The 71,467-nt window shown below is 47.9% G+C and overlaps 1 protein-coding gene across 3 annotated transcripts; it reads right to left on the bottom strand.

The window, feature by feature from the left end:
- Positions 1–7,650: 7,650 nt before the first annotated feature.
- CHRNG (cholinergic receptor nicotinic gamma subunit) lies at positions 7,651–55,227 on the bottom strand. Of its 3 annotated transcripts, none has more exons than XM_053312277.1 (12): positions 55,124–55,227; positions 47,951–48,090; positions 45,064–45,108; positions 40,267–40,376; positions 37,177–37,332; positions 34,036–34,133; positions 26,761–26,964; positions 21,608–21,722; positions 17,385–17,499; positions 15,801–16,011; positions 13,692–13,825; positions 7,651–8,502 (listed from the first exon to the last, which is right to left on the bottom strand). In XM_053312277.1, exons 1-12 carry the CDS (start codon positions 55,164–55,166, stop codon positions 8,350–8,352), a joined length of 1,524 nt encoding a protein of 507 aa, XP_053168252.1. In that variant the 5' UTR covers positions 55,167–55,227; the 3' UTR covers positions 7,651–8,349. The 3 variants fall into 3 exon arrangements, with proteins under 3 accessions (XP_053168252.1, XP_053168253.1, XP_053168254.1); XM_053312278.1 differs by lacking the exon at positions 55,124–55,227 and adding an exon at positions 54,985–55,119; XM_053312279.1 differs by lacking the exon at positions 37,177–37,332.
- Between the last annotated feature and the right edge of the window lie 16,240 nt (positions 55,228–71,467).

Consider the following 71,467-nt stretch of genomic DNA (forward strand, 5'->3'; position numbering starts at 1 on the left):
CCCCTCACCACCAGCCACAAAGCAAGGAGGAGCTGGCTAGAAGGCTGTCTCCAAGAATGCAGCCCAGACCCTAGACAGACTCAGCCACCACCAGCAAGCCCTGCCGTAATCCCTGCACGCAAAGCCCTTCATCCCCGTTCCTTCTAGTGTTTCCATGCCAACCACCCGGATCTGCCCCAGTTGTGCAGGGACAAGACAGGCAAAGTGTGCCATCAAGTCGGTGTCAGCTCCTGGCGCCCACAGAGCCCGAGATTGTCTTTGGTAAACACGAGGGGTTTACCGTCGCCTCCTCCCGTGCAGTATGAGATGGTGCCTTTCAGCATCTTCCTAGATCGCTGCTACCCGATATAGGGGTTTCCCATAGTCTGGGAGACATCCCAGAGGGGATTCGAACCGGCAACCTTCCGCTTGTTATTTCCCCGCTGCACCGTGAGGTGGTTGTGCAGGGACAATACAGGAGCGCAAAAGGACAAGTCCACCAATTGGAGAGGTCAGTGGGTAGAGGGCACAAGCAGCAAAGTCAAGCTCTGGCAGAGATGGGATGAGAAGGGGTTTCCTGTAGTCCGGGAAACATACCAGCAAGGATTCGAACCGGCAACCTCTGGCTTGCTAGTCAAGTCATTTCCCTGCTGCGCCATTAATACCTTTCAGTAAAATTTATTTTATTTTATTTTATTTAACATATTTTTATACTGACCAAAACTCACGCCTCTGGGCGGTTTACAACAAAATAAAAACAGAAAGTAAAACATTAGTTAAAAACATAAACAAGAAATTTAAAACACAACAATTAAATATTTTAACACAACATTAAAACCATAAAAACAATATTAATTAAAAGCCTGGGTGAACAGATGAGTCAAGCCAACAGTGCAAAATGCCGCGGAAAGAACCTGAACAGCAACAGAGCAGATCAAAACCAAGGCAGAGACCTTGATTCAAAGCCTGCCAGAACAGCCAGGTCTTATAGCAAACACTGAAAAGCAGGCTGTCTGGGGGCCAAGTGGATCTCCTGAGGCAGGGAGTCCCACATCCCAGGGGGCTACCACTGAGAAGACCATCTCATGCATCACCATCAACCAGGCAGGACCTGTAGATGGACGCCTGATGAACTTAATGAGTGCGCAGATTCACATGTGAGCAGACAGTCCTTAGGTATCCTGGTCCCAAGCCATTGAGGGCTTTAAGGGTATCTGTCAGATCCATGCAAAGAATCAGATCTGCTGCTGAATCTCTATAAAGATTCATAAATCTCTATAAAGATAGTGCAGCTGTGGGGTGGGGGCACAAGAAAACTGGAACCTCACCTCCACAATTCTGTCTCCTGACCACAAATGCATGCCCTGGAGCTTTCCCACACAGAGTTTCCAGCTTTCAGGAGATATGATGACCGAAGCCACTTTGAATTATTCTTGCAGCATGAGGGAAGTAGCCCTTCCCCTCTGCTCTTGCGTTTTCTTTTTGTGCAGGTTCGCATTGCATGCCTCCATGTTTTCATTCTAGCCAATGGTGTGTGTGTGTGTGGGGGGGAGTTCCACAGGGAGGAACACAATGTTGCCTTCAAAACCTTGTGTCCTTGACTGGGCACATTTGTATTAGGGGTGTGCAATTCGGATTTTCGGTGATTCGGTTCGGGACCCGAACCAAATCACCCCTGTTCTGTTTTGTGCCCGAATCTGGGCCACCCAAATCACCCTTGAATCCGAATCTGAATTGATTTGGGGGGGAAAGGGGCCCAGGGGCAAAATATTTGGGTGGGGTGGTAGTGCCCAATGGGTGGAAGCTACCACCCCAATTTCAGGGGGATTGGGCAAAGGGCTGATTTTTGGGGAATTTCTGAAGTTTTAGTGACTTTGGGGCAGTTCGGAGGCATAGCATGGGATCTGGGCAAAAAGAGTGGGGTGGGGTGGTAGTGCCTAATGGGTGCAGGCGACCACCCCAATTTCAGGGGGATTAGGCAAAGGGCTGATTTTGGGGGAATTTCTGAAGTTTTTGTGTCTTTGGGACAGATTGGGGCAGAAAGTGGGGCCTGGGGCAGAATAGTGGGGTGGTGTAGTAGTGCCCAATGAGGGGGGGGATACCACCCCAATTTCAGGGGGATTGGACAAAGGGCTGATTTTTGGGGAATTTCTGAAGTTTTAGTGACTTTGGGGCAGTTCGGAGGCATAGCATGGGATCTGGGCAAAAAGAGTGGGGTGGGGTGGTAGTGCCTAATGGGTGCAGGCGACCACCCCAATTTCAGGGGGATTAGGCAAAGGGCTGATTTTTGGGGAATTTCTGAAGTTTTTGTGTCTTTGGGACAGATTGGGGCAGAAAGTGGGGCCTGGGGCAGAATAGTGGGGTGGTGTAGTAGTGCCCAATGGGGGGGAGGATACCACCCCAATTTCAGGGGGATTGGACAAAGGGCTGATTTTTGGGGAATTTTTGAAGTTTTGGTGTCTTTGGGGCAGATTGGGGGCAGAAAGTGGATCTGCCCCAAAAGAGTGGGGTGGGCTGGTAGATAGTGCCTAATGGGTGGAGGCTACCACCCATCCCCAATTTCAGAGTGATTGGGCAGAGGGCTGAATTTTGGTGAATTTCTGAGGTTTTTCTTCATAAGGTGTGCTAGATTGATTCATTCATTCATCATATTCATACTAGTAAGTGAGAGTGTGAAAAAGTGAGAGTGGGGTCAAGAGTTGTTTAATTGAAAAAAAATCTCTTTTGCTATCATAGAATGAGAATTCACATCTCAGAAAATAAGGGAATAACATCCAGAAAAACCCCTGTTCAAAACTGACCCGCACGGACTTTGAAAGTGCCATGGGGAGCAGTGAAGGTTTACCAGATTCTTTCTTTTCTCTTCTTGCAAGCTTCTTCCAAGGTTTGCAAGCAATATGCGGCAAGGTGTTCCTTGCAAAGTTTGAAGTGGTTGGGTTGGTTCCAAAGAATTGATCTGATGGCGAAAGCAAGAGGCACCCCAATCATCTGCTGCCTGAAGTGACCACTTCACTTTGCCCCGTGTTTTCACAGAGGTGCTAAACAGGTAACTGGATTGTGCCAGTTCAGGCTGGAGTTCCTGAAAGCCAGCCAATGGCATTCAATCCTAGGCAGAGCCCAGAAAATGTACACCACCTCATCAGATGTGTGGAAAATGAGGTTTAAGTAGTAGCCAGTGGAGAAAGTGCTATTTCCAAAATATGGGAGCAACATTTACCATTTCTTTCTATGCTAGGTGTCATGGCCCGGTGTCAATCAGCCCCATGATCTAACAAACTTTGCCGCTGCTACCAAGTAGATGTCTTTATTTTACTGGGTGTCTCTACCAAACAACCTTCCAGACCTGTCTCCAAACTTACGCTAGGTAGAATGTCAAGGCAACTAAGTGTTGGGGGTTGTATTTTTATCCCCCAGTTAATTAGCAGAGCACTAAAGAAGCCACCCACTCCAGTTACAGGGTAGAATGCAGTGTTTAGTTGTTGCAGCTATTTAGAGAAGACACATGGAGATTCTTGTAGAATCAAATACTAAGTATTTATTGGTGAAGTACACTTTGGATAGGAAAGACCTAACCCTAATCTATAGAACTACATAATGGATAGGTAGGGAGAGACGGAGATGTTTCCATCTGCTCTGTAAGAGGAAAGGAAGGGATTATTTCTGTCTCTCAACAGGAAATACATGAAGAGTCATATCAGGGGTCATAGAGTAGAAATGGGTAGAACAGTTAGGGAGACCTTTACTCACTATCTCTACTCCCAGTGCTCCTAGTGGTCATCATCAGGATAGTTGGTGCAAAAGGTCGATGTGCTGGAACTCCATCTCCAACACTAAGCGCAGGGTGCTAGGCAGTGTTCCCTCCAAGGTGTGCACATGTGTGTGAACATGTGCGTGCGCTCGCATGTTTTTTGATGTTCGCTCAGTCAATTTTAGATCCCGCTCAGGTTGAATCAGGAAGGCCCCACTCCGAATTCACGTGTGCACACCCTGCCTTGAACAAAACTCATTCCACACACAGAAGAAATAATTAGAGAGAACACTGGTGGTGGGAGTAAGATCTCATGTACTATTCACACAGAATAACGCCAGGCAGACACAGACCTCTTAACAAAGCATTTTCACTGAGCAACACACACACAAAGTGAAGATAGCAGCTGAAACATTTTGGCAGATTCAACGTGCTCCAGTACCAGTGAAACAGTGAAACCTATCTGCAGATTCACAACTACACAATTCAAACATACCTAAAGGTGGGGAAGACAGACAGAGACACAAGTGTTTGATCAAAACAGTGAGAAGTTTTACTAAAAGCAAACATTGTCCATTTCAAGCACTAGGTTTTTGCAAAATGTTTGATATGAAAAACAGTGACCATAAGAGCACTAGGAACAAATAAAAGTTGGAATAAACACATCCAGCTAGCCTATACTCTAGACTAGGTCTTAACACCAATCAGCTTCTGCTCAGCTTTCACTTTCTGTTCTTCAGCAGTAGACTTCTGGTTCCAGCCTACCAGTAGGCGGGCTTCTCTCTGTTCTGCGGTAGGCTTGTTCTCTCTTTGCCCAAGCTGAACAGATTCAGCTACAGTAGGTTTCACCAGGCTACCCCAGGAGTGGGTAAATTTGCAGAGTGATTTCAACATCTTCAGGTGAGTCCAACTAACACAAGCAGCTCAAAACCTTCCCTAGTTTTTATACATTTAGACACTGCCCACCTCTTTTGGATTAATCAATCAGGGAAAACAAAAGACCTACAAAAATGTGCGCAGATCCAAACAGAACGGCTGACAATTGGAAAAGAAACCTTGAACTTTCAATCTTATGCAACTGAACGCAAGCAATACACAAAATGAAGAGAGGCAGCCATTTTACAACATAAGCAAACATAATACAAAATGGAGAACAAGCACAAAAATGGAGGATTAGGTTCCTTCCTCCACTCTAGGAAATGCTTCATCTATGAAATTTGTGTTTGTGCCAGGTTGCGTCTAAAGGCACAAGAGCAGGGCCAGTTAAAAAAGGGGGGGAGTGGCAACCCTTGTTCCAGGGCATTCTGGGGGAAAGCTGATGCCCATCTGTGCCACATTTCTGGTCCTGTGCTTGGCTTCGTTTTCGCTGAGGTGGTAACTTGTATGTGGGCCGAGCTACTTCGGATTGCAAGGGGCAGCTCCTGTGATGTAATACTCTTTTCAAGCAAAAAAGCACTTCATGTAGAACACTAGCAGGGGAGGGTGAAGGCTGGTAGCCCATCCTTCTCTCTGGCATGCACATTTTCTATGTGCTGGGAACTACTGTATTTCTGGCTGGGCACTTTCCAGATTAGACCCTGCAACGGGGTCACAGCGGATCTCGGAAGTGTGCTTCCACACTTCCTGTGTTGTGACACCACAGTCCCAAAGTCCATGTTTCGAATTTAATTGCTGCAATATAGTGCTATGGCGTCATGTAACCGGCATTAAAAAGTTGCTGTTTCTTCGGGCTGTTAGTTTCCGCGAGACTGCTCCCCCTGCTGCTTCTTACAATTCTTTCTTTTGCAGTCAGGATTCTGTGATTAAATGACCTGCACAAAGACACCAGAACGTTGCAATCCTGTTCCCCACAAAGGAAATGTCCCTCAGGAGCTGCCTTGAACTCCCCACCTTTCAAGAACATGGCCATGGAGCAAAACAACACCACGAGTCTGCTCTGAGTAATGAACAGGACTTCTCTAAATCCTTCCCTTCTCTCCTCGTTCACTGCCATTGCCGCGCCTGGCCTGTTGCACCTGCCACCACTTCAGAGAGCAAGAGCGGACAAATTTGGCCGGGGTTTCTGGCAGCTCCTCGGAAGAGGATTCCACAGAGGCCTGGCCAGCTTCCAGGAACAATATATAGCAATGGGCAGAGGGAAACAGAGCGGCGTTGGCCTCAGGACCTCATTCTGACAGCAGGTACGCGAGCCTGTCAGAATGCCCGGCGTGTCACTCTTGTGCACAGAGCCCCGGACGGGGACTGTGCGAGGGAGATAAAGCAGCAATGGAAATAGGCTTTGGACAGAAGGAAAAGATGTGGCATGAGCTGTCGAAGGCAAGAGGAAAAGAGGGAGGCACCAGGTCCCCAGACTGCTGGGAGTGCTGGTACAGACCTTGAAAGGTCGCTATTCATCTTCCACGGAGTAATTTTAGGGCGTCATCTGCCAGGAAACAAGTTCTCAAACTTGGGACCCCAAATGTTGTTGGACTACAACTCCCATCTGCCACAGTTGCTGAAAATTGGGGCTTTGGACGGTACAGAGGATTATAGCTCCCCTCCCCCATGCCACAGTCCTGATCAGTGTTCCATGTCGCAGGGATTTCCAGATGTTGGTGACTACAACTCCCAGCATCCCCAGCTGCATTGGCCCTTTGCTGGGGACTATGGGAGTTGTAGTCAACAACATCTGGAAATCACTATTATTTATTTATTTGATTTGATTTATTTATTCGATTTCTACACCGCCCTTCTCAAAAATGGCTCAGGGCGGTTTACACAGAGAAATAAGAAATAAATAAGATGGCTCCCTGTCCCCAAAGGGCTCACAATCTAAAAAGAAACATAAGAGAGACACCAGCAACAGTCACTGGAGGTACTGTGCTGTGGGTGGAGAGGGCCAGTTGCTCTCCCCCTGCTAAATAAAGAGAATCACCACGTTAAAAGGTGCCTCTTTGCCAAGTTAGCAGGGGTCAGAGAAGTTACAGAGAAGTGTGGTCCTGATCCATGGGGGCCTGATCCAGCTGCTCTTTACTGGCTTTTTTTTTTTTTAAGGAGGAGCACACTAGCCCCACTGTCACACGTAAAGTAACATAGTTGGATCCTTTTGGAACAACCCATGCATTTGCTGTCTCAATATGCCCTACAGAATGGTGCCAGAAGGGTTGTGGAGCTCCCGAAGGGATGGAGCTCCATATGGTGGTGCATTTCACAAGCATGTGCAACCCCTTTGCATGCTACGCTGCAAACGTTGCCAGTGCCACCTTTCCCCCAGAAGCTACCTTTACACACGACAACATCCCACACATGCGCACTAACAGCGCAAACTGTCTGGCCAACTTTTAGTTTCTGGCTCTGTGTGCACTCTCAAGTTCCAAAAATCCACCAAGATGGCAGAATGGTACCCGTACCCAGGGCAGGCGTATGACCTCTGACTGGTTGGCAATCCTAACTCTGCATGTCCGAGGACAATGTCCGAGATCAGGGGTGTTTTCATACATAGCATTGAAAAGCCATGTTTGCCCCAACTGACCAGAATATTCATTTGCACCACAAATGCCTTCCTTCCGCTTTATCTCCCTCATTAATAATAATCAAACATGTTTATACTAATAGAATGGTTGAAAGATTACTGAAGGCTCACATATGAAAGGTATGCTTTATTTCCTAGACCTGCCAGCCCCTAATGGTGGACTAAGTATTTGAGATTGGCAGAGTCCTTTCCAAAGACGCCAGCAAGTAGTTTTTATCATAGTTTAGCTGTTTCCGAGCGGCCCAGGAATAGCATCTGCAAGCAAATATTTCTGTACGATCCTCCAAAGTGTTGGGAGCTCTCTCTGGTAAGAGACACCCTTCTATTACAGCAGAGTGCACAGAGGCAAAAACACAGCAGAGTCTGCCCAGGCATGCGTGTATGCTGAGAGCAAAAAGAAACTTGGAGCCAGTTCATAGTTTCAAATCAATATAAGGAGTCTTTATTGGAGAACTCCATTCTAGATAGGAAAGTGGAGAGATAGTATGTCTAATCTAGCTAGCTAGCTGGATGCAGATGGATGCATCTCTGTGCACACATGGTGCAGAGAGAGGCAAGTGTGTGTGTGTGAGGGAGAAGAAGAAAGAAGAAAGGAAGGAAGAGAGGCAGGCAGGCAGGAAGTCCCTAAGAGTAGCAATCTACATATCAAAGGGATAGTGTCAGAGCAGTAGAGAGAAGGGATGACCAATGTCTTGACCTCTCTAGCCTTCTGACTCACTAGTCTGTCCCCCTCTGTCATTGAGGCATGAGGCAGCGCAGAGTCCTTCACTTCCAACACAAAGAACAGAGTCTATGGCAGGAATGGCCAACCTGAGGATCTCCAGCTGTTGTTGGACTACGACTCCCATCAACCCCTGCCAGAATTTAGTGCAGCAATGGGTAATGGGATTGGTAGTTCAACACCGCCTAGAGAGCCTCAGGTTGGCCGTCCCTGGTCTAAGGGATGCCAGAGAATAGAAATAAAGTTGAATAGTAAGGTTTTGTAGCATGGGATCTATGGGCAGAATCCTGCTCCCTGCACAGAGATCCTGCCCAGCCCCGAGAAATCCCTGAAGAGCTAGTATCAGGACAAGTCTATCCAGGGTGAACTCCTTTCCTCCTAGGGCAGAGATCACTTAGCGTTCCCTGGGAAAGGTTCGTCAGGGGCCTGGTTGAAGTGGGCCATCAGGAAGACGCTAACTGTTCCGAAAATGAAGATAGAGGCCATGACGAGGAAGCAGACACGGTCGATGACCCTCCCCACCAGGATCCACTCCTCGTTCTCCTGCAAGGAAGCAAAGATCAGCAGGCTTCAGGGTCAAAAGGGTTAACAAGGCAGATGTGTACTAGAACAGCAGAAAGAGGGAGGAGAAAAGACGCTCTCCACAGAAGGGTCCCCGGGCTGCCCTGCTGTACCACCCTGGGCTCCCTAGGTCCTGCCTGGAGTCTCTCAAGAGAAGAGAGGGAGACCCCTTTTCCCCACACCCGACTGCAGCTAGGCACTTGACATGGAAGCAACCACACATTCTTCCCCCACTCAACTCAGTTGCCCTTCCTTCCTTCCATTGCCTCCCTTGTGTTGAAGTTTAGATTGCAAGCCTCTCAGGGCAGGAGCCTGTTTTTGCTGAACTTTGGAAAGCACCATGCATATTGATGGTCCTCTAGCAAGAAGATGGGGAGATGGAGAGAGGGATTGGGTGGGGTGGCATAGTGTACAAAACCCTACATCACTGTGTGTCTGGTAAAGGAAAGTCTCCCAGTTGTGGCAGTGACCTTAAAATTCAGTACACACAATGTTGTCATCATGTACTACCACCGTGTGAAGTTTTAAAGCTTCCTACTCAGCCATTCTAGTGTTAGAACATGGGGTACAAAAGGGAATGATACTCCTTTCAGACGTGGCAACAAATAAAGTTTTTATTAAATTGTATTTATTTATTTATTTATTTATTTATTTATTTATTTATTATTTCCTACAAACAGGGCATGAACAATGGTCAGAGTGGGGACTTCAATATCTGCACTTTTTGTAACTTTATGCCACAAAATAAGTAGTTTATAGCACTTTTTAAGTTTTTAAAACATTTCCAAAATTTCATTAAAAATCAAGGAGTTGACCAATTCCCTGCAAATTCAATGCACATAGTGCTCTCATCATGTACTCCCACCATGTGAAATTTTTAAGCTTTCTGCCAGGCCATTCCAGAATTGTTATTAAATGTTGTTTCATGTTGATGGGGGGGACCCAATTTGTCACAATTTCTAACTGAAAAATTTATTTAATTTTATTTATTTATTTGTGCACCACCCCAAACTTCAGTTTCTGGGTAAAACAATTTAAATATAAAACAATATAGAACAGAAATTAAAATCTTAGGACAATCTAAAACCACAAGTCTAGTTAAAAAACTTGGGTGAGTAAATGTGCCTTATATACTTTTTAAAAGTTTGTAAGAGATGGGGAGGCTTTTATTTCAGGAGGGAGCATGTTCAAGTCTTGGGGCAGCAAAAGAGAAGGCCTGTCCCGTGTATCCACCAGACAAGCTGGTGGCAACTATAGATGAACCTCTCCAGATGATTTCAATGGGTAGTGGAGCTTATGGTGAAGAAGGCATTCCCTTAAATACCCTGGGCCTAAGCTGTTTAGGGCTTTATAGGTTATAACCAGTACCTTGTATTTTGCCCAGAAGCTTATTGGTAGACAGCGTAGTTCTTTTAATATAGGAGTAATATGGTCCACAAACCATGGAAGGCTGGAGACAGGACTATAGTTGCTTAACTCTGAGGGATCCAATACAGGGTTCTTCAGAAGCGGTCTAATGATTGCCTCCTTAAAACAGGAAAGCATCTTGCCCTCCCTCAAAGAAGCATTTATATTTACCAGGCCTTCTACAACAATCCCCCTGCCAGATATAATAAGCCATGTCGGACAAGGGTCAAGAGAACAAGTGGTAGGCTCAGCCGCACCACTCCATGAAGCTTATCCCAGATGTCACAAACTGAAACAGATCCAGCCTAACCACATAAGAGGAATTGCTGGACACCTCCACATTAGACTTCTGCAATAACTGTGCAGTCTGAAGCTAATTTGGCCCCCAAACGAGAGATTTTTATCTAAAAAGAACTCATTAAAAACATCACAATGGGTAACTGATGGTTCCAAATTCTGATTCAAGGGAGGAGGGGCATGTACTAGCCCTCTCACAACCCTGAATAACTCCACTGGATGTGAGCTTGAAGATGTAATATGGGCAGAAAAGAATCACTTATTTGCTGCACAGGTCTTTTTTAGTCTATTTTGGAATCTATTTTGGAATCAGATTCAATATGAGTCTTTCTCCACTTGCGCTCCAGTCATATACCTTGCCACTTCATCTCCTGTAGTTCTTCCATATACCAAAGGGCCAATTTTGAAGTGGGTCAGTGAGGATGCTTAGGAGTGATCATGTCTACTGCCCTGGTGAGTTTGCTGTTCCCGTTCTCCACCAGGACATCAGCAGAATCACCGGCAGAGCCAACACTAAATCGTTCCAAGGCTTCTTGGAATCCTATTGGATCCAATACCCTTCTTGGGTGGACCATCCTAATAGGCCCCTCATCCCTGTGAAGGTGGGATGTGTTTGTGAGGTAGTCCATCCATAACAATGGGGAAATCACAGGAGTCCCCACCCATGGAACATCACCCTGATCAGAGTAAAAGACCAGATCAACTGTGTGTCCAGCAAGATGTGTCAGTCTCAAGATTGGTTTGGGATAGGCCCATAATTGTCATGGCTGCTGTGAACCCCTGAGCCACCCCGAACAAATTGGTCTCCAAGTGAACATTTGAGTCTCCCACCATAAGCCTGAGGGACTCCAACACCAAGCCTGAAACCAAGTCTGTCAGCTCAGTTAGGGACTCAACGGGGTGACTGGTACATCAACAAAAGTCTCAGTCTATCCCTGGTCCCCAAACACCTTCAGTATAGTCAGACACTTCAACAGGGATCCTGATAAAGGAGATGTTATTCTATAGACCACAGCCACTCCACCTCCCCGCCCACGTCCTCTCACATGCTCCTCAACAGAGTACCCTGGAGGGAGAAGCTGGGACCAGACTGGGCCACCAGACTCCCGCAACCAAACTCTGATATATATACCAGGTCAGCCACTTCATCCATAATCAGATCATGGATGATTTATGATTTATTCTGGACTGACCTTGCATTACAAAGGAGCAAGGTGAGTCTCTATGGGTAGTTGGTACTGCTCCCCAAGGTTAAAGAGATGGCAGGACAGCTGGAAGGGGAAACTACTATTAAATTTCTAATTTCCTGCCCCCATGAAATGGCCTGCAGACCTGCCAATGTTATTTCTTCTATTCCCCACCACCACCATATTCAAAGGACACATCTCCTGTCTCCCCATCTCTAGACAAGCCTAGACACATTGTAGACTGTCATAGCTACTACCAGAGCCAGAGGAGGATGGGGGAGTTCAGTGGGGTGAATCCTTGACGGTAAGGGATTCAAAGTAGGCTGCCACCATCCACTTTATTTTAATGTGGGACAAACCACTCTCTCCGTATAAGGTTCCTGGAGGGTAAAATGACAAAATTCTCCCTAGAAAGGGCTGAGCATTCCTAGGCCACCAGAGGCATGTGATAAGACAGACCTAACATGTAGAGTAGCACACTTCGCCAACAAGGGTTTATTATTAAATTAAAAGAAAAACAATAGTATGCAATAAGAACAACTATCTCTTCATAAAGCAGATAGTAAGAGAGATAAGTTTTCATTAACCAGGCAACTCAGATTCAAGCTATACAATAAAGAAAAATAACTTCCCTCATGCATCTAACTGGACTGGCTCCTATCATATTACCCACAGGCAGGGATCTTCCCACTGTCTCCAGCCTCCAGGCTGTGGCCTCCCATTTCCCCAGCAGCTTCTCAGCCAGTTGCTTCCTCAGGGCACTCTTGGGACAGAACAAACAAACAGAACAAAGCTTTCTCTTCTGCTACAGGTGGCTGTGAGTGTAGTTCCTTCCCAGTCCTCTGGATTGGTCCTTCCCTTCCCGGGGCTTTTTTCCTTATTAGGAAAGACCCACCCTCCCAGCAGTTGCTCTAAGAGAGGCCTGATCCTCCCTCAAAGCCTTCCCAACACTATACAGACTAATCTCACCCAAGACTCAGACAACAGAAGCCATCTAACAGGGGTGGAGCCACCATTGTGCGAACAGGTTCAAAGAACCTGGGCCACCAATAGAAAAGGCACATCGCGGGATGGGGTGGGGGGTGGCTCGGGCTCCAGAAGAGCCCTGAGTGAACTGCCCACACCCGGGCTCCAGAGACCCCCTGTCCTTTTCAGGCAGCGCTTGTGGCCTGACAACATCTCTCTCCCTTTCTCTCCCTCGCTGGAGGAAGAGAAAGGGAATACATGCTGTCAGGCAGCAAACACTGCCTGAAATGACAAGGGAAGAGCTCGCTTAGGTGATCTCAAGCCCGGGCCATGCCCACTTTGCGCATGACATCATGCGCATAGGACATCGCTAGAGAGGCCACCGGGCGGGACTGGACCCAGGCTGCCATTTGGCTGGCTCTGCGCCTGCTATCTAAGCGACAGCTTCAGCTTCTTATACAACCATGAGAGAACATCCTCTGCCCCAGCCCTCAGTCCCACACTCAAGGCCCACCGGTTTAGGCAGCTGCCTACTGATGGCCACGCTGTGCTTCTGGCATGCCTCCTTCCCTATAAGCCCCAGACACCCAGAGCCTCCCTTCTCACGAGAGACTCTTCGATTTGGCTGATGGTAATTAATGCCCGCAGGGGCAGCTAATCAGGCAATCAGGAAAGGACGGCCACAGCTCCAAAGAAGGCAGCTGAGCAAGAGCAGAGCAGAGCTGATCCTCCGGCTGGGCAAGAGGGGTGGGAGGCACTCCTCAATCTCCCAGTCCCAATGGAGGAGACTAGCTGGCAAAGTCCAAGCCTCTTCCCTTACTCTCCAGTCCTCTGACAAAACCCAACTATACAATTTTTTTAAAAAAAATATGCTCATTCCAATTCATTTTTTTTAAAAAATGTCGGATCATATCACGCCAGTTCCAATGTTTTTTCTCGTGCACAGGCCTATTGTTATTATATCTTATTGGGAAGAATTTTAGAGATTCTAGCAATGACTTCTGGGGAAGCATGGGTGACTCCCTGTGAGCACTGTAAGATATTCCCTTTAGAGGATGGGGCTGTAGCTGAGTGGGAGAGCATCTCTTTGCATGCAGAAGGCTCCAAGTTCAATCTCTGGCAGCATTACAAGGTAGGGCTGGCACAGACTCCTGCCTGAAACCTTGGAGAGCTGCTGCCAGTCAGTGTTGACAATACTGAGCTAGACAGACCAAAGGTCTGACTCAGGTTGGCAATTTCCTATGTTCCTACATCTGCCACAGAGAACTTGGACACATGCACACGGACACACACACATCCTAGAATGACGCTTACGCTGTCAAAGTCATTCTTCTCTTTCAATGTCTTGGCGATATGGTTGCAGGCATCAACACAGGCCCGGATCTCTGGCGCTGCATGATGCAGACTATTGCAAAAGTCCTGGGGACATCCATTCTCTAAACCTCCTCCTGGGGATGGGGGGAAAAATTGGGAAATATCAATGATGTAGAGGAAGAACCAGGAGGTCTTACCCAGCATCTGAGCAGCTTTATGCCTCACCCGAAATCCTGTGTAGGAGACAGTAGGAGAGTCAAGTAACACTATGCCAGCAGTTTGCAAACACTGGTCCAAGGTTCACCAGTGGCCTACAGTGCAAAGTGACCCCCGGGACCCTGATGATTTCTAACAGAGAAAAGGTGCTAAAGAGCTGGACATTCTCCACCACATGCGGAAGAGGCAACCCACTAAAAACTGAAAAGCAGCTTGTCTCTTTAGCACTGCAAATGGCTACAGCAGAAATTTCAGATAAAGCCCTGGTGTGTATCATTCTATTTGTGCACACAAATAGCCTCACTGGATTGCGGCCAACAAGAGCAACTTTAGCAGTTGCAGTTTCATCCGGAAAACTTTCAAGTATCCTCTCATATGGTGGCTGCCAGGTAAGAGAATGTGGTACTTGGCACAGAGTGAGCAAATTGAATTCGTGTGATCAGTGGTGCTGGCCCCTGACATTTTGAAGCCTGCAGCAGAGCACCAAATGCCTCCCTCTCCTCCCTCTTTTTGGCCCTATCCCTTCCTTCTTTCAAATTCCTCCCCCTTCCTTCCTTTTCTATTAAGAAGGGAAGAGGAAAAGCCATGTGGTGAGGCCATTTCTCCTTTCTTCCTCTGCAGTCCTCTGTGGATGAGAGGACGGGAGGCTAGATGGGCTGCCATGCTGCCCCTGGGAATACGCCACCTGAAATGGTCCACTTCACTCTGCTTCATAGTAGGGCCGGCCCTGAGTATGATCCTTAATATAACCAAATTTGTGAACCACTGCTCTGTGCCTCTAGAGTGGCTGGAGCCATACTCACTGATAGCACCCACACTTGGCAGGCATAGCGTCCCAAATGCAATCCATGGCATCTATTCTCCACTTGCAAGCTGATGTTGCCAACGTCCCCACCCCGCAAGAAACATCTCTGTCTCAGGTGTCACAAGACCCTTGTTTTTGCTGCAACGGGATATCCTCTTCGATGCATTGAACAGAAAGGAATACTATTTTTCATCCAGTAATAATAACCGTCCTGAGACCTTGGGTTAGGGCGGTATAAAAATGTGCTAGATAAATAAAAAATAAATAAAAATAATAATAGAAGCAATTGCTGTGATAATAAATTAATCCCACCGATCAGTTTGCAAACCTCCTTGCTGGGCAGTTTGGCATCAGTAGGAAAAGGGATTTTCAGGCAAGACCCAGCTCCTATAACAGGCATATTGTTCTGTTGAGCACAGCGAAGAGATGCACATTTCTCCAAGTTTTGCTTGACAAGCTGAAGATGCTTGATTAATAAATGCTGCCGAGTAGCGCTAATCCAAGCAGCTGGAATCAATGTCTCTCTCAATGGCTACTGGTCTGGTGGCTACTGTATAGGCTACCTCCAGCTTCAGAGGCAGGATGCCTCTGAATACCAGTTGCAGGGGAGCAACAGCAGGAGAGAGGGCATGCCTTCACCTCTTGTCTGTGGACTCCCCAGAGGCATCTGGTGGGCCACTGTGGGAAACAGGATGCTGGACTAGATGGGCATTCTTGGGCCTGGAACTCCCAGGCTTACCCCCTGGCATCTTCAGGTAGGATTGGGAGATTCTTCTTCCTGTGATTTTGGAGAGCTACCGCCAGTCAGTGTAGACAATACCGAGCTAGATGGACCAGGATCTGACTCAGTATAAGGCGGCTTCCCATGTCCCTGTGATGTTGCTTTGGGGCTAGTACTGCCTGCTGTGTGCTTGCTTCTGCACCCTTGGGATATCCTGCCCATCTCTAAATAAATGAATGATAACCAAAAGCCGCCAAAAGGCTCCAGAGCTCCCCTCTGACCTTTGAAGGCTGCTGAGAGCATCCTATTCCCCACCTACCCCTCCTCTCCTCCACAACAAGCCCAAATCTGCTCCACAGCAACTCACTTATCTTTGCCAGGAAGATCTTCATCAGGCCGTCACGCTCCTTCTGCCTTTCAAAGAGGAGCTCGCTCCGGGCCTTCCACAGCATGTACTCTTCGGCTTTGGCCATGAGTCCCAGAGAGCTCCGGCGACGGATAAGCCGAGGCCCTGGGGGGGCGTCGTCACTGTGCGGCATGTGCATGCGCAAGTAATAGGGCACCAGGTGCAGGAAAATCTGGGGAGGTGAGAGTGGAGAAGAAACGCCAGCGGTGACACTGTGGTGACTTGGCAGAGGGAAAGAAAGCCCTACCCGTGGGCCAGGTTTGCTGGGATCTGCTGGAGGTACATCTGGGGCACCTTTAAGGATGGCAGAAGCCCTAATCAGATAACAAGGCTATTCTCACGATTGATCCCAGGGCAAGAGGAAGGCTGGGAGGAAGGCAGGGACAATCTTCCTTCCCCCCCAGATGATCCATGTTGGTTGGTGGGACGCACGGATCGCATACCCACATGATCTCCCAAGGCTGGAACAATGCATCCTGGCCTCTGGCTATCCCACAATGCACCATCCAATAAGCACAGTACACTGGGGAATCCTTCATGAATCAGGCAGTCTAGGCACCCAACTCTGTGTGCGCTTGGGCGGTGTGCAGCCCGGAAACACACATGACCCTGGCGCTGGGGTTAAGCGTGTGTACTTGTGCCTTTACTCTTGGCGAAAATAAAGGGTAAAAAGTCAAGCTAGCTGCAAGGGCAATGCTGGGATTGGGATCGATGCCGGTACTCCACCAAGCAGCTAAACCCAGGCGGGGCTGCCCTAGCCCACGTTGGGCTGATTGTGAGAACAGCCTTAATATGTTGGATGAGTGTACAGATGTCTATATGTTGGTACATGTTTTTGTGTAAATGATAGTATCTGTGTTCGTTTTCAAAAGCTTGGGTACAGACCTGTCAAATAGATAGGATGCGTAATGCTGGACCCGTGTTCAGCATAACATGTGAATAAGTATACCTGTGTACAGATCTGTACCTGTGTACTCTGTACACTTCTTGCGTGGGTGTTGAACATGATGTGTGAATACAGCTAGAGTAGGAGGCAAACTAGGGCTATTACTCAACTGGACAAATCTTAGTCAATTAATCACAGGGTTTTAGTCAATCTAGCAATCTAGCCAGCATGGTGTAGTGGTTAGAGTGCTGGACTAGGATTGGGGAGACCCAAGTTCAACTCCCCATTCAGCCATGAGACTTGCTGGGTGACTCTGGGCCAGTCACTTCTCTCTCAGCCTAACCTACTTCACAGGGTTGTTGTGAGGAGAAACCTAAATATGTAGTACACTGCCCTGGGCTCCTTGGAGGAAGAGCGGGATATAACAAATGTTAAAATAAAAATAAAATAAATTTACATAATTCTGCAGAGAGATAGAAAAAAAATTGTTCTGAAGCAAGAAGCAGACTGCCTTTACTTTTAAAGGATGTGCCCATGTGTTGAATGTCTGAGTCCAGGCATTCCTTAGTGCATGAGCAGGGGCTGCATCAAGCATCCGTCAAGACAGGCAGCAGTCAGAGGACCCTCCAAGTGGCCAAGGCGGGACCCTCCCCACTTACCTTCCGGACTTGCTTGGACATGGAGTGGGTATTGGGGGTCCTCAGAGACACGTTGAGTACAATCACAGCATTCACAACTATGACGATGGTGACCACCAAGAGGAAAGTTAAGTACCTTTGGGGAGAAGAATCGCATGCTGGTTAGCAGCCCCACCTTTGTCTGTCTGCCCCGCCCTGGGCCCCAAGCTCCTTTCAGCATCTGGAGATCCTACTTCGCACCTACTGTAGAGTTGAAATTCAGACTTCCACCAGAAAATCCAGACTTGCACCTCAGTTACCCCTTCCAAGTGAGCAAAGAGACATCTTTTGAAGTGGCGATTCTCTTATATTTAGCAGAGGGAGAGCGACTGGCCCTATCCGACCCCAGCACAGCATCCCTCCAGTGCTATTTTAGATTGTGAGCCCTTTGGGGACAGGGGACCATCTTATTGATGTATTTTCCTACGTAAGGCACTTTGAGAACTTTGGCTGAAGAGGAGTACATAAATATTTGTCGTAGTATTAGTAGTAGAAGCCTCACCACTGTCACAGAGCCTCACCTCTGCCCCAGTTCCCTGTGCATAAAATGGGGTGATAAATTCCCTCTCACACACAGGGCTGCTGTTAAGTACTGTTAAGAATAAAGCCCATAAATGATGCACTGTTGTAATTGTATCAGGAAAAGCTGACCACTGCCACGTATTGTTGATTTTTTGGCTGGATCTTCAGTTGAAGGCATGATTCCAGAAACGCTTCTTCTGGTCTCCATGCTTCTTGCCTCCAAGAAGAGGCAAGGTTTTGTTTTCCATTTGTGTTTGTGTCCCAGCTACATCCCTGCTTCCTGCTTCCTCCAGGCACCTGTTCTACAGGGGTAGAGCACTTGGTAATGAGCCACGAAGCATCCTTTAACCCCTAACAGTGGCTCTACAAGTTCACCCCTCTTATGCCCCCAGCTAGGGGTGTGCAAATAGGTTTGACCCTGAACCTGTTCGAGGTCAAATCGGTTTGTTTCGACCGTTTGGGGTCGAACTGAACCCCCCCCCAGTTCGGTCCAAACTCAGACCGAACACGCCCCCCCCACCGACGGTTCGGGGGTTTGCGATTTAAAAATAATAATAATAATAATAATAATAATAATAATAATAATAATAATAATAATATTTTTTTACCTCTAGCCCCGTTGGGGGGCTTCCTCTAGGCTGCCGTGTGTGTGTGTGTGTGTGTGTGTGTGTCCGTGAAGGTTCCCCCTCCCCCCCCAGCCTCAATCATAACCCTCTCCGGCTGAACTGGCTGGTTCTTCGGGCCTCCATAGATCGGCATGGCAGCCATTTTGCCCAACTCCGCACATGCACAAATGGCCTCTGTGAGGCCTGGTATGGCCCAGGGCCACGCAGAGGCCATTTGTGCATGTGTGGTGGCCATTTAAAAAAAAAAATCCCCGGGTAGGGCTTTCTTTTCCTCTGCCAAGTCACCACAGTGTCACTGCTGCCGTTTCTTCTCCACTCTCACCTCCCCAGATTTTCCTGCATCTGGTGAATCACCCGAAATTGTTCGTTTCGGGCACAGATCGTTCTGTGCCCGAAATTTTTTGCACATCCCTAGTGGTAACAAAAAGCATAGTAAAATTTGTGTGTGTGTGTGCCCATGCGCCACAATTGAACATCATCGTAAATTTTTTTTTAAAGGTTTTGTAAATTGTGGATGATGCAAGTCATTTGATGGTACTAGAGAAAGACATGCTGTTCTGGTAGCTCCAGGTCTTAACACTCACATCAGTTTGGGAGGATGAATACAACTGAAGGAAGCCCGGGCGGGTGTACAGCTGGGGGAGTCCATCATGTGACTTGCTTCTGGGGTGCCCCCCAAGGCAGTGGGCCCCCAGACAACTATCTCCCCTTGCCCTATTATAGTTACGCCCCTGGGAGGGCCTTCAGTTTGGTGCGTTGCCACGCCCTCCCAAAACCTTCTAGAAGGCAGGTTCAGGAAGACTCCACCTGCAGAGAGATTATGTCCTTGTGACACAGGGCAGGTTGAAGCCACCGTGCATGCCCCTTTTACAGAGATAGTCGCGCCAACTTCATCCTGCCAGCACTCCTCAAGTACCCTGGTCGCTCAAGTAAATTCTATTCCTTTCTGCTGCTCTTGGATGAAGACCCCACCATCACACACAATACTGCAAAGTTCTGTGCCTCCACGTGTAGAATCCACAGGGCCGTGACAGCTCCCGCCTAGAGGGACCGTGAGCTGAACCTACAAAATCCAGTCTTCGCCTCAGCTCTCACGCAAGCTATTGTAACCTCCTTTTAATTGCATACTTTTAATTTTTCTTATGTACCTTTAAACGCTCTTAATTATTTTTAATGATTTTTTACGTACTCTTATATGCAGAGCCCTTCTGGGACACGGTTTACTAGGATGCAGACTTCTCTCTTGTAGAAAGTCTCAGTTCTATTTTAAATCCTTTCAGTTTTCTTCCACCTTCTGACTACCCTACACTTTTATAACTTCATAACTGTAGTTTTATATTTTATATTGTATCTCCCACCCCCTGCTTGCATCTCGTGTATTTTATTGCTCTTATGCTGGTCTAAGACCAAAATAGAGGTGATTGATTGATTGATTGAATAACTGAGAGGCTGTTCTGGTTTTTTTCCTTTCATTTGCAGACTCACGCTGCACCTTTGCTGCTGCTGTGTGCCATTGCACTTAATTTTTTTGTTTTTGTAGGCTGCTGTGTTGACTTCTGTCTGGTGCCCAGCCGGCCAGGCTCTCTCTGTTTCCCTTTCCCCCTGGGTTCTTTTGATTTTGACTTTTGGGGTGGGTAGGTGCCTGACTGGTACCCACCTGCCCTCCCCCCCCTCAACAAGTGCCTCTTAGAGCAACACCTGCTAGACTCCAGCCAAAGACAATGGAAGCCCCCAGCCAAAGATGCCAGAAGGTGGGCAGCTCCCCTGCCCTGCCTTGGTCAGGTTATAGAACTTAGAGTACTTTAAATAGGGCCTAGTTTGCCAAAGGGAGGGATTTGGGATTTAGTCGGACTGTAGGGGGGTGGGATATTGATTGATTGATTGATTGATTGATTGTTAAATTTATATACCGCCTTTCATTAAAACAATCCCAAGGCGGTTTACAGCAAAATTTAAAAACAAGATTGTAAAAAAGACACAATTAAAATAATAAGCTAAAAAAGTACAAAGAGCAGCAGCAGAGACAATCACATAAAAGCCCTGGTAAAAAGCCACGATTTGACATGCTTTCTAAAAACTGTGATGGAGACAGAGGAGCAAATGGCCACCGGCAGAGCATTCCAGAGTCTGGGGGCAGCCACAGAGAAGGCCCTGTCCCGCGTGCATGGCAGCCGAGCCTCCCTCATGGTCTGCTCCCAGAGCAGAGCCCCCTCAGATGACTTCGTCAAGCGGGCAGCAACCCTTAGGAGCAGGAGGTCCCTCAGGTATCCTGGGCCCAAACCGTTAAGGGCTTTAAAGGTCAAAACCAGCACCTTGAATTTTGACAGAGCTGCACTGGCTACCAGTTTTTTTCTGGGTCCACAGAAACAAACTGGTAGCCAGTGCAACTCTTTCAAAATGGGTGTGATGTGCTCCAACCGGGTAGCTCCAGATAAAACCCTAGCTGCCGCATTTTGAACTAGCTGCAGTTTCCAGTTATTCTTCAAGGGCAGCCCCACGTAGAGCATGTTACAGTAATCCAGCTGTGACATGACTAAGGCATGGGTAACCGTGGACAGATCTGCCTTCTCGAGAAAGGGACGCAGCTGGTGCACTAGCCGAAGCTGTGCAAAGGCACCCCTGGCCACCACCTCCACTTGAGCTTCCAAAAGCAGAGCCAAGTCCAGCAATAACCCCAAGCTGCATACTTGCTCCTTCAAGGGAAGTGCAACCCCATCCAAAATAGGTAAAAACTGGGAAGAGCAGAAGGTTCCAAGTTCCCTCCCTGGCAGCATCTCCAAGATAGGGCTGAGAGAGATTCCTCCCTGCAACTTGGAGAAGCCGCTGCCAGTCTGTGAAGACAATTCCAAGCTAGATAGACCAATGGTCTGACTCAGTATATGGCAGGTTCCTATGTTCCTATCTATTAGTAGATAGAATTAGATTTAGCTTTAGATTAAACAGACAAATGTTTAAAAGAGCATTATCACTGCTGGTAAATAATCCTTTGAAGGATACCAGCCAGACACTTTAAGCCTCTTTTCCCTATAGACAGAAAACAGTACTGGACATGCTTACTTTCCAATGAGTGGCACGTCCTGGGACGTTTCAGGGACCTTTTTTGCAATCAGGAAGAGGAAGACAGTCTGGGCAAGAAGGACATTGATAGAAACAGTGCACTTCTGTCCACCAGCTGCAGAGGCACAAAAAGCAAGAGATCAATGCCAGCGGAAGGACACAGTCAGCAGGGACTGGAGAACAATAAGAAAAGTCCTGTGTATTGCTTCATGCCAGCAGGCCAGCTCTGTCCCAAATAGTCCAACCACAAGAATGTCCAGTTCCTTTGAAACTTGGGCTCCGAGGGCATGCAGGAATATCAGTTACCGCCTTCTGGGGCAGCAACTCTGACATTCTGGGATTTAGAATTGGCACCAGAGAAGGCGACCATAAGCCCAGGCCTGTCTCCCATTCAGTGCCTTGTCTCTTTGCTGCCACCTATGGCTTTTGCAGATGGCAAACTACTGCAGGATCTCCAAAACTTTAGCACAAGTTCCAAGCATATTCTGACTCCCTGTACACATGCTTCCATGCTCCTTCTGAGCAATTTCACTCTCTGTACACATATTGAGCAGGGACCTTACATGATTTTGGCAGTGCCACCTGCCAGCCAACTCCTGCATTCAAAAAAAGACCCACACCCTTTTCATTACTACATTTATGACAACCGGGGGAAAGGCTGGGTTCTTCTCTGAATACAAAAGCTGACAGCTGGGCGCTTTCCAGATTACCCGCTGTTCAGCAGTAGTTTACTTCAGCATGGCAGAATCGTTTGAGAATCTATATATATACTATGCTAAGGTTGTACGTGGCAAGCCCTGCCCACACAGCGCTTTACTAATCAGAGGTAACAGAGCAGAAGCACCGTGGTGATTGGGTAGTGGGGATTCCATATGCAGATAGGGAAGAGAAGCAGATAAGAGGAGAGTGAGCAAGCGAGCGGCAGGGAGGGGGCGGCTGAGAGTGCGTGGCTAACACTGAGCAATAAAGCAGCCAGGAGCTGTGGCGGGGGGCAAGGAGAACAACAAAGTCCTAGAGCAGTGATGCTCTGTGCGGGTTCAACTAGTCATTTTAAAAATGTAAATAGAGGCCGTTGCGCAAAGCCACCAGCAGGGGGCAGTCTTTTCTAGCTTGCCGAATCTCCCAGCAACGGGGAAATACAGCTAATGTTTTACAATGTTTTAGGACTGTAACGCAGCAATAAAACATGAAAGAAGGCATCGGAAATGTGAACGGCACCTTTCTGGCAGCGCAAGGACTGCAATGCTGAAACACAGGCAGTATGGAAGGACACTTAATGGACACACTGCAACACTGTTGCAGTGACCAATTGGGAGACTGCCCTGGTGGCACTTCAGTAATCATGCAAGGTCCCTGCTCAGCATGTGGACAGAGGAGAAGATTGTGCTTGGAAGCTGTGCAGAAGCTTGCAGCAGCAGCAGAGGTGCAGCTAGGTAATTTTGGAGCCTGGACCTAAAGGCCTTTGGAGCACACACACCTGCCCGCTGCAAGTTAAGCACCCTACACACACACACAACATGCTACATGCAGTATTTTTAACATGTGTGTTCTTGAGGGCACAAACAGCAACTGAACTCACAAAAATGTAAGAATATAAAACAGGTATATTTATGTAAATATGCATCAGCAGAAACATTTCAACATGCAACTTAACATATGCCCATCCCACATCTTTCTTTCCCCACTCCCCACTCTGTCTCTAAAGCAGAGGTCACATTTGGCCACCTAGCACAGGACGGGCTGGTGGCATGGTGAGCCCACCACCTGGGACAAATCAAAGAGGATTTGGGGGCCCCCAGGAGGTGTGGAGGCCCTGGACTTCCACCCGTAAGTCCAGGGGTAGGAGCGCCTCTGAGCAGCATGTGTACAGGGAGTAAGATTTCACTTGGAATTTGTGCAGATTATTGCTTATTATTCCCATCTGGAAATGGCCCTGACGGAAGGAGAGGGTAGTTGTTGTTGGTCCTGATAGGGTCAGAAGCCATGGTTCCCAGCCTGGACTTCTGACTTCTGGGATCATTATATAATTTCAACTCTCAAAAGCCAAGTCAGGATGTTTCTTGCTCCTGTTGCCTGGCCTGTGCTCCAGGCTTCACTTTCCAGCTTCCACCCTCTTTTGCCTGCTCCCTGCTGTGCTACAGAATAGAACATTTCCACTGCTTCCTGCTTCCACTGCCTGACCATTGACTAGGTTCTGATGGGACTGATTGATCAAGGTACCCGTTGCCTCGCTGCTTGTTGGCCGCCTGGGTCCAGAGAGGGGCTGAACATCTTTCCCCACCGGCTACCTTTCTAGATCTTTGCTTTTAACAGACATTGGGAAGCAGGCAGAGGTTTCTGTCATCCTAGGAAACATTTCAAAGGAGCATGCATCCCTGCAACCAGCAAGGAACTAGGGTTGCCAACTCTGACTGAAACTATTCCTGGAGATTCCCCCCTACCAGAGCTACCACAAGACCAGAGGAGAGCTGGTCTTGTGGTAGCAAGCATGACTTGTCCCCTTAAGCTAAGCAGGGTCTGCCCTGGTTGCATATGAAAGTGTGAGCACTGTAAGTGTGAGCACTAGAAGTGTGAGCACTGCAAGATCTTCCCCTCAGGGGGTGGAGCTGCTCTGGGAAGAGCAGAAGGTTCCAAGTTCCCTCCCTGGCATCTCCAAGATAGGGCTGAGAGAGATTCCTGCCTGCAGCCTTGGAGAAGCCACTGCCAAACTGTGAAGACAATACTGAGCTAGATAGACCAATGGTCTGACTCAGTAGAAGGCAGTTTCCTATGTTCCTGTGTACCCCCCACCCCACAACAGTTTGCATAATATCAAGCCATTAAAATCCCCAGTGAGTCTTGCTTTCAAGACTCACCTGGGTGACTGACACCGATCTCTGGAGCAGGGGTGGGCACGAACTGATTCCAGTGATGTGGTTCGGGTTTGAGCTGAACGTGAACTGGCCTGCTGGCCTGCGAGCTGGTTGCAGTTGAACCAGCCCCCAGTTCAGCCTGAATGTCGAACCAGCTGATCTGGTTCAGAACTGGTTTGACTATTTGAGGGGCCATGCCTGTGAAGGGGAATCTAGCAAGGAACCCTGCCTACCTAAGGAAAAAATCCGAATGGGGTTCGGGGTGGGCTAGAAGGCACCTGTCATCTGAAGGTGGGGTGGCAGCGTAGCTCCCCCCTTCTGGATTGGGCCCACATTGCAGCATGGCCTGGTTCCCACCTTGGCACAAACTGGAGCACCAGTCCCAGTCCGGAGAGAGGGAGGTGCACTGCCGCGCCTTCGGATTACAGGTGCCCTCTCTCACACCCCAGCCCCTATTAGGGTTTTTTCTTAGGTAGATAAAGTTTTCCCCACCCTTGCTTGTAAATGGGAATCCTCACCAGATTCCCCTTTACAGGCATGCCCCCAACTGCTGAACTGATTCATTAGAACTGGGGCTGGTTTGGCTTGAACACGGACCAGCACTCTTTTTGGGGGATCTAGGAACATAGGAAGCTGCCATATACTGAGTCAGACCATTGGTCCATCTAGCTCAGTATTGTCTTCACAGACTGGCAGCAGCTTCCCCAAGGTTGCCTGGAGGGATTTCCAGATTAACCCCTACAACATGGTGCGGGGGAAAACATTATTGGCACATCCTTTCTAGGAACATAGGAAGCCGCCATATACTGAGTCAGACCCTTTGTCCATCTAGCTCAGTATTGTCTTCACAGACTGGCAGCAGCTTCTCCAAGGTGGCAGGCAGGAATCTCTCTTAGCCCTACTTTGAAGATGCTGCCAGGGAGGGAACTTGGAACCTAGATGCTCTTCTCAGAGCGGCTCCATCCCCTAAGGGGAATCTCTTACAGTGCTCACACTTCTAGTCTCCCATTCAAATGCAACCAGGGTGGACCCTGCTTAGCTAAGGGGACAAGTCATGCTTGCTCCCACAAGACCAGTTTTCCTAGTTTGGCTCTAGTTTGGTTCACATCTGAACCGGTCGAACCAGGCCAGTTTGATTTGAACCAGATTTGAATAGAACCGGTTCTGCACACCCCTACTCTGGAGACTCTAGGCCAACCCAGGAGGGCTGGAAACTCTCCATGGAGCAGGTCTGGAAATTCAGAGAAGGAATTTCAGGGAGCCCAACGTTACACATTCAGGACATTTAATTCCCATCTCCCCATAAGTAATATTGAGAACAACTGACATCACAGTGTTATGTGATTTCCTGCCTCCACTTCACCTCATTTGCTGCCACTGGGGTGGAGACATAAGAAAGCACAGGACATCACATGATGTAGCTAACTTGTCCAGATGTTAAGAGAGGGAATTACAGTGTGGTTGCCATTTGGGGCACTAGGAATGCTGTCAAAACATGTAAAGCAGGGGCCCTCAGACATGGATCCCAAGATGATGGCGGACTACCATCAAAGGCCATCGTGGCTGTGGATGATGGGAGTTGTAGTCCAACAACATCTGGGGACCTGTGTATGAGAATCCCTGATGTAATATGTAGTTCCAGCTGAAGAGGAAGTTTATGTGTGTGTCATCATGGGAGCAGAAACTGTTCTCATGGAGAAGCTGAGGAGGGAGCCATCTACATTCCAGACTTAAATTAGTTTAATAGTCATTCCCTTATCTGGGTGCTTTCCAGATTAGCTGCTCAACAGCGGCAAAATGCTTCCGTTCAGGCAAATTGCATTCATAATGTAAATAGCAAAGTGCCCAGCAGGGGGAGCAGTCTTGTGAAAACGAACAACCTGAAAAAACAGCAACTTTTTTACTCCGGATATACAACATTATAGCACTACATCGCAGCAATTAAATTCAAAACAAGGCACTGGAAATATGAACCGCACCCTGCTGTCAGCGGAGGGACTGCGGTGTCACAACACAGGAAGTGCGGGAGCACACTTCCGAGATACGTCGTGACTCCGTTGCAGGGTCCAATCTAGAAAGCGCCCTGGAGGAATGCTGGGGAACTCTTACTTCTCAAAAGATCTCCCATGAAGGATTATCAGCCCCGCTTACCAAAGCACAGTTGCTAGGATTCTTTGGCTGAACCTATGACAGGCAACGTAGTTCAAAAGCCCACACAGATGTTTAGTCAAGCTAGGCCCAGAATAATGCTAATGATCACACGGTGCTTTGAGGTTGCTGTGGCAATGCCAGGATGCTGACCTTTGGCAGGTAGGAAGTACACCAGCACAGCGACGGAGGAAATGAGCACACAAGGGATGATGATATTAACAATGTAGAAGAGCGGTTTCCTCTGGATTATTAGGAAGAAGACGATCTGCTGGTACTCGATATCATTCGGTGTGAAGCGCTCAGTATTCATAACCTTCTTGGCTGGCCGGTGCTTAATTGCCCATTCCCCGTTCTCTGAAATAAAACAACACCAAATGGACATGAGAGAGAATCCAGCTGACACACACACGGATGAGAGCAACTGCCCAGTTCCCTGCCTGTGGGGCATTGTCATACAATGCAAGCACAAACTCATGTACCCAAAATGGAATGTGGCAACCTGAGAATCAAAGCCATAATTTTTTTAAAAAAGCAAGTTTCTAGCCCTCAAGATTTTGGGAAAGGCCTTTGTTAGGAATGTGATGCAGCTTGGACCTCTACCACAACATCTGTTTTTCCTCTCCACCCACCCGAAACCTTTGAATTGTTTGTGTTGAATACTGAACCCGAGGAAGTGTTCCGTGAATCCCAACAGCTAGCTCACTGCTCTGTGGTTTATTTCTTTTTTTCAAGTTGGTCTTCCGGAAGTCATGATATTTCTGTCCCTGTTTTGATTTTTACATGGTGGTCTACAATGGTTTTGGAGACACAGGAATAGCCTGGTCCCTGTCACTCTCCCTCCCCACCCAGGCCAAAGGTGTGCCATATTCTGAACAACCTGTCACCAGGGCAGCTTCCTGTGGAGAGATGCGAAAGCAAACGGCACAGTTCCCTTGGGGGAAGGTTGGCAATGAAAAAGTGGACAGAAAAAGGGACCAAGCCACTACCCAAATGGCGCAGAGAGAAATCCCTTTCATATCTGGTGTATGTGTCAGGATTAGGAGGGACAAGACAGAGCCCTAAACAAAGTACTCTGGATCTAAGAGAGGATTTAAAGGGCTACTGCAGATATGCCTATAATAGCGAGAATTAGTTCATCCAGATCAGGAGATCTGAAGCTGCCAGCTTATTGCCTTGCAAGGTGATTTCAGCCAGGCCTGATCTTAGTGCTGAGTTCCTGAGGTCTCTGGTGTGCCGGTTGCTGCTTTTTTTTTTTTAAGCCCCATGTCTCTCTCTCTCTCTCTCTCCCACTCCCAAATGCAACACGAAGCCATGTGTGACGCGTTATTATTATTAGCCGCTGTTCTTGTTTCCCCCCCTGTCGTCTGCCAGAGCAATAGATTTTTACCAGTGTAAGATAGCCGGCTTGTCCCAGTAATGAAAAACAAACAAATGGAAAAAAGCACCTCTTGCTGCCGAAGAAGAACTTTGCGCTTTCAATATGCTATTAAAACATGATGGAGAATGGCAGAGGCAGCTGCTCAGGATGGCCGCATTCCTGGATCAATCAGCTTAAATGTAACAGTCGGCTTTAGGGATGGCTGGCAGAGAAGGAGGCAGGCAGGCAGAGCAAGCAGGGAGACAACAAAGAGAAGCCCATCTCTGGCGGGATGCTTCTTAAGAGCGGCAGCATCCACATTACCAAACGGGGGGGTGGGGGCCACTCCACGGGGCAGGTTTGGGGTGCCGCAAGCATGGAGGAGAAGCAGACAGACCTGACCTATCACTGGCCCCCAGCAAGTTCTCCTGCACACCAGCCATACTGAAACAGATGCTGTGCAATCCAAGGAGTATGCCTCAGGGGTCCTCCTTGGTGAGGTTGTTTGGGGTGCAACTCTGAGATCTCGGGTACTATTGGGAGGGGAGCCTGCCAGCATCCTCTGAGACAAAACCAGCAAGGGATCCAAAGATGCAGCACTTGGAGAGCGTGCTGCTCCCTCAGGCCCCTAGGAACACTGTGATCCCCAGGTGGTTTCTGCAGCCTGGCTTGCCATAGCTGGTAGGAGTCTGTTTTCCCAGTTGTAAGGTAAAGGTAAAGTGTGCCGTCAAGTCGATCTTGACCCCTGGCGCCCACAGGGCCCTGTGGTTTTCTTTGGTAGAATACCAGAGGGGTTTACCATTGCCATCTCCCACACAGTATGAGATGATGCATTTTCCTCGATCGCTGCTGCCCGATAGAGGTGTTTCCCATAGTCAGGGAAACATACCAGCGGGGATTCGAACTGGCAACCTCGGGCTTGCTAATCAAGTCATTTCCCTGCTGTGCCATTAGGTGGCTTGACTCTTAAACTCTAGAAAACAAGGGTTGGCTACTTGGGCTGTTCACTGGGCACTGCAATCCCAACCGCTTTCTGTAGGGACAAAAGACTACAAGGTAGTGTGCCATCAAGTCAGTGTTGACTCCTGGCGCCCACAGAGCCCTGTGGTTGCCTTTGGTAGGAGGGGTTTCCCGTTGCCATCTCCCGTGCAGTATGAGATGATAGCATTTCCCCACTACACCACTTGAGGTGACTTCCCAGTTTTAACACAGGGCTAAACAACATGACACAAAGCCTGTGGTTAGGGCTGAGGGGCTGTTTTCAAATGAGTAAATAGCAGCTGGATTGGGCCCCCCTCATAGATCGGGGCTGCTTTAACACAGCTCCCTACCATGGTCCTGATCCGGATTGGGCCTAAATGTGCTATGTAAGGGGTGTGGGATCTCCCATTGGCACCAATGGGTGCTTTCCTCCATTCCGTTGTTATACAGCAGTGCTGCAAGGGAGATCTATATTTGGACCATGGAGGAGAGGGCCAAAGCTCCTTATCATGGTCATTGTGCTCTATGGTGCCGCAGTCCAGCTGCTACTTACTCAGTTAAAACCAAGCCTGTCACTCCTAATAATAACCTCTGCTAGCTGGGCCAAGGGGCACCTTTTCAAGTGTGCCTCTCTTATATATAGCAGGGAGAGAGCAAACTGTTCCAGTTTATCCCAACATAGCATCCCTTAAAGCGGCTGTTGCTGGTGTCTACGTTGTATCTCTTTGTAGCTTTGGAACCATATTCTCACTGTGTTTGCTATGTAAATTGCTTTGAGAACTTGTTGAAAAGTAGTAGTTGCTGGTTTTGTGTAGCTCACTTTAAAAAAACAAACTGTGGGCCAAACTACATGCAACATTAAGCCTAGTAGTAGTGGTGGTTGGAAGTGAAGGGCTCTGCACTGTCTCATGCCTCAATGACAGAGGGGGGCAGACTAGTGAGTCAGAGGGCTAGAGAGGTCAAGACATTGGTCATTCCTCCTCTCTACTGCTCTGACACTATCCCTTTGATATGTAGATTGCTACTCTCAGGGACTTCCTTCCTTCCTTCCCTCCTTCCTGCCTCCCTTCCATCCTTCTTCTTCTCCCTAACACATACGCTCTGCACCATGTGTGTGTGCACAGAGATGCAGACAGCATCTGTCTGCATCCAGCTAACTAGATAGATTAGAGATCCTATATCTCCACTTTCCTATCTAGAATGGAGTTCACCAATAAAGACTCCTCATATTGATTTGAAACTATGAACTGGCTCCAAGTTTCTTTTTGGTTCTTAGCAGACACACATGCCTGGGCAGACTCCGCTGTGTTTTTGCCTCTCTGCACTCTGCTGTAATAGAAGGGTGTCTCTTACCAGAGAGAATTCCCAACAGTAGTAGTAGTAGTTGTCGTCGTCGTCATCATCGTCATCAGCTTAATGTGAAGCCTACTACTACCAACTTGATAGCGCAACTTTAACTTTACTACTAGTAGGCTTAATGTTGCATGTAGTTTGGCTGTCTTTGGACAGCCCATCCCATTGCCAGATATGCACAGAATATTGTTAAATGGTTTCCTGGATAAATTACCCCCATACACACAGCCATGACTCAACCCACCACTCAGGTGCAGAGAAGCCACTGGTCTGATGCCTAGATTTGTGATATGCATGCCCCAGATGCTTTTTATCCTCCTATTGGCTTCAGGATTTCATACAGATTTCCTAAAGTGCATGCAGGGTGTGGGGGGGGAGAGAAAGAGACTCCCACTTCCTCTAACGCTCATATTCTAAGTCTGGTGAGGGGTGGGCTACATAAGGAAACTAATCACCAGAAATTTGAGAGCTGAGAAAAAGAAATATATTTCCCCAGATGTAATTGATGGGATTCCTTGCCACAGGAAGTAGCCATGGCCCCTGGTGGCTTTAAAAAAGGATCAGATGGATTCACAGAGGAGAGGCTTGATCCCAGCAATTAGCCATGATAGCTAAATGGAAATGCCATGTTCTGAAGCAGCGTACCTCATGATACCAGACAATGTTGACGTCAGACATCTGGGCGCTTTCCAGCTGACCCACTCAACAGCGGTAAAATGCTTCTGTTTGGTGAGATGCATTCAAAACATAAATTAAAGCTGTTGCACAAAGCTACCAGCAGGGGGAGCAGTCTTGTGAAAACTCCACAACCGGAAAATACAGCTTTTGGGGTTTTTTTTGTGACGCACATGCAATGTTATAGCACTATATCACAGCTATTAAATCCAAGACAAGGCATCCAAAATGTGAATGGCACCCTGCTGTCTGCGTAGGGACTGCAGTGTCACAACACAAGAACTATGGAAACACACTTAGCAGATACATTGTGACCTCATTGTAGGGTCTAATCTGGTAAGTGTCCTGGAGATATGGGAGCTGTAGACCAATAACAGCTAGGAACCCCAGTTTGAGAACCCCTGCCCCACTGTTCCCTCTGAGAAGGATCTCCAGATGTTGTTGACTACAACTCCCAGAATCCCCAGCTGCAGTGGCTTTTGCTTGGGGGTTATGGGAGTTGTAGTCAACAACATCTGTGAATCCCTCTTAGAGGGAACACTGCCCTGGCCTACTCAAACCAGTAAAGATCCTGAGAAGAAGGAGTTACAGCTGGGTAGGATTTGACTGGCTTGGGGTCATCAGGAACTTTCCCAGACAGCAGGCTTTACAGTGAGTTTTCTGTGAAGCTTTACTGTGAGTTTGAAATTGCCCTCCAAAAACCCGACACAAATAGTGGATTTTTTTACTCCAGATATAAACCGGACTACACTCTTAACATGGGGGTGAAAAACCCTAATTGTGTGTGAAGTGCACCCTTATAGCTCGCAGGGACTTCAGCAGGGTAAATTTGGCCTATATGTGAATGCACACCTCCATTCTGGAGGAGATGTGAACTAAAAACCGGGTGTGAAAAACTTCCAGGAAGTGGCATCAATTTCCAGGTGACCCTTGGAAAGCACCCTGGGCATTTTCCACACAGAGCTTTTAGCTCGCATCCCCTCCAGAATGGAGTGAGGGTGCGTTCACATATCGGCCAGATTTACCCCAAAGTCCCTACGAGCTCTCGGGGAGCACTTCACACGCAATTCGGGTTTTTCATTGAACGTTAAGAGTGTCGTTTGATTTATATCCAGGGTAAAAAAATCCACTTTTTGCATTGGTTTTTTTGGGAACAACTTCAAACTCACAGTAAATTTGCAGGAAAGCCTGCTGTCTGAAAATCATCCTGGAGATTTTAATGGCTTGACATTGTGAAAAAGTATTGGAAAAGTATTGGGGAAGAAACATCTCCAGGAATAGCGTAAGTAACTGCTGGAAATTCTATGTGGAAGGAAGCCGACTATGTGTTTAAAACATCTCCATCCTGCACAACACAGGGTTGTTTCAGGAGGGAAAGACACTCCAGGAGGTTTTACAAATGGTGATTTACTCCTCCTTCGCTACGGACAGGGTTGCAGGGAGTTCAGACATGGAGAGTATTTACGGTGACTTCAATACCACGCCATTCATACAGCCAGAGGCATCACCCAGCTTTTGCTTGTTCATCTGCCCTTAATGTGCCGAATATGTGTCTTTGAAAAGTTGCACTTGGCGGGGGGAGTGTTGAAAACACTTTTGTGGGATTAGCAAAGCTCTGCTTGGAGAGGAGAGCTGGTCTGGTGGCAGCAAGCATCTTGTCCCCTTAGCTAAGCAGGGTCCACCCTGGTTGCATAGAAATGGGAGACTAGAAGTGTGAGCACTGTAAGAGATTCCCCTCAGGGGATGGAGCCACTCTGGGAAGAGCAGAAGGTTCCAAGTTTCCTCCCTGGAGGCATCTCCAAGATAGGGCTGAGAGAGATTCCTGCCTGCAACCTTGGAGAAGCCGCTGCCAGTCTGTGAAGACAATACTGAGCTAGATAGACCAATGGTCTGACTCAGTATATGGCAGGTTCCTATGTCCCTATATTCCTATGTTGCCTTAGAGCAGTGATTCTCAAACTTGGGTCCTCAGGTGTTATTGGACTTCAACTCCCATAATCCCCAACCAAAGGCCACTGAGGTTGGCGATTATGGGAGCTGAAGTCCAATAACACCTGAGGACCCAAGTTTGAGAATCCCTGCCTTAGAGAATGAGCAATCCAACCAACCCCAGACGAGCACCTCGAGTTGCTCTTTTGACTGGTGGTGGGAGGGCAACAAGAAGGAGGTGGTGCTGTTGGTGGCAGTAGTGGCAGTAGTGGCGGGTGCGAGAAGACCCGGCAGCTCTTCCCGCGCCCTCCTCCGCTGCTGCCACTGCCACCAACAGCACCACCTCCTTCTTGTTGCCCTCCCACCACCACGAGCACAAGAAGCACAGACGGGTGGCAGAGATGAGCTGGGACGAGAGGAACAGCCATGCTGGCATCGTCCCCAAAAGGAGCAGCAGTGCCCACTAGGGTCCAGGAAGCAGCAGCCGAGGGATATGAATGATGCCGCCCAGAGCTCAGACCTGAGGAGCGATCCACCAGTGTGAGCCATCCCAGCATTACTCCAATTTAAGGCTTATTCATGCTTACACACACCTAATGGGCGCTTTATACACTCTCATCCTAACTCGTGCTAACTTAAGTTAGCCGCTTCCTCCCGTAGTCAATCTCGCAGCCAGGAAAGCTCCAGGGCTCAGGAGCGGCTGGTCCTAACAAGCCGGGGGGTGGGGGGGCACCAAAGGAGGCACAGCTGTCGTGGCTTCCTGGCTGGAGCTGCTTCTGCTTCTCCCTCTCTTGCCCTGTGCTGCATGCAGGCTGGCCATTGGGTTCCCTGCACAGCTCTGCAGGCCATTTTGAAATGAAGGGCAGCTCTTATTAATGCTGGGAGAGAGGAGCCAATGGCGCTCTGGGAAGCAGAGGCAGCTGTGCTTCTTTTGGTCCCCTCACCCCACCCCCACAGCTTGCTGGGACCAGCCACTCCTGCCCGGGCTGGCTAGACAGTCATACCCTTCTAAGCGGCTGGGAATCCACTGCAGCATTTTTTGCTGCCCACCTTCTTGTTCTTCTACAGACTCACAGAGAATCGTTGCTCCCTTCCCGCCATGCCTCTGGCTTTGGTGCAGGTGGAGTTACCTGTGAAAGCTTCCGGGTCAATGACAATCTCTTCAATGGTGATCTCGTCTTCCGTTTTCAGCAACAGATTGATTTCATTGGCACTGTAGGTCTGGGACCTTGTAAACATGGAATTACCAGATGGAATCAATTCATTCCAAAGCTGCTTCAGTGGCACATATCAGAATCCATCTCCCGAGACCCTTCTGCCTGCCCTCCCCTTCTCCAGCGGCTTTTACGCACAGCAGGTTGTACCGCATGTTTACAGGGAGGCTTTACTGCGAAGTTGAAGTTGTCCAAAAAACCCCAACACAAATAGTGGATTTTTTTAACCCCAGATATAAATCGGGTTCTTTGCCCTACAGCCAGGGTCAAGACACCGTAACCATGAATTTATTCAAACACTTTGAAAGCCACCTGATGCTACGCAAACCACTTTGAGAACATTGGGCTGAAAAGTAGCACGTGACGTATTTCGAATAAAGTCACAGTCAATAAATATGCAGAAGGCTCCAGGTTCCGTCTCCAATGAGGAGGCTTTCAGGGTCTAACTTAATATCATGAAGGACACATCACTATTGCCAAAGCACATCACCACAGTAATCTTCTCAAATGCAAGAAACTCATGAGACGACATTGTCACTTGGGGTTTTTTCATTCGGCACCCCTTATGAGGAGCATGCAATGAACTGGGTCGGGAAGAGGAGAGCTGGCCTTGTGGTAGCAAGCATGACTTGTCCCCATAGCTAAGCAGGATCTGCCCTGTTTGCATCTGAATGGGAGACTTGATGTGTGAGCACTGCAAGATATTCCCCTCAGGAGATGAAGCCGCTCTGGGAAGAGCAGAAAGTTTCAAGTTCCCTCCCTGGCTTCTCCAAGATAGGGCTGAGAGAGATTCCTGCCTGCAACCTTGGAGAAGCCGCTGCCAGTCTGTGAAGACAATACTGAGCTAGATAGACCAATGGTCTGACTCAGTATATGGCAGCTTCCTATGTTCCTATGAAGCACCATATACAATGAAGTGGCTTTGTGAGTGGCTTTCATGAGATGATGTTACTGAGTAGATGTATGTCCGTGGGAACCCTGAAACGGCTGGTTGGGCCTTCAGCTGAGGCACTGGAGAGAGTAGCTGCATGTCAGATGAGACAAATCTGGGTTTGCTAGACCAACGCCTCAGCTGGTATAAGGCAGCTCCATATATTTCTTGTTACCTCAGGATAAGGGATGATGTACAACTAAAGTAAACAACTGTGTTTCTTCCTTGAATTTAAGGCCGTTCATACTTTTTATCCCCTGTGTCCACAGAGATCGTTTTGTTCCAGTGATTCGTTTTATTTATTGTTTGTTTTATTTAATGCATTTATATACTGCCCCATATAAAATCTCAGGGCGGTTTGCTACTCAAACAAACAGCAGCTACAACCCAAGGACCATTTAAAACAGATTAAAATTACCATAAATAAAACCTGAAAACCCTTAAAACATCATAACCTAAAAGCCTGATGAAAGAGGTGTGTTTTCAAAAGTTGTTGAAAAATAACCAAAGATGGGGAGATCCTGATTAGATTTGGGAGTGTGTTCCAGATTCTCAGGACAACCCTAGAGACCACTCCCTCAGGCCAATCCTTCTCCTTCTCACATAACACGAGAACCAGGGGTCATCTTATGAAACTGATTGCCAGGAAATTTAGGACCAGCAAACGGAGGTACTTTTTCGCACAACACGTAATTAACTTGTGGAATTCTCTGCCACAAGTTGTGATGACAGCCAACAACATGGATGGTTTTAAGAGGGGTTTGGATAACTTCATGGAGGAGAGTTCTATCATCGGCTACTAGTCGGAGGGCTACAGGCCACCTCCAGCCTTAGAGGCAGGATGTCTCTGAGTACCAGTTGCAGGGGAGTAACAGCAGGAGGGAGGGCATGCCCCTTTCAGCTCCTGCCTATAGGCTCCCAGTGGCATCTGGTGGGCCACAATGTGAACCAGGATGCTGGACTAGATGGGCATTCTTGGGCCTGATTCCAGCAGGGCTGTTCTTATGTTCTTAAGGTCCAGTTTTGGGTCACCACCAAGCAAAGTGAGCCAGTGGCAACCACAACCTGACTTCACCCAATGATCTTCATAGGCGGTGGGCTTCATGAATAAGGAGGAGCACTCTTAAAAGGCTTTAGAGCAGCCTTTTAAACATATTAGCCAAATTGAGAGCTATGCGTATTCCTGGATTCCAGATAATGCCATAAAGCTTGGAATTTGGCTGGATGGGTTTTCTCAGTCATGGATGGGCCTTCTCGGCCCATCCTGGGTGGAGGGGCCTTCTCAGTTGGACGGGCCTTCTCGGCTGCTGCCCCAAGATTGTGGAATGCACTCCTTACTAAGATACGATCCTCCCCATCTCTGGCAATTAAAAAAAAAAAAAACATCTGAAAACCCGTCTTTTCAACCAAGCTTTCTCAGCTTTTTAAAATTTGTTGGTTTAAATTTTTGTGATTTATTTTAAATTGTTGAATTGTTTTAACTTTTTATATGTGTTTTAATTGTTTTATGTTAACCGCCCAGAGACAAAAGTTTGGGTGGTATATAAATTTGATAGATAGATAGATAAGTGGTTCTTAGCTTTTGTGGGATTAGCAAAGCTCTGCTTTGAGAGGAGAGCTGGTCTTGTGGTTCTTAGTGGTTCTTAGCTGCCTTTAACCGTTTCCAAAGAACATCTTCCCGCCCCTTAAGAGGGGATGAGGCTGTAGCTCAGCAGTATCGCTCAGTCCCCAAAGTGAAGCGGCTCAGTTTTTCACAGGCCCACTGGCCATTGCTCAAGGCTGGGGTGACCGGAACACATACAACACCACTCTCCACCTGACTCCTCTTGGTGAGTTGGGAAGTTCTAGTAAAACCCCAAGTGTAGCCTTTTATTTGTTTTAACTAATGCTTTAACTTTTCTGTTGTCCTTTTTGTTGCAAACTTCCCAGAAACGTAGGTTTGGGACAGTATAAAAATACGTTCAAATAAAATAAATCCCACCTGCCTGGAGTCTGCCCACAAGAAATGCCACGCGGGAGGAGTCCAGCGCCCCCAAACAACATCCAGCTGCACCACTTTCCAGCACCTCCATCTCATCCCAGCCACCCAGCTTGCAACGGTAACCATCGACAGCACCAAGACTCACTGAAACACCATGGAGCAATTCTGCCAGTCGAAAGGGAAGTAGGTGACGATGATGGCGCAGGTGCTGCGGTAGATGGCTGGAGGCAACCAGGAGATCTTGCCATTGGAGGACACTAAAACATTGGTATACATGGCAATGTTGAACACCCCATCGATGCTGCAGGGGGGGAAAGAAGAGGAAAATCAGGAAGTCCAGGAGCCTCAGAAGGAGCCCGGGAGCCCCGCCCACTCGTCAGCAATCATCTCTTTGGCAGACGAGGACCCAGGATCCTCGCCCATCGCTGCAGACTGTGATGCACATCAAGGTCTTGAGGCAGTGGGCACTAAGCGGACACCTCTATTTTTATCTATTTGTACACGTTAATGCATATTCCACTGTTCAGTGGTAGAGCATCTGCTTTGTATGCCGAAGCTCCCAGATTCAATCCCTGGCAGCATCTCAAAGTCGGGCTGGGAAAGACTCTTGCCGGAAACCTAGGAGAGCTGCTGCCAGTCAGAGTAGACAGTATTGAGCTAGATGGGCCGGAGGTCTGGCTCAGTAGAAGGCAGCTTCCTACATCCCATCTTTTCCCATTATGGAACCAAGGCAGCATACATGCAGGTCGTTCACATGACCCACAAGCTGGGGCGGGCGGGGGGAGGCAGGAACCTGCCTGACTTCCCCCACATGATCTGGCGACCCTGTGCTCCAGGAGCAGCAAAGGTGAGGGTGAAATGCAGGCTGGGTCCTCCTGCTTCCCACAATGCACTGTGCTGGGAGCGTGATGCATTGGGGGATTTCCCCACTGCTGTGTGCTCCTTCTGCTTAGCTCTATGGCTAGTCAGGCTGCCAGCAGCCCGAGTATCTATACGGCCAGGCTGTGAGGGAGGAGGGCACGCCTGCACCCTTTCTTCTCCCTTCTAGCCTGTGTTTAGAACCCAGGGCTACCCGGCTGAAGAGCACGGGCATGAGGACCGATCCCGGTGCTTCTCGCAACTAGGTCTACCCATGTAGGGCTGCGCTAGAACAACCTCATGGCGTCACCCAGCCAGACATTAACCAGGCCTAGACCAGCTGAGTTTCAGCAAGGTAGCTGCATCATGTGGCCTCAGGCACTGCCGTGGCATTAGAAGAGGACCAAATCTCAGATTCCCTCCTGAAATGGTCCAGCCAGGGAAGGAAGCAAAGGAACTGCTGTGGCCAGAAGCAGAACAGATTCAAGTGGATGGCCACTGAGCTGGCCAAAGCTCAACGGAAGATTTGCATGCGGAAGGTCCCAGATTCAATCTCTGGCAAGGCCAGAGGGGTTGGGACAACCCCCATTTATACATGTCAATGCGTATTCCATTGTTCAGTAGCAGAACATCTCCCTTGTATGCTGAAGGTCCCAGATTCAATCCCTGGCAGCATCTCAAAGTTGGGCTGGGAAAGACTCTTGCCGGAAACCTAGGAGAGCTGATGCCAGTCAGAGTAAACAGTATTGAGCTAGATGGGCCAGAGGTCTGGCTCAGTAGAAGGCAGATTCCTACGTTCCTGCGTGCCGGAGAACTGCTGCCGGTCAGCATAGACCAGTGGTTCCCAACCTGGGTCCCTCCAGACCAGGGCTGCTCAACTTCGGCCCTCCTGCAGATGTTGGCCTACAACTCCCATACTCCCTGGCTATTGGCCACTGTGGCTGGGGATTGTGGGAGTTGTAGTCCAAAAACATCTGGGGGGCCTAAGTTGAGCAGGCCTGCTCCAGACGTTGCTGAACTCCCAGCATCCCCAGGAAGTTTTTCACACGGAGCTTTTAAAGCCTTTTAATTAGTATCTCCTCCAGAATGGAGCTGTGTGTTCACATATCGGCCAGATTTACCTCAAAGTCCCTGCGAGTTATCGGGGAGCAGCTCACACTGGGTTTTTCACTGTGCATTAGAGTGTAGCCCAATTTATATCTGGGGTTTAAAAAAATCCACTATTTTTGTCAGGTTTTGGGGACAACTTTGAGTTCGCAGTAAAGCCTCGCAGTAAAGTCTGCTGTGTGTAAAGGTTCCAGGGGGTGCTGGGAGTTGTAGGTGCAGCTGCGGACCAGAGTACAGGAGAAACAAATTCAGGCCCTATCTAACCCAAGAACAGCAAAAGAAAGAAAGAAAGAAAGAAAGAAAGAAAGAAAGAAAGAAAGAAAGAAAGAAAGAAAGAAAGAAAGAAAGAAAGAAAGAAAGAGAAGGCGCAAGAACAGCAAAAATAAAAAATAAAAACCCCACGGAAAGCCTGAGAATGGACTATACAGTCCAGGGAATGTGTATTAGTGAGGGCCACAGTGTTTCCTACAAAGAGGGGTGGACCCAGGCGAGGAACTTATCAGGTCATGAAAATCGTAGGCCCCCAGAGGTATGAAGTTCAATGTGGCATAGGTCAATGTGATACCAAACAGCTGCATATCAACCTACTGAAGAAATGGAGAGACCGACAACCTGAACATACATGCCTCCATTTGGGATGGATGGTGGGGAATAGCCTACCAGATGGAGCATTACCCTGGATGGGTCACAGCGAAGCCAGGGAACATCCCCGCTGCGCCAGCAACCTGCCAGAAGACTGGACAAACCCCTTAGAAGACCTACTCTCACAATATGCCTCTTTATTCTCAATGAGACCCGGGCGGGTAGAAGGCATCCATCATGCCATAGAGATGGAGGAAACATCTGGAGGAAACCAAGTTGGGATCCACTGGTATAGAAAATACGGCTCTGGGTGGACTCATGAGGTCCAACTCCGAATATGGGGAGCTTCATATGTTATTTTGTCTGGCTTTCTGGGGGGTGGGAGAAGAAATTGCAATTCCCCAAAGTAGATTTTGGGTCCCATTAAGGGTAACAGAGTGAGGCTGGCAGATCTGACCCTGGCGTACAATCCAGTTTGCACAGACCCCATTCATTCCTGTAGGGCTTGTACAGAGGAACCTCCCATGGATTGCGCCCTGTGATAATTAGCATGAGAAGAGATCCCGTTTGGATTTCCTGACTCAGCTCTGCTGTCCCTGGGAAAGGCTAATCCTTAGAGAGACATCGGAGGAACCTTCCGGGATCTGGTGAGCAGCTCAGCCACCCTGGAACCTTTGGAATTACTGACTTGTTCTCCAGGCCGATGTCAGGCAGCCACACCGAGGTGGAGGGGACCCGTAAGCACGTGATGTTTTCATACTTGGCCGCGTCCCACTGCAGGCGGTAATCGAACCATTCCTGGCAAAAAGGAGAGGGGGTTAGTCTGTTGGCTCGATGGATATTCACAAAATAGTGCATCCTGCTTGCTTGGGGCGGGGGGAGGCCAGTCTCTTCAGCAGGCCCCTTGGCTTGGACTTAAATCCAGAACATACCCTCCAAAATTTCACTGATGATAATAAGGTCATACCTATGTAAGGGTGTGGCCAAGCAATGAGGGAGGTGTGGTGTTTAATACAGTATGTAGAGGGTGTAGCCACTCAGTCTGAGAGAGAGTGGATGCATTCACATGTAATGGGCAATCGTGGGTCCAATGGACCTGCCCACCCACCCCCACCCCCAGCACGTTTTCAAAGTTGCAGTCTTGGAGACTGCAGAGAAGAGGAGGAATTTGATGCACGGGCGGGGCAACAGGCTGCATGGGCTTGCTTCTCTCCCTCAACTCCCTCAGCTTCCTCCCTCAACTCTGGCTACAGCTTGCTGTAACTCCAATTCTGCCTTCGGACATAACGCTGCTGAATGCAAACCTCAGGTAGGAGCAGCGAAACTCACTACAACCCGTGGGTTCAAACTGGAGTTTGGGAAGGGAAACCTTGGTTCACTTTTCTGACATAAACATGGTTGCACTCATTTGGACGAACATGAAATTCAACCTCAGGCTCCTTCACCTCCAGTTTCCCGTTACATGCAAATGCGGCCATGGTGTCCAATGTGTATGTACTGCTACAGAAGTACATACTAGTAAGTGCAAATCAAGATTAGATCTGGAAACTATTATGCACAGATTATTAGTATAGTTATGAGAAGTTAAACATATAGAGAAGAGTTCTCTAGACTGTTACCATCTGAGCTTATTCTGCCCACTCCCAGAAGCTTCCCCGGTTGCAACTGCATCTCCAGGCCTGGCGATTGCACTTTTGCTATGCTCAGGAGCTGCACCACAATATGAGCTCCCAGTCTATGTTATACATGGGGACAAGTCACTTAGTTGGCAGTGGACTGGTGGTCCCTAGATTTGGCTGCTAGCCCCATAAATTGGAAAGGGGATTAGATCCACACTCCCTCTTTCTGTGAGGGGGCCCTGGCAAAGCAGACTCCAGAACTAGCTACTGCAAGTGTCTGACATTCAAGATCATTTCGGACTTGGAATGAAATCTAAACTCCCTTCTTCCTCTGGCAAGAGAGATAACACCTGTTGTTAATGAAGCATTCAGGCCAGGAAGGCCAGGAAGATGAGACAGCAGACTCCATTACAATAGGGATGAGTCGGTGATGTAACTTTGAAGAGGTGCCCATCGAAACTCTTGATAGAACTATTGGGAAGCCCTTCTCAGCACAGGATGCTCTGGACACACCTGCACACTCCAATTGTCCCCACAATCCGCCTTGAATACAATAGGTGATTCACACACCTTGCTACTCAGGAGGGAAGATCAGACAGTGCCCTCACAGCACATTTTGGGATACAAGTATTCCTAATTCCATGATCCAGGGTGCTGCGAAACATCGCCTCTCACTCGGGACCCCATCAGACTGCAACAAGAAACTTCAGCAGACAACCTTGGAGTTCCCCTCTTCAGGACAGGTGATATAGCCCAGGCTTCCCCAACCTGCGGCCCTCCAGATGTTGCCCAACTACTATTCCCATCACCCCCAGCAACAACCTATTGTCGCTAAGATGATAGGAATTGTAGTTCAGCAACACCTTCAGGGCTGAACCTATCCCTTTCTATTATTTCTGAAACCTTGCCCTCTATCTTAAAGTACCTCTCTAGCCCACCTGGGAATTTACACATAATTGGGAACTTTAAATTAAATGTGCCTTACAATAGTCTGTTTTTAAACATATTTGCATTGCTTTTACGTTAGGACCACCTAGTAAATTATATTTATTTCAATAAACTTTTTGTTAATTAAAACCTCTCTCTCAAGCCGAATTTCTTGCGTTCATACTCTTGCATCAATTAAGGCTGATTGGAACTGTCTCCCCTTTTGAGCTAAATTCCCCACATTCGCCCCAACTGGGGGTGCAGACCAATCACCCTCAAGGCAGTTTCATCAACAAGACGTATTATGAACCCAGATAGCCTAACAACTATATAAGGGATTATTGAAGACTATCGATATTAGGTCAAAATGCGTCTGTCACTGCAAAGAGATTCTCTTGGATTTTTGGTCTGCGAATCTGAACTCATGGCACTTGATACTACCAGAAGGCCACAGATTGAATTTTCTTTTGGTGCCTTTGGACTCTAGTGGGGAAATCCTTGGGCTGTTGGTTTGGGAACTTTTAATCCTCATTTGATATATACAACTATTGTTTGTTTGTTTTTAAATGATTAAAAGGGATTACTTTAAAATGTATTTACTTCTTATGCTTGATATTTGTAATATTTATGTCATTGTATTAGAATTTCAAATTTTCATATTGTTTTTATGTACTCTGTTTATGACAAAGATATAGAGGTCTTATCCTGTTTTGATACTCCTATAAATGTCAGCATTTTCGAGGGAGGAGAGCAAACTGGCTTCTTTGCAAAGCAGGGTCTGCCCTGATTTGCATTTGAATAGGAGACTACATGTATGAGCACTGTAAGACCTTCCCCTTAGGGGATGATGGGGCCCGTTCTGGGAAGAACACCTGCATGCTTGTACGTGCAGAAGCTTCCCAGTTCCTTTCCTAGCATCATGAAATAGGACTGGGAAAGACTCACCAGAGATATGATGCATCTGCCCACTCATTTGGAGATTTAATTGCTAGAGGCTCTGGGGAACGAGCCGAATGCAGAAGAATGACAACCCTAGCAACTCATGTGAGAAAGATTGAGCGAGGCATCCCCAGGGAGCACAGATCTTGTCAAACTAGGGTGGTGATTTACCAGGGACAGATGATAATTCCAGAAAACAGAGAAGCTCCCTGGAAAACAGGGACAGCCGCAGCCATTGCCAGAAGAGCTTCAAGCTAAGCATAAGTGGAGTTTCACAAGGGTTAGCCACCTCATGGCGCAGCGGGGAAATGGCTCGACTACGAAGCCAGAGGTTGCCAGTTTGAATCCCCGCTGGTGTGTTTCCCACCTATATTGGGCGGCAGCGATATAGGAAGATGCTGAAAGGCATCATCTCATACTGTGTGGGAGGAGGAGAGTAAACTACTGCGCAGGAGGTAACAATGGCAAACCCCTCCTGTATTCTACCAAAGACAACCACAGGGCTCTGTGGTCACCAGGAGTCAACACTGACTCGATGGCACAACTTTACCTTTAATCCTTCTAACCCAGAATCCAGTATGCTTCACAAATTCTGCATACTAGCTGTCTTAAAAATAGCCCTCGTGCCTGAAAACCATAACCACAGCTAGTGCTCCAGCAGGGCCATGTTAATGAACATTAAAAAAGCCTGCTGGATCAGGCCCAAGTGGGGGGGGGGGAGAGAGGCCTGTCAGATGTCCCCTCGGGTGGAGGCTGTTCCTCACAAACCACTCTCAGCGGAGAAAGCCCTCTCCAGCTCCGGTGCTGTGCTGAAGTCACAAACCGGGAGTGAGTGAGACATTGGCCATGGTTCCCCACAGGAGATGCTTTTAAGCACAGAAGGCACCCTCAACTCTGCTGAATCACAGAAGCATTTCTGCTCTCTGGTGTGGACCCCGCTGTGGTGCATGTGTCCCTGTCTGCAGCACGCTGCCAGGAAGGCTTGCTATAAAGAGGGGGAAAGAATCTATGGGGGAAAGAAGTTGAATGGCTGGCTGAGGAAGGGAGAGGGGCCACAGGGAGAATGAGAGAGTCCAGAAGGGGAGGGGGAGGGAGAAATTCCTGAGTTAACCGCGGGATGGAACCTGAGCCTTTGTGTTGGATTGCTTGATCCCCGGCTGCTAGGTCTTGTAGCCTTCTGTAACTAACTATCAAACTAACAAAAGAAAAGAAAAGCTCTCTTGCCTCCTCCTGATGGGATTGGTTGGATAAAAAACCTGGAGCAAGCAGTGGGAACGCACACAGGAAAAAGATCTGCAGAGATTGCGGAGAGTAGCCGACCCTATGTGAATTGTCCATTTAATCACCCAAATTAAACATCTGTGAATTTGCTGCGAAGCAGATTTGCTCTTCAGATACCCCGCGGCATGAAGCCATGTGTGAATAACTCCCAGGTACCTCTGGGAAGCCCCTAAACAAGAGGATAGGCATATGCAAGATGGCTCAATTTGAGCCAAGCTTGGCATCGAACCAGCCTGGTTCAGACAGTCCAAGTTCAGACCAGCTCCCCAAAGGGGAGTGTCGGCTTAATTTTGAACCAGAACGGCCCCTGGTTCGCGGGCCGGTTCAGGGATAAACTTGTATATCAAGGTGAGGATTCCCCTTTACAAGTAAAGGGGGATTCCCTAACATAAGGAGGGGGACAAAAATACATTTAATTTAAAGCCCACAGAGACGGAGAGTCTCCAGATTTGTGTGGTATCCCTAACCAAACAAGCTCTGTGCACATTCCTACAGGAGGAAACAGGATGAAGGCATGCCCTCTCTGCTGCTGTTGCTCCCCTGAAACTGGTATTCAGTGGCAGTCCTGCAAGAGTGAAATGCTGGCTTGTCCTTTCTAATCCCTGGAAGAAAACATGCTGCTTCCTGCACTCCCCGCTCTGACAGTCTTCCTAAAGAGACAGAGATAATTTGCAAAGATGGCAACTCCGCAGCTTGGGTGAAGTTTGCATGACTCTTACCATCTCTACCCAGACGTTGGTCGTGAGTGCCTCCTCCCTCTCGTTCTGGGAAAAAAGAAAATGTGAGTTGTAGCCACCACAGCTACAGCCTAGGAATAACTGTGCACACCCCATCCCCTTCCAGGACCACATTTCCCAGGGACTCCTGGGAGACACCGACACGGTAGTGAAACCAATTTCAACCCAGTTTATATGCCTCCCAAGTCAGAGGAAGAAGGGAGAAATGAGGGTTTGCTGGACCTGCTGGCCTACTCTGTTTTAAAGTTAAGAACTGCTTGTCCCCAGGATGGAAGGTGGGAGGCAGGGCAGCTGTTTGGGAGTGATCCTGCCAACAATTCCCTGTGTCTGGGCCAGGTTGCCTGGAAGCAACCTGCCAACAATGGTAGGAAATGCCATTGACCTTCCCTTTGATCCAGAAAATCATCACTCATGCAGCATCTGGCCTGCTTTTCAGTTCAAAACCCAAGACGAAGAAACCTCCTGGAGCTGAAACATTGCCCTCTGACCAGCTACCATGCAATGATAAGGTCCCCAGTTTCTGCGCCAGATGCAGCACCTGATGCTTTAAAAGTTTCCTGCAGCTAAGAATGCCTCTAATTTCATCCTACTTTCATGAACCCTCCAACATTGCATGGATGAAATAAGAGGCATTCCTGGGCCCTTCTCACACCCAAGATCATCACTCGATGGCTTCCCCACTACACTTTTGCACATTATTGAAGGCTGCACCCTGCTATAAGCTGCATTCCTTTACTCTGCAACAGTCTGTCCTGTGCCAGCTTCTGAAAGATGTGTGTTAGTAAGCTGGCCATGACAGATGACATGCTAACATGAATGACTGAGAATGACCATTGGAATGCATCGATTCCTCCAAATAGTTATAGGAGGAATGGCTGTTGGCTATTCAGAAATGCAATGCATTCTTATGGCCATTTGGAAGGAACCAATGCATTTCAATGGCCATTCTCTTGACATTCATTTTTCTATGCCCCCATCACAGTTTCCATTTTAAAAAAAACAAAAAATGCTGAAGAATGCTCAGTAAAATGATTAATCTCACAGTGGATCTAATTATATTTCTTGTGGATCAGATACAACTCAAAGAAGTTCAGCAACACCTGGAGAGGACCTGGAGAGGTCCAATTATGGTTGCCACCAGCTTGTTTGGTGGCAACCATGGACCAGGCTTTCTCTGTGGCTGCCCCAGGGCTTGGGAATATGCTCCCTGCTGAAATAAGAGCATCTCCTTCTCTGTTTGTTTTCAGGAAGACCCTCAAGACTCTCCTGTTCTCACAAGCTTTTAATTAGAATTCATTTTAGTAATTTTAATTGTTTTAATAACTGTTTTATACTATCATTTTTATCGTGTCTCGTGTATTTTAATTTGTGTTGACTTTTAAATATTATTTTAAATTTTGTACACCTCCTAGAGATGTACATATCAGGTGATATAAAACTATGATAAATAAACAAACAAACATTTTCTATCTAGATAGGCAGTTGTGTGCATGTGGTAGGCAAGTGACCACTGTTATACTTCATGTGTGTGCACACTAGCACACTTAGATATGTGAGAACAACAGTGCACAGAACATCTCTTCTAATACGTGGGGAGATTCAGTTACAGCTGCCACAAGCTTGTTTGGTGGCGACATGAGACCGGGCCTTCTCTGTGGCTGCCCCACGGCTTTGGAATTTGCTCCCTGTCAATATAAGAGCTTCTCCATCTCTGGCTGCCTTCAAAAAAAACCACTTAAGAGGTTACTTGTTTTCTCAGGCCTTTTGCTAAAACAATTTTAAAAACAGTTTTAATTGTTTTTAAATCATTGTACACCGCCCCGAAATTCATGTGTTAGGCGGTTTATAAATATAATAAATGATTAAATAAAATCTCAACCATTTATAGCAAACAACTGGCTCAAAAAGCCCACTGCATAAAACAGATTGGTGGGGGCGGAGAGGAGGGAAGCAAACCCAGCTTATCTGAAGATTTCAGAGGGGAATAGACTACGGATTCCCAGCCTCAGGTCCTCAGATGCTGTTGGACTACAAGTCCCATCACCCCCTGGGGGCAATTAAAAAGTTTACTTCCCTGGTTACCTCTGGTTATCTTAGCTCTCTTTGATACCTTTTCTCTCTGCAAAGACCTCCTCGCAAATGTACCCATTTCCTCTAGCCAGACATCGGTTGATATGATGGAGGAGTTACAGGTCTCCTGAGATTCACACCTGGAAACTTTCAAAGCCCAATGGGAGCTAGAGGGTGGCCCCTGGCAGAGAGTGCGGGCTCAAAAGACAGGGCTGGGCCTAGTGGTGGATGGTAGGGACAGAGGGCGGTAGGGTCGGGGAAGAGCCTGGGACCTTCAGCATGCAAATCTCCCCTGCTAACTTGGCAAAGAGGCACCTTTTAAACGTGGTGATTCTCTTTATTTAGCAGGGGGAGAGCAACTGGCCCTCTCCACCCCCAGCACAGCATCCCTCCAGTGACTGTTGCTGGTGTCTATCTTGTGTTTCTTTTTAGATTGTGAGCCCTTTGGGGACAGGGAGCCATCTTATTTATTTATTATTTCTCTATGAAAACGGCATTGGAAACTTTTGTTGAAAAGCGGTATATAAATATTTGTTGTTGTTGTTGTTGTTGACCCAGGGGTGGGACCTGAAAGGTCATGCAGGTAAATGGCAAAACCTCTTAAGCCAAACACAAAAAGAGCCTGCTCATTGGTTCTCTCCAAAAGGTTCTGAATGACCCAAAAGGTTCTGAATGACTCCTGAAGACACCTGAAGAGATTAAAATTGATTTCAGGTCAAACCCGGAGACCTGGAAACCCCACATCCAATCTCACTTGGGCCTTGGGGGCAGAGGCGAGAGGAAAGAAAGCCTTCCTTACCAGCGTGATCAGGTTGGTGAGCGTTAGCTTGATCGTAACATTGATGATGTATCCCTCCTTCTCGGCCGGGCGCAAGTTGCGGTTATAGTTAGCCATCAGGTCATTGAGTAGCTTTTCTTCTTGGTTGTAGCTCAGGACCGCTGGAGAAAGAAGGCAGGCAGTCACGGAAGAGGGAGCTGTGCACAGCCAGGGATGCTTAAAAGAGAACAGCTGCGTGTGTGCCATGAGAGGAGAACTGGTCTTGTGGTAGCAAGCATAAATTTCCCCCTTTGCTAAGCAGGGTCTGCCCTGGTTTGCATTTCAATGGGAGACTACATATGTTAGCTGTAAGATATTCTCCTTCGGAGATGGGATCGTTCTGGGAAGAGCATCTGCATGCTTGCATGCAGAAGGTCCCAGATTCCCTCTCTGGCACTCCCAAAATAAGGCTGAGAGAGACTCTTGCCTGTCACCTTGGAGAAGCCGCTGCCAGTCTGTGTAGACAATACTGAGCTAAATGGACCAATGGCCTGACTCAGTAGAAGGCAGCTTTCCATGGTCCGATGTTCAGTGTTGTCACCGTGGCTGATCTAAATAATTCTGGTTACAAGAAGGTTCTTATGGTCCTTCTGCTGGGCTTTCTTATTGCTTTGTTTCAGATATATGTTACCTAATCTTAACAGCTTTAGGTGATTCACAACAAGCAAACAAAATACATGATTAAATTAGAACAGTTAAACGTTTACAAATTAAAATTCAACAATTTTTAGACAATTTAAATACTGCTAAAAAACCATGATTTTTTAAAAATGTATTTTTGTGACTCTCTTAAACACTTCTAAAGCTGTCAAGACTCCAGAGAATATCCGGTTTCTCCCCTACAAATAACCTTACTTCTAGCAGGCCTCTCCAAACTGAACTTCCTCACCACCAGAGACCTTTCTACCCAAGGGTGTAGTTAAACTGGAACATGGTGGAACAGCTGGGTGCGTTCACCCAGGGCCATTGAGGGAGGGAACTGCTGGCTGGGTGATACTTGCTCTTTGCTCTCCCTTCCTGCCTCCCTAGCTCATTGCCATGCTGGACACACAATCCCAGGACTCAGCTTCAAGATAACAGGTCCTCTCCAGGAAGAGGGGAGGAGGAGTGTCAGGCAGCATCCCTCGCCTCCCCTCTCCTTTGACTGGCTCGCTCAGGCTCAGCCCACATCCCCTCAGCTGACTGGCAGGCTCATCAGCCAGCTATGGGAGGGGTGGGCTGAGCCTGAGCACAAAGCTAGCCAGTCAGAAGAAGAGGAAAAGGAAGGGATGTGGCCAGGCCAGGAAGAGGCTGTAAAGCTCTGGCCAGAAGGCTGCAGAATGCAAGAGAAATTGCATAGGCTAGTGTTGGTGGTCTGCTTACTTGTTTGCCCGGTTCAGGTCAGCTTCACTGGGAAGTATTTTCTTGCCACCAACATTGGCAAGATGTACTTACAGGGAGGTCACAGTTCTTGGCTGCTTCATATTAAAGACACAGGAAAGGTAGGGGAAGGAGAGGAAAGTGTGGGGGGCGGCGGGGGGGGGGGGGGGCGTCTCCACTTGAACCAAGGCCCACTCCAACCTTGCTATGCCCCTGTCTCTACCGAGACGAACAAGAATGACTTCCGGTCCTTGGATGACCCCGAATTTTTAGTAATAGTATTAGACGGGAGGAGTGTATCTTTCCACACTCTGCACACACTGTGCATAATTTAATCCACCTATATCATGTCTCTCCCGCTTAGTTGCCTTTTTTCTCAACTAAAACGCCCCACAACCCAACCTGTTCCCACCTCTAGGCCTTCCTGGGTTTCAAATGAGGATTCAATTAGACAGGCAGCATTCCTTCCACAAATACTAATTGATTAATAATAAATAGCCCCCTCAGCTCCACCTGCAATCCATCCCCATCTAGTCCACAGATCATTATCTTGCTAACGATTTTTTTAAAGCCCCTTATATTATCAAATTATTAGCATACTGCAACTGCCCAATAAAATCTAAAAAGGCAGTGTGTGGGAGAAATGCTGACAAATTACCTTCATTAGGGTAATTGCAGCTGCTTCCTGAGGAGTGCCCAGAGCCAGGCAGGGCAGTGAAAGTGGGCAGCTACAAAGGTGCTCTGGCCTTGGACATGACCGCTGGTCAGCCAGCATCCCCTGAACTTGCTAAGAGACATGAAGAACAGCTGGCCTCACTCGGACAATGCAACCCCACCACCGTCATTTCTGCCAGGTCTTGGCATCTGGGGCATAGCCAGGCTACGGACTCAAAGGGGTTGAACTGCCACTTCCTCTCCGAAGGAAAACCTGGAAGGGCCAACCCTACTGGTATAAATAGACATACCGTTAGGAATTGAGGGCCCTTAGCTGGCTGGCCATTCTTTTGTTGATGGGCAAAGAGGCCCAGATGATGCCAGCTAAGGTCATCCATGTTGGGAATTCTCTCTGGTAAGAGATACCCTTCCATTACAGCAGAGTGCGCAGAGGCAAAACGCAGCAGATTCTGCCTAGGCATGCATGTATGCTGAGAGCAAAATAAACTTGGAGCCAGTTCATAGATCCAAATCAATATAAGGCGTCTTTATTGGAGAACTCCATTCTAGATAGGAAAGTAGAGAGATAGGATCTCTAATCTAGCTAGCAAGCTGGATGCAGAAGGATGGTTTCTACATCTCTGCATACATTGTGCAGGGAGAGAGGAGCATGTGTGTTGCAAGGGAGAAGAAAAGAAAGGAAAGAGGCAAGGCAGGCAGGAAGGAAGTCCCATAGAGTAGCAATCTACATACCAAAGGGATAGTGTCAGAGCAGTAGAGAAGGGATGACCAATGTCTTGACCCCTCTAGCCCTCTGACTCACTAGTCTGTCCCCCTCTGTCATTGAGGCATGAGGCAGCGCAGAGTTCTTCACTTCCAACAGTTCAGATGTCCAAACATACCTGGACTGGGGAGAAGGCAGGAGCCTGACTGCCTTCTCCTCACACAATCCGGAGCCCAAGAGGGTTCCACACTCATGTGACCACATGAATGCTGGGTCAGCAAGTGATGCTTTGAGAGAGAGAGAGAGAGAGAGAGAGAGAGAGAGAGAGAGAGAGAGAGGAGGAAAGATGCCCGGCCTCTGGGAAGCCCACAATGCACTGCACAAGCAGCGTGGTGCATTGGGAGAATGCCTGGAGGCTGAGTTATTCCTTTCCCAAGCTCTATGGTAAGCATGGCTGCGGGCAGCCCACTGGCCACATGGGAAGATGCCTTATATTGAGTCAGACCACTGGTCTACCTAGCTCAGTATTGTTCTCATGACCAGGTCCACCCAGGTGGGGCTGTGCTAGCCCAGGTAGACCTGGTCGTGTGAACAACCTCTCTGACTCTTCTGAAGGAGTGAGGCACAAAACAGGTAGGACCCACCTGAAAGGAGGAGCTTAAGGTGACATCAGGAGAGGAGAGCTGGTCTTCTGGCAGCAAGCATGACTTGTCCCCTTAGCTAAGCAGGGTCCATCCTGGTTGCATATGAATGGGAGACTAGAAGTGTGAGCACTGTAAGATATTCCCCTCAGGGGTTAGAGCCATTCTGGGAAGAGCAGAAGGTTCCAAGTTCCTTCCCTGGCAGCATCTCCAAGAGAGGGCTGAGAGAGATTCCTGCCTGCAACCTTGGAGAAGCTGCTGCCAGTCTGTGAAGACAATACTGAGCGAGGTAGACCAATGGTCTGACCCACTATATGGCAGCTTCCTATGTTCCTATGTAGGAGAGGCCTGAAAAATATGGGTAACCCTATGAATGTAGCCCCCTGTTGGAATACAAGGAAAGATAGGTTTTTTGAACCTTTGGGGCTATTCTAAGGGAGGAGCTGGACTGAGGGAAGAGAAGGGTACAAGAGAAAAACATTCAAGTTCTGGAGCGAGAGGATTAGACTGAGAGAAAGAAGCCAAGCAAGGCAGAAAAGGCAAGCAGGAGGAAAAGGCAAGCAGTAATACATCTGCTCTCTTCAGGAGAAGAGTGGAGTGAGGGACAGGCCTGACCCAAGTGAATTGTTGCTGAGGGTTTTCCGTGGTGTGTTGTTGGAGATGGTGCTCGTGGGTGTTTTCCAGATTACACGCGCAACGCATGCGCAACGTGTCTGCTAAGTGCCCCTCCATATTGCCGGTGTTTCCACATCGGTGTCGCTGCGTTGTCAGCAGGGTGTTGTTCACATTCCCCATGCCTTGATTCGAATTTTAATGATGCATTTTTGCCCTACAATGTTGTCAATGTGCTGCAGGAAAGTAGCTGTATTTTTCTGTTGTAGGGAGGCTTGCAACGGAGTTTATGCATTGCAGCATTTTGCAGTGTGGACAGTTCTTTGCCCCAGGGTTACACATGCTATACTGTTGTAAATATTAGAGCAGGAAATGACCAGCACTTTTTAACTTGCTGTAGCTGCCGCAATTTTTATCAGATCTCCTTGAAATTAGAGACATTTATAGACCTCATCAAGTACATCACAGACACCAAGTTTCAGTATTAGCTCAACAGTTGCATATTTAAAAGCAATAGACATTTTGCTTACAACGGCGAAAACCTTTTTAAGGCTACTCGCCTTAACTAAAGGGGGAAACTCATGCTCAGGGGTGGAGCCACCATTGAGCAGATGGGTTCAAAGAACCCAGGCCACCGCCTCCAGGGGCCACACCTGGCACCCCAAACATGCCCCCTGTGTATGGCGTCCAATGTGGGGGGGCATGATTTTGCTCCCAAACGGAGCCACACGGCCCCATTTGGGAGTTAGATCTGCCAGCACTGCATTCATGGCACGGCCATGAGCAGCAAACCCTACCTTTAAAAAGCAGGGAGTATTGCTCTGGCTGCGCTGCGAATGCTGTGCTGGCCGGTTTTACTCCCAAAGGGGGCCGCGTGGCCCCGTTTGGGAGTAAAACCCCATGTCATGCCCCACTCGAGGACATTGGAGAGGAATGGGAGGCAGGCGACTTACTAGGAAGTGGGGAGGCGCCTGAGGAGGAGCAGGCCGGTAATGTGAATGGGGAGGTAATTGAGACAGGCCAGGGTGAGTGTTTGGCGCAGGAGAGGCCAGCAGGGCTGGGTGATCTTTGGAGAGAAGGGTCAGGATTTGAGCCAGAGTTTGAACGGCCACTATCTCCTCGAGGATGCAGACGGGAAAAACATCAGCAGCAGGTGAGGGAATTATGACGGAGTAGTCGGCTGGTGAGAAGCCAGAAGCCAGATTGAATCTATGGCAGCTGGAGGGGTTGGAGAAGCGTTGATTAAGTGTACATGGCTGCTGACTATAAATCGGGCTGCCTGTGCCTCGAACAAACTTCTGGAAACAACACGTCAAGTCTGCTTGGAGCTTTTGTCGGAGAGATGGTGACCTTAGAATTTGGGCTTCTCACTCCTGTATTCTTGGTGAGACTGTTAAACCTGACTATTTGGCAGTAAAACTGAAACTTGAGCTACTGGCTGTTGTGCCATATATTTCTGGCCAGCGTCTTCCGTCGGGTGAGCTCATGAGCACCATGCCCCCATGTCTGACGTCAGACACGGCGTTGTGGCTAACCGCTCCCTGCATCTGACATCCAGGCTGCTGCTGGCCTCCCTTCGCGGCTGCTCATGCTCCTTTAATTTAAAATCTAAATAGCACTTTTGAGAGTTTAGAGTACTTCAAAGACATTGTTTCAATAAGCGGGTTGGGAGGATATTTTTTCCAGCCCACGTGATTAAAAGGGAGGTGCACCAAGAGAACACCTGCCCTGATGTCTTTTGTGACTCTCCTGATGTCCTCCTTTGTCCTGTAGGGGGGCAGTTCATCCAGATCGCTGCTCTACACACCACCCAGTTTAAATGTGACAAAGGAGTGAGCTGGGAGGACAGCAGGATGTCCACAAAAGATATCCGGAAGGCAAGCTTTTGGCACATCCCCCTTGTAATCCCATGGCCTGAAGAGTCTTGTCTGAACTGGCTTGTTGTAATCTTCTTTTCAATCATCCTTGAAGATAGATCAGAAGTATGATTCCCCCAGTGCAGAGGTGGGGACCTGGGGCTCTAGTTCTGTATTGTGTTGTGGCCAATAAGTTACATCCAGGACAGAAAGCCCCATACAGCTCACAAAGGCAAGACCCTCCCCTGCTCATCCTCCCAGCAGCTGGTATTTAGTAGGCTGCCTTTGAACATGGAGGTTCCACATAGCCATCAGAACTAATAGTCTAGCCAGGGATAGATCTATCCCCCACCATATATTTGTCTAATCCCCTTTTAAAGCCATCTAAGCTAATTGCCATCTTCATATCTTGGAGCAGCTAATGATCTGTTTTCCAAATCTGTACTTAAAAATTAAACTAAGTGAAAAGCTCTGACAGCTTACCTATGGCTTTAACATGCCCCACCACTGGCATTTTATTCCTTTTGCCCCACTGATGCACCAAATCACTGACCATGGCGCTTTTGGGATTACCCTTATAAAATGCTTCGGCTTGTCAGGATGGAATTGAAAACAACCCCCAGAATCGACAATGGAAAATACAGCTACTTTTTTGCAATGGACATACAATGTTCTGGCATTAAATCACAGCAATAAAATCCAAAACAAGGCATCTGAAATGTAAACAGCACCCTGGTGTCAGCATAGGGACTGCGGTGTCACAACCCAGGAAGTACGGAAGCAGATAACGTTGTAGGGGTTAATCTGGAAAGCACCCAGTCTCTGTCAACCCAAACCAACAATAATGTGAGGGCTCCTGTATTTCCTATTTATCTCAATTCCATCAATTCTGCTCCCTCGTCCAAGAAAAAGCACTCAGGTCCTCTTGTAGCATCCTAACTGCATTTCAACAGACACCCCCAAGTCCTGTTCACAAATTACGTTCAACACTTGTACAATTTGTCTACCATGCACACAGGTACGGATCTCTATGCAGGTACAGTTATATGTTGAATGCAGCAATCTTTTTATTGGTTGTTTTTATTCTCTTGTAAACTGCCCAGAAAACTTGTGTTTTGGGCGGTATAAAAATATGTTAAATAAAATAAACAAATAAAGCAAGCTTCCTACCTGAATCCTGCATTTCAGGGGACAAGGTTTGCTTTGTAAAGGCGCACAGGTGCAGTTATTCGCATAAAAACATGTCTGAGTGTACAGAGACGTGTACACAGAATAGGGCCCCAGTTCCACCTGGATCAGTCCGGCTTACCTGTGAGGGTGCTGAAAGCCAGGACCAGCCCAAGCCTACTCATGCTGCCTGTGGGTCTCAGCCTTTCTTCGTCTCTAAGCAGCAGCTCTGTGTCTGTGTGTGCTTGGGAGGGATCTGGAGGGTTATTTTGAGCCGGACCCCACCTCCTACATCCTCCCCCATGTCGACACCCCCCCTCCTCTCCAGGCACTTTTTGGCCCAGCTGTCTGGCTGTTGCATTGTCAGCTGTTTCTTCAATGATGATGAAGGTCTGTGGCCTTTGCAACAACAATGTGGGGCAGGGGAAAAACAGGGAGCAGGATCACCTGCCTCTGCCAGCCCCTTGGGCACGAGAGCCGAGCTGGGCTGTGGAAACAGGGGCACCATCCCTAGGGAGGTGGGCCTTGAGAATGTGCCAGGAACATCTTTGTGACCAGACCAGAGCATGGCCTGGATCTGGGAAGCTGTCAAAGAGAGCTCCTATTTATAGGAATAAAGAGGAAAGCAGTCCCGCCACCCCGAGTAAGGCCGCTTTCAGGAAATTTCTGCCTAGTTCATAGGAACTTCAGACCAAGAAATCAGTGCTGGTGGGCACAGGAATGAGGGGTGAGAGAGCCAGAATGGTGTGAGTGGTTAGAGTGTTGGACTAGGACTGAGGAGACCCAGGTTCGAATCCCCACTCAGCCATAAAACTCACTGGGTGACTCGGTCTGTCACTTATCTCTCGGCCTAACCTACCTCACCAGGAAAACAAACAATGGATCCTCGGACAAATCAATCCAGAATTTTCACTCAAGGCACGAATGACCAGGCTCAAACTATCGTACTTGAGACACATTATGCGAAGACCCAGCTCCCTTGAGAAGTCCATAATGCTGGGGAAAGTTGAAGGGAAGAGAAGAAAAGGATGACCAGCAGCAAGGTGGATGGACTCCATCACGACAGCAATGAATGCACCCCTGAGAGACCTTCAAGGCCAAGTTGAAGACAGGTCATCCTGGAGAGAATCTATCTATGTGGTCGCTAAGAGTCGACACCAACTTGATGGCACTTAAGCAATCAACCTACCTCACAGGGTTGTTGGGAGGATAAACATCTCTGAGCTCCTTGGAGAAAGAGCAGATATAAATGCAGATAATGGGGTATGCTCCTGAGGATATTGAAATCCTCCCTGTCCGAACTGCTGATCCTGTGTCACCATCTGTAGAATGGAGTGGGCATAAGAAAAACCCTGCTGGATCCCTGAAGCAGCCACCATTTACTGTCAGATGATTGGTCAGGGGCCTTTCTCTGCCCTACATGGAGTTTTTTCAGACGGCAGCTTTACCACGACTTTACTTTGGGAAGGTGGTTGTGCATTCACACATTGACCAGAGTAACCCCAAAGTCCGTGTGATATTTCAGAGAGCACTTCACACACGATTCAGGTTTCCCCCTCCTAGCCCGATTTATGTCCGGGGTAAAACATCCTCTTTTTGTGTCAGAGTATCCACTATGTCCCGAACCTGAGTAAAACCTTGCGGTAAAGCCTGCTGCCTGAAAAGCCTCCAGGAGATGCCAGGCACCAAGCTTTCTGAATGCAACGCATGTGCTGTGCCACTAAGGTACGTAGCTTGGGAGTGCTCTTGGACCCAAAGCTCTCCCTGGTTTCTCAGGTTGAGGCGGTGGCCGGGAGTGCTTTTTATCAGTTTCGTCTGATTTGTCAACTACGTCCATTTCTAGAGGTGAATGACCTTAAAACAGTGGTGTATATGCTGGTAACCTCCAGGCTTGTCTACTGTAATGTGCTCTATGTGGGGCTGCCTTTGTACGTAGTCCAGAAACTACAATTGGCACAGACTGCAGCAGCCAGATTGGTCTCTGAGACAACACGAAGGGACCATATAACACCAGTTTTGAAAGAACCGCACTGGGTGCCCATGTGTTTCCGGGTGAAATACAAAGTGCTGGTTCTTACCTATAAAGCCCTTAACGGCTTGGGACCAGGCTATTTAAGAGAGTGCCTCCTCTGACTTGAACCCGCCCACCTTTTACGATCTTCTGGAGAGGTCCAGTTGCGGTTACCACCAGCTTGTCTGGTGGTGACTCAGGACCGGGCTTTCTCTGTGGTGGCCCCAGGGCTTTGGAATATGCTCCCTGCTGAAATAAGAGCATCTCCTTCTCTGTTTTCAGAAAGACCCTTAAGACTTCCCTGTTCTCGTAAGCTTTTAATTAGAATTTTAATAATTTTAATAATTTGTCTTTTATTGTTTTTATCGTGTCTTATGTATTTTAACCTGTGGTTTTAATGTTGGGATTTGTATACCGCCTAGAGATTTACATATCAAGCAGTATTAAAATGTGATAGATAGATAGATAGATAAAATAAGCAACCCCCCCCCCCCCGCAAGCAAATTCCATCAGACCAGGGCACTTTCCAAATTAGACCCTGCAATGGGGTCACTATGGATCTGCAAAGCGTGCTTCCACACTTCCTGTGTTGTGACACCGCAGTCCGAACGCTGACAGCAGGGTGCCGTTCATATTTCCAATGCCTTGTTTTGAAATTAATCACTGTGATCTAGTGCTATAACGTTGTATATCCAGTGTTCAAAAGTTGCAGCTGCAGAGGGTGGACTTCAGCCCCGTCGCGTCTTCTTGGGCTGGGTGTTTACGAAGACACAATGAAATGGTCCCCTACTACCCTCAGCAGTGCTGACTAAGTAGGTGGTTTGGGGGACATTGTAGGGCCTAATGGCGCAGCGGGGAAATGACCTGATTATCAAGCCAGAGGTTGCCGGTTCGAATCCCTACCGGTATGTTTCCCAGACTATGGGAAACCCTTATATTAGGCAGCAGCAATATAGGAAGATGCCGAAAGGCGCCATCTCATACTGCATGGGAGGAGGCAATGGTAACCCCCTCCTGTATTCTACCAAAGACAACCACAGGGCTCTGTGGGCACCACGAGTCGACACGGACCTGACGGCACACTTTACCTTTAGGTTCCCACCATCTTGATAGGGCAAGAGCTGGGTATCTGTGGGCCTATTTTAGGCACATGGACTTTCTCACTTTGTTTCACTGTAAACCGCAGTGAAAGAAAGGAGGAGAGCTGGTCTTGTGGGAGCAGGCATGAATTGTCCCCTTTGCTAAGCAGGGTCCTCCCTGATTTGCATTTGAATGGGAGACTACAAGTGTGAATAGCACAGCACTGCAAGATATTCCCCTTAGGGGATGATGGGGCCGCTCTGGGAAGAGCGCCAGCCTGATTGCGTGCAGAAGCTTCCAAGTTCCATCCCTGGCAGCATCTCCGAGAAAAGGCTGAGAGACTCCTGCCTGTAACCTTGGAGAAGCTGCTGCCAGTCTGTGTAAACAATACTGAGCTGGATGGACCAAGGGTCTGACTCAGTATATGGCAGCTTCCTATGTTCCTAAAGCAAGAAAGTCTGTGTGGTTAAACTAGGGAGTGACTGGAAATAATATCTCCCCCCCCCCACTTTTTGTTATTTGGCTGCACTGACCCAGCCTCTCAGTGTGGACAGCAACTTGGGAAACTGAAATATAAACTGAAACATAAGCAGGCTTGATATCGGCTTTAACTGTCAGTCGTTTCCCCTCAGAATTAGGTTGCCAACTTGGACTGAATCAGTTCCTGGATAGCGTCGCCCTTGCCACATCTCCAGGCCTGTCCTCTACAGCAGGGCTTCTCAAATGCTGGATCCCCAGATGTTATTGGACTTCAACTCCCATAATCTCCAACCTCCTGGGGCTGGGGGTTATGGAAGTTGTAGTCCAAGAACATCTGGGGACCCAACGTCGAGAATCCCTGCTTGACAGGATGTACAAGAAGCATCATCCAGGATATACAAGAAGCATCATCCTGGATATGAAATGTCTGGAATTTGAGAAGGGAAATTGCTTTAACAAATGTTACCCATTTTTCTGGTGGGCAACATTTTAAAAAGCCCCCTATTCTTACTCTTTCTCTGGAACCAGTGCTCTTGGCTTTCAGTTTATGGCTCTATATGTGGCTCAGCAAACCCCTTCCCCTTATTTTTGGATCATCCTAGAGTTAGTGAGGAGGGTGGTAGTGGGCCTTTGGATTTATGGCAAGCTTGTGGTTGAAGGGAAGAAACAGAATGAATGACTGTAGATTTGATGAAGCCAGAGGTATTGTATTTACCTTAATCCTAGACTAGGTTTTCCCCCAAGTTCTTTGATGTTAGAAATCAGAGGGACATCTTAAATTCAGAGTTGTCTTGTGTTTGGATAAATAGGGTACATATGAGAATGGATTTCAGAGAAACTTGCTCAGTATTTGCTGTCTTTATAAGTGGCAACAAATCAAAGTATTTAGTGAAGGCAGCATTGGGGGACACCAACTATAGAAGCAGGGGAAATTAAAATGTTCCAAGTGTTGGATGTGAAGGACTATGCATTGTCTCTTGTCTCAATGACATAGGACAAACTAGTGAGTCAGAGGGCTAGAGGGTCAAGACATTGGTCATCCCTTCTCTACTGCTCTGACACTATCCCTTTGGAATGTAGATTGCTACTCTCAGGGACTAACTTCCTTCCTTCCTGCTTTGCACTTCCTCGCTCCCTTCTCTTCCTTCTACCTTGCAACATGCAAGCTCCTCTCCCTGCACCATGTGTGCAGAGATGCAGAATCCATCTGCATCCGGCTAGCTAAATAGATTAGAGATTCTAACTCCTCACTTTCCTATCCAAAATGGAGTTCTCTAATAAATACCATTTATATTGATTTGAAACTATGAACTGGCTCCAAGTTACTTTACTCTCAGCGTACACGCATGCCTAATTAAACTCCGCTGTGTTGTGCCTCTGTGCACTCTGCTATAATGAAAAAGGGTTTCTCTTACCAGAGAGCAAAAAGCTGCCTCCCGGCTCGGGGAGTTGGGGGTGTCTCGCCAGCATGCCCTGTGCACTCGTGCAGAGCATGCTGGAGCTTCTGGGAGCCTATCGGCCCCTGAGCTCCCGAGCCCCCACTGGCTCTGTCACGGAGCCAGCAATTGTGTGGGCGGCCAATCCGGCCACCCAGGGCTCCTGCCCGGATCGTCTGCGGGAAGAGTGGGCTTAGCCCGCTCTCCCTGCTCAGCTCCTGAAACCGGGTCTCACTGATCGTGAGACCCGGCTCATTGTGTTACACCAGAGGAAATAAGACAGAAAAGCAGAAATAGCTAAAGAGAGTACAACCCCCGTGTCCAGTGATGCCAGGGGGAGCAGAAGCACGAGCCAGAGAGCCAGCCCCGATCCCATTCCACAGGTAGGTAGGAAGGATGAATGGATAGGTACTTATGAGTCAAGGCCCTAACATTCCATATCTGGGAGCAAAGCAACCCAGCTGTAGATGAAGCACTTGTAGTCTTCATTAATTTAATTTAATTTTAATTAATTTAATTTAATTTCTATACCGCCCTTCCAACAATGGCTCAGGGCGGTTTACACAGAGAAATAACAAATAAATAAGATGGCTCCCTGTCCCCAAAGGGCTCACAACCTAAAAAGAAACAGAAGATAGACACCAGCAACAGTCACTGGAGGTCCTGTGCTGGGGGTGGATAGGGCCAGTTACTCTCCCCCTGCTAAATAAAGAGAATCACCACATTAAAAGGTGCCTCTTTGCCCAGTTAGCAGGGGTAACTTGGTAGACACAATGGTCTTCATGGTAGGCACAAGGATCTCCCTCAAAGGTTTTGGGTGGTGGTGGTTGTAAATCCCCATCAAGAAGATCCATAAGGTGTCCAGGGCGTTTCCCAGAATGCACACTACAACAGTGTCACGACATATCCCTTAAGTGTGCTAACGTACTGCCTGTGTTGTGACACCACAGTCCCTGCTCTGTAAGCAAGGTGCCGTTCACATTTCCAATGTCTTCTTTCGGATTTTAGCCACCTAATGGCGCAGCGGGGAAATGACTTGATTATCAGGCCAGAGGTTGCCGGTTCGAATCCCCACTGGTACAATTCCCAGACTATGGGAAACACCTATATCGGGCAGCAGCGATATAGGAAGATGCTGAAAGGCATCATCTCATACTGCATGGGAGGAGGCAATGGTCAACCCCTCCTCCTGCATCCTACCAAAGAAAAACCACAGGGCTCTGTTGTCACCAGGAGTCGACACCAACCCAACGGCACACTTTACCTTTACAGCCCTATAACACTGCATCATGTTGTCTCTCTAGAGAGAGAGAGGGTGGGGGAGGGAGGAGGGAGGGAGAGAGATGTATTTGCCCATAATGCAGACCTTACAACAGATTTCAACTGCGGTTTGAATTCAACACACAAAGTGTCACAGTTTAGATCACATTTTGCACTGCAAGGCTTGCTATCTGGAAACCACCCAGGCTCAGAACTGGCATGACCTGGAGGGGGAAATGGAAGAGGTGGTCCACCATGCAGACAGTGAGGTTACAACTGTCTTTCTCTTGCAGGTGGACACACAAAGTTGGAAAAGAGCAAAAGACTCTCAGACCCTTCTCACCCACAGGCACCACAAGGCAATTCCGTCTTCCATGACTTGCCCCCCCCCCCCCGCTGCCACGCCAGTCGCAATCCAGACTACAGCTTGTCTCAGAATGTCCTCGGGCAGCCACATGAGCGAAACAGAGTCCTATCGGTCGGTTTTTGTGGCCTGCCAGGAATAGAACAACCAGACGCAAAGGAGGCCAGGTCTTTGCTTGGAAATATGAATAAGAGCATGACAAGTATTGATATGCTGCTTTCCAGCCACCAAAAGTTCCCAAAGCGGTTTACATACAGAAATTAATTAATTAATTAAATGGCTGCCCGTCCCCAAAGGGCTCACCGTCTAAGAAAGACACCAACAACAGCCACTTTTAGTTTTAGCAAGGTACAGATCAGGCACAAGGACCTCACAAATCCTTGGGTATACACAGGTGGGGGTGGGGCCAGTGATTGTGAACCCAACTTGGACATTTGATCAGGGGCGGAGCCACCATTGAGTGGCCGGGTTCAAAGAACGTGGCCACAAACCACAGAAAGGCCACGCGAGCCCTCTGGAGTTCATCCCCCCCCCGGGTGCATTGATTTCCCTTTCTCTCCCTCCAGCCAGCAAACATTGGCTGGCCTGGGAATGCACTCGGGGGGGCTCTCACGGAACCACCGGGGATGGGGCCATGCCCATGTGGGCACAGAGCAGGGTTTTGCCAAAGCCAAAGCTGGTCCTGGACCAAAGTGCTGGGAGCACGAGTCAGGTCAGGGGCCTGCAGGGAGGAAAGTCCTTGAAGGCCTCTGCAGGTTCAGCGATCCTCAGAACAGCACAAGGGCTCTGTGGCCGGAGTCAGCCACTGATATGAGCTGTCATTCCAGCAGAGTGGGAGTGTCAGGAGGGAGCTTTGATAGGTTGTTGCTCTGAAGTTGTGAGCTGTGGGCTCCTTCATTAGTCCGAGCGCTCACTTGCGGCCCAGGCATGGGCGAGGGGAGTTCGCTCGGGGCTCTTCCAACCCTCTGTGGGCTTCGGCAGCCTTTTCCATTGGTGGCCCGGGTTCTTTGAACCCGTTTGCACAACGGTGGCTCCGCCCCTGCTGTCTACGGCTCTCCAGAGTTTCAGGCGGCTATTTCCCGGGAGATGCCAGGACCTCCCACTTGCAAAGCACGTGCTCTTGAACTCTCAGCTTTTGCAGCTTTGCTCCTTTATGCAATGGGAAGGGGGTGCTTCCTTCCCAGTGCATTATGGGGGGGTTCAGCTCCAATGGTGAGGAGTTTAACCTTCCCACCTTTGGAGCTTCCCACTTTTCGGAGTGAGTCAGCACAGAACTGGTTTCTTCTGGGACACGAAAAGGTGCACTTCCTTGTATTCAATGCTTCCAAACGATCCCCCCTGCTCTGAAAATGTCACAGGAGAGGAGAGCTGGTCTTGTGGTAGCAAGCATGACTTGTCGCCTTAGCTAAGCAGAGTCCACTCTAAGATATTCCTTTCAGGGGATGGAGCTACTCTGGGAGAGCATCTGGGTTCCCAGTTCCTTCCCTGGTATCTCCAAGATAGGGCTGAGAGAGATTCCTGCCTGCAACCTTGGAGAAGCCACTGAGACAATACTGAGCTAGATAGACCAATGGTCTGACTCCGTATATGGCAGCTTCCGATGTTCCTATGTTCCTATACTGTATCTATCTTCGCCTGATTAATGGCGTGTATAAGCACTGGTGCCACCAGGGGGCAGCATTGATCAGCAGGTATGCTTTTGACAGGCATATGTCATTGGTACTAAACTAGAAATGATGTTGGGCACTTCATTGTCTGGTTTGTCTATTTAAAAAACTTTAATATAGCAGTCTTGTGGGGACTTAGTTCCGATCAAGACCATTGCACAGAGGAGTTTAGCAATTTAATTTTGTGCTACTATCCTGCCACAAATGCCCCCCTGATGCTTCTGTAGATCTTTGAAGGGGTACGTCAAAGGAACCTTTGAGGGTCTCAGGGGTTGACTATTTGGGGCAGGAAAAATGGCACAGCATTAAAGGGTTAAACAGCATCCACCTCCACTTCGACCTCTGGATCAGGCCCCTGTTTAAAGGTCTAAAAAAATCCCCAGGCTGGATGATGACGAGTTTAATGCCACATGGAGTTTGGCCCTAGAAAGAGCAATGCTGATATCACCAATCCCAGCATCCCTTGCAAGTGTTTAAAAAGGGTGAAATTCAGGCCAGTCTGTGCAAACCATAGCTGCCTGGCCAGTCCAGAGCTAGACACAGATGGTCCCTTCAAAAGGCATTTCTGCTCTGTCTGCAGCAGAAGGTGGAGGACAGCACCTGCGAGGTGTGTCGGGCAAGGAACACCATGGGGACAGGTAGTCAGAGCACTTGGTAACATACAATGCAATTGGCAATCCCAAGCAGCCCTGGAATGCTGTCTCCTAGAAAACACTCTTAACACCACTTCTCCCACCTGCACAGGTGTTTTAAAAGCTCAGACTGCAAGTAAGATACATGTCACATTAAATGCATACTCTGGCCCTCCATGCCCACCCCCCACTCCCCCCCAAATGGCTGCCATGGAGGGGTGGGATGGGGGGAGCAGGATTAGAACTCCAGTTGGAGGGGAGATGTTCCCCCCACCCTCATGCCAGAAACCCAGTCTGGATTTCCCCTAATTCCTCCATATTGTATTATTATTATTTATTCACACAGTCAGACAGGTGTTATTGACTGGTTTGTTTTATCCAGACATCAAGTCCTTCCCAAGGACCTGGGATGCCAGAATTTTATTGTCAATGTTGTTGCTGTTGTTATAGATATCGTCGCAGAATAAAGGCTGTTCCCAGTAAAGCTGCTTTTTGTAATTGGCTGATGGTGATTTCTGTGGCCCCTATGGTGTTGAGGTGCTCTTCGAGGTCTTTTGGAACTGCACCCAGGACGCCAATGACCACTGGGATTATTTGGGTCTTTTTCTGCCACAGCCTTTCAATTTCAATTTGTAGATCTTTGTATTTGGTGATTTTTTCTATTTCTTTTTCTTCTATTCTGCTATCCCTGGTATTGCTATGTCGATTATTTTGACTTGTTTTTCTTTCTTCTCGACTACAGTTATATCTGGTGTATTGTGTGGCAGATGTTTGTCGGTTTGTAGTCGGAAGTCCCATAATATTTTTGTATCTTCATTTTCTACCACTTTTTCAATTTTATGGTCCCATCAATCTTTGGCTACAGGTAGCTTGTATTTTTTGCAGATGTTCCAGTGTATCATCCCTGCTACCTTGTCATGCCTTTGTTTGTAGTCAGTCTGTGCGATCTTCTTACAACAGCTGATCAGGTGGTCCACTGTTTCATCTGCTTCTTTACAAAGGCAGCACTTGCTGTTTGTGGTTGACTTTTCTACTTTTGCTCTTATTGCATTTGTTCTTAGTGCCTGTTCTTGTGCAGCCAGTATTAAACCCTCTGTTTCTTTCTTCAAGTTGCTATTCTTAAGCCATTGCCAGGTCTTGGTAATGTCTGATTTTCCACTTATATTGTGCAAATATTGACCATGCAGTGGCTTATTTTTCCATTTTTCTGCTCGAGTCTTGACTTGTTCTTTCTTGTAGGCCTGCTTTGTTTCATTGGTGTTGAATAGTTTCTCATTATTGACCATTTGAAGTGCATCTTCTTTACTGTCCTTGATATATTCTTCAAGGCCTCTTTTCTCCTCCTCTACTGTTTGATGGACTTGCAGCATTCCTCTTCCACCTGAACTGCGAGGGAGGTATAGCCTATCTACATCACTGCGGGGGGTGCAGAGCATGATTGATGGTCATTATTTTCCTGGTCTTACGATCTAGCGTCTCTAGCTCTGCCTGGGTCCAGTCTATTATTCCTGCAGTGTATCTGATAACAGGTATAGCCCAGGTGTTTATGGCTTGTATGGTATTCCCGCCATTGAGTTTGGACTTTAGGATTTTTCTAACTCTCCTGATGTATTCACTTCCAATTTTTCTTTTAACTTCAGCGTGTGCAATGTTATCAGCCTGGAGAATGCCCAAGTATTTATAATGTTCTTTCTCTTCCAGGTTCTTGATCTTGCTTCCATTGGGCAGTTCTATTCCTTCTGTTTTTGTTATTTTTCCTCTGTTCATTATTAATGCAGCACACTTGTCCAGTCCAAACTCCATTGCTATATCGCTACTGAATATACGGACAGTGATTAGCAGTGATTCGATTTCTGACTAGGACTTTCCATACAACTTCAAATCGTCCATGTACAGCAGATGGTTGATTTTACTTGATGTTTTAGATGTTTGGTATCCGAGGCCTGCTTTGTTTAGTATTTGTGAAAGTGGAGTCATGGAGATTATCATCATCATCATTATCATCAATCATCATCATCATCATCATCATCATCATCTTAATATTTTTATCCCATTTGTTCAACAAAATGTTTTCCAAGTGTTTTAGCAAAAGGACTGAGAAGATGGTTCTCTGTCCTAAAAGGGCTCAAATCCCAAAAAACAGATACAAGGGACACACTAGCCACAGCCACTGAGAGAGACCCTAGGCTGGGATGAACGGGGCAAACGCTCTCTGTTAGTTAAATATAAAATAAGCAAGCCACCCTTGAAAGGGTGCCTCAGTCTTGGCCTATAGAACAGGGAGGTCCAGGTGGTGACAGTGTCCCGGAGTGCCTTTAACCAACGTTGGCTGGTATGCCAGCTGCGACCCTACTTGGAGAAACCAGAACTGACCTCTGCCACTCACGCATTGGCCACACCTAGATTGGACTACTGCAATGTGCTCTACATGGGGCTGCCTTTGAAGATTGTTCAGAAGTTTTAGGTGATTCAGAACACCATTACAAGGATGCTTGTGACACTAGTCATGACACAAGTATCACACCTATCCTACAGGAGCTTAAGAACATAAGCGCAGCCCTGCTGGATGAGGCTCAAGGCCCATCTGGTCCAGCATCCTGTTTCCCACAGTGGCCCACCAGATGCCCCTGAGAAGCCCACAGGCAAGAGGTGAGGGCAGGCCTTCTCTCCTGCTGTTGCTTCCCTGCAACTGGGACTCAGAGGCATCTTGCCACTGAGGCTGGAGGTGAATGCTATTGTTCCTTGGGCATCGTCCGCCCAGGGGTCGCATCACAAGTTAGCATACCAGAGTCTCATTTGAGCTTTGCTGATTGCCAGTTTGCTTCGGGGCTCGATTCAAAGTGCTGGTCTTGACTTCTAAAGCCCTACATGGCTTGGGACCGGGATGTCTGTTGGGCTTGTTGGCGGGTACAAGGGATTTTTTGGTAGTAGTCTCTGCACCCCACCCACCCCACCCTGCCCCTGACGTCTTTGAAACGCCCTCCCAGAGAGCTTTCATCGGTCTCCCTCCTTGAGCAGTTTTAAAAACAACTTTTAAAATCCTCCTTTCTAAAATAAGCTTTTAAAAACTGGCTGCATTTGGGTCTCCGGTGTCAATCGTTTTATTCTTGACTGCTGTTTTATCTTGTGTAGGGCTTATATTATCGGTTTCTGTCTTTCATTGTGTTTTATGATGATTCATGGTGTTTCATTGACTTTTATTCTTTTATTAGAGATTTTACGCATTTCATTGGAAGCCACCCCAAGCAGCAATGTGGCCGGAGGGGTGAGATAGAAATGTTTTAATTGATTAAATAATAAATAAGTTGTATCAATGGGAGCTTCCTTCCTGGGGGCAAAATAGAAAACACAGGGGAGACAGGAGAAGACTGAAATGGAATCATGATGGGAGGAAAACTTTAAACTCCCTGATCCGGATTAGCGCCCCTGCCCCCAGCTGTTCTTTCAGGCATGATTGAGGCAGTAATTTATTCCAGCTTCAGCACAAGACAAGACATTTTATCGGCATCAGCATGATGTACATGTTGCATAATCTGCCCATATGAACCTCCCAGGGCCTTCCATTTTATTTCTCAGACTCTGCTCATGGTCCCACTATTGACTGAGACCCAGTGGAATGCCCGCCTGGACTAGCTTCACCATGAAACCTCCCTTAGGGTTGTTAAGAGACACTGAATAACAGAAGAACAGCCCTGCAGGATCAGGCCCAAGCCAGGCCCATCTAGTCCAGCATCCCGTTTCACTCAGTGGCCCACCAGATGCCACTGGAAGCCACAGGCAGGAGCTGAAAGGGGCATGCCCTCCCTCCTGCTGTTACTCCCCTGCAACTGGGACTCAGAGGCATCCTGCCTTTGAGGCTGGAGGTGGCCTGTAGCCCTCCGACTAGTAGCCATTGATAGACCTCTCCTCCATGAAGTTATCCAAACCCCTCTTAAAGCCATCCAGGTTGCTGGCTGTCACCACATCTCGTGGCAGAGAGTTCCACAGGTGGATTATGCGTTGTGTGAAAAAGTACCTCCGTTTGCTGGTCCTAAATTGGGGGTGCTTATTGATCCAGCACTGTCACTAGAGGCTCAATGTGGCCCAGAGCGCCTTTTATCAGCTTTGGCTGATATGCCAACTGCAACCTTACCAGGACAGAGATTACTTGGCTGCAGTTATTCACAGTCTGGAAACTTCTTGCTCAGATTACTGCAGTGCGTTGTATGTGGGGCTGCCTTTGAAAATGGTAAGGAAACTGCAGCTGGTAAGATACAGGGCTGCAAGGTTATTAAGGTCCTAGGTTAACTCCCTGGCAACATCTCCAAGATAGGGCTGAGAGAGATTCCTGCCTGCAACCTTGGAGAAGCCGCTGCCAGTCTGTGTAGACAATACTGGGCTAGATGGACCAAGGGTCTGACTCAGCATAAGGCAGCTTCCTGTGTTCTTGTGAAACTACCTAATACTGAGTCAGAAGATCAATTTGGCTAGCTCAATACTACCTACACTGGCTCCCTACGGCTTCAGAGAGCGGGTTCTCCAGCCCTACCTGAACTCAGAACCTGCTGCATACAAAGCAAATGCTCTACCACTGAGCTATGGTCCCTCCCCATCAGTGACTTTCAGATTGTTTTTATTATTAATCACTTGTACTCTGCAGAACGTCTTCTGCAAAGTCACAGGCAGCAAGCCCCACTTTCACCTGCTTCCCTGGTAACCCGGACATCGCTGCCTCCATTCCCTTCCCCAACAGCTGACACCAGTGAAGCCTTCTGGGTCAATCGTCACCCATTCCACTGGATACTATTTCTTCAGTCTTGAGGTCCTCGTCTGTTTTGAGCTCCATGGAGATCTCCTTACACTGGACATCAGTGAGCTGGGAAAGGAAGACAGAAGTCCTGTCGGCATCTGCTGTGAGATCGTGTCCACAAAGCGGTCTCATAGCACCTTTCAAAAACCCCAGTATATTTTTTGACCAGTGTAATACAATTGGCTTCCATTTATTTCTTGTATGTATTTGAAGCTTTTAAAAGCTGCTTTCTCTGCTGATGGCACTGGGAAGCAGCACAGAATTAAAATATTAAAAATAATGAAACAACGGAGCCACTCATCACATGTGGTCCATGCCATAGATAACAGAAGCAGAGCATGCTCAGGAGAGCGGCTGTGGTGCAGGGGTGAAGCACCCGCTTTGTGTGCAGAAGGTTCCAGGTTCAATCCCTGGCTGCTCCTCAGAAAAAGCCGGGCAGCGAGAAAGGCCTTGGCTGAGACTCTGGAAAGTTCTTGCCAGTTAGATTAACCAAAACTGGGAGTGAAGGACTTGGAATGAGGCAGCTTCACATGGGAAAGGAATCCTTTCGGTTCACAAGGTCATCAAATGGGCTCTACAGAGTGAGGCATGTGGAAGGAGGGCAGGAGGGTAAAGAAATCAGGGGCGTAACTCTAATAGGGCAAGGGGAGACAGTTGTCTGGGGGCCCACTGCCTTGTGGGGGGGCCCAGAGGCAAGTCACATGACTGACTCCCCCAGCCTCGCAACCGCCCGGGCTTCCTTCCATTATATTCATCCTCCGAAATTGATGGGAGTGTTAAGACCCAGAGCTACTAGAACAGGATGTCTTTCTCTAGTACCTTCAATGACTTGCATCGTCCACAATTTACAAAACCTTGTAAAAAATAATTTAGGATGATCTATGGTGGCACAAAGGGGAATGTGTGTGTGTGTGTGTGTGTGTGTGTGTGTGTGTGTGTGTGTATGCTTTTTGTTACCTCTATTCAGCCTCATTTAAGATTTCTTTACTTCATGAGCTGAGCTTCAGTGAGGGGGGGCATTTTAAAACCTTGTCTCTGGGCCCACTCCAGCATTGCTACTCCCCTGAAAGAAATTGTTCCGCTGCTCTCCTTCCCTGATAGGCGAGAAGTTCCAGGGCTTTGCAGAGGATCTTCGATGCCGGTTTCTCTTGCAGATGCATGCTGTCTTTGGTTTGTTTGCAGAAGAATACAGGTTGAGCGTTGAAGAAGTTGGAAGACAACAGGACACTTCCGGACATGCCCACTGGGATGTTATCTGGCCTATGCATCTTCCAGGCCCTTCTAAAATCTCTTGTCTTTGTCTCACAGCAGCTTGTTTGCTGTTTTCACACGGGCTGAACTTATTAGTTTTATTCATTCATGTATTAATTCATTCAGTTTATATACTACCCTTCCTAAAGTGGCTAAGTTTGTTTTATATTAAAATCAAAAGCACGTAATAAAACAGTTAAGATCAGAAAACATTTAAACCAGATTAAAATGAAAATTCAAACTAGATTTCTTTAGAAGCCAGGCTAAAAAGATGGATCTTTAAGACTCTCCTGAAGGCCTGCAAGGAAGATAATTCTGGAAGCTGTTAAGGTCTGGATGAATCAAAATAAGCCCAGACTGAATCCCACCAGGACTGAACTACTTTTACTAAGCCCTCGTACCGGCCAACAGCTAGATGTGAACCTTGTTTTAGATGGGGTAGCGCTGCCCCCAAAGGAGCTTGTACGTGACTTGGGGGTCCTTTTGGATTCGAACCTCCTGCTTGAACAGCAGGTGGAGGCTGCAGCCAGAAGTGCCTTTGCCCAGCTCCATCTGATTCGTCAATTACGTCCTTACCTTGATCAGCAAGCATTAATGACAGTGACCCATGCCCTTGTTATCTCCCGCCTAGATTATTGTAACGCCCTCTATCTAGGGTTACCTTTGAGGATTATCGGAAAGCTACAACCGGTCCAGAATGCAGTGGCTCGTTTACTTATGGGTGCCAGAAAATATGACAGGGTAACACCTCTCCTGAAGTCATTGCACTGGTTGCCTATTCGCTACTGAGTTCAATTTAAGGTCCTGGTTTTGACCTTCAAAGCCTTGCGGGGTTTAGCACCTGTGTACCTACAGACCCTCCTCTCTTATCCAGTTACATCCCATCCGGCCAGATCTGGTCAGATGGCCCTTTTGTTGGTCCCCGATTTCCGAGAGGTTTGGGGAGCTAGAACCCGTGAAAGGGCCTTCTCGGTTGCCGCCCCACTGCTCTGGAATTCCCTTCCCCTGCAGATTCATTTAGCTCCTTCTTTGTCGATTTTTAAATCTTTATTGAAGACTTTTCTTTTTCGCCAGGCTTTTACCCTGTAGTTTATCTATTCCTCCCCCACCCCCTGTTAGTTACTTTAGTTTTATTTAGAAAGTGATTTTAATGCTGTTTGGTTTTGCATGTTTTTGTACACCGCCCAGAGTCTTCGGAGTGGGCGGTATATCAAATGTTTCAAATAAATAAATAATTAAATCTCTTATATCCACAAGGAACGTGTTCCACAACGCACGGGCGACAAGTGCGATGGCCCAATCCCAGGTCATCACCAGATGAACTGCTGGCACTCGAAGATGGACTCCTCCTGATGCTCTTAATGAGCGGTGGGGATATTGTAGAGAAAGGCACTCTCTCAGGTAACCCGGACCTAAACCATTCAGGGCTTGAAACATATCAGACTCCAGTGCAACTGTTTAACAACAGGCATATAATGTGCTCTTTCTGGGATACCCCAAAAACCAATCTGGCCCT

Source organism: Hemicordylus capensis, chromosome 3, assembly GCF_027244095.1.
Source record: "Hemicordylus capensis ecotype Gifberg chromosome 3, rHemCap1.1.pri, whole genome shotgun sequence".
Lineage (NCBI taxonomy): Eukaryota > Metazoa > Chordata > Lepidosauria > Squamata > Cordylidae > Hemicordylus > Hemicordylus capensis.

Coding starts and splice junctions, on each gene's coding strand:
- CHRNG (XM_053312277.1), bottom strand. CDS start 55,166: ATGAGTAGGCTTGGGCTGGTCCTGGCTTTCAGCACCCTCACAG. Junction 37,333..40,266: donor GACATCGGCCTGGAGAACAA/GTCAGTAATTCC, acceptor CCCCCCCTGCAG/CATCGATGGGGTGTTCAACA. Junction 13,826..15,800: donor GATCTTCCTGGCAAAGATAA/GTGAGTTGCTGT, acceptor CCCCATCCCCAG/GAGGAGGTTTAGAGAATGGA.